Source organism: Pinus tabuliformis, chromosome 3_2 (assembly GCF_031772625.1).
Source record: "Pinus tabuliformis cultivar Carrire ecotype Pingquan chromosome 3_2, CPIR1, whole genome shotgun sequence".
In the NCBI taxonomy this organism is placed as follows: Eukaryota; Viridiplantae; Streptophyta; class Pinopsida; order Pinales; family Pinaceae; genus Pinus; species Pinus tabuliformis.
This window is the reverse complement of record NC_142302.1, coordinates 827009015-827081103: the sequence shown is the minus strand read 5'-3', so window position 1 is coordinate 827081103 and position 72089 is coordinate 827009015.

Sequence of the window (72089 nt, the reverse complement as noted above, 5' to 3'; positions counted from 1 at the left end):
CTACCATGTTCGACATCAACTCATTTATTCGCATGGATAGAATTGTACGTGTTCGGGAAGTAGAAATGAAGACCCTGGATTTAGTTTCCACCATCCAGGCTGCGAGGAGTTTTGTATTCATTATACAATAGACTAATCATAAACAGATGGTTGCGTCCATACTGTGTCTACAAAAGTCTATGATTATGATGTACTGCAGAATCTTTCCTATATCAGAGCAGTAGATAGTCAATTAGTTAAAGTTTTCAATTTGAGTATGGGAATGCCTACCTCAGCGATGATATGATCTTATATATGTATTTTGTGTTTAATACTTGCAGGTTCCGACTGGGCTCTCCACAAGATAATCCTTGAAATGATAAAGTACTTCACCCTTCCTAGATAAAATGAAACCCTTATCTACTACAGGCTTCGCACTTTAGGGGGCAATTTGTTACACTAAAATTTGTCACCATGACTATTTGTAGCTGGTATGGCTCCATCAACTGTCATACTATCCTCCTTGGCAAGCCTCATACCTCTGCTCTCCATGTCAAACCCCAAGAAAGAGAGAAATTCATTAAAAATCTATATATCTCTCGGTACGCAGTTTCTCTTAGCCTTACCTGCGTGTACGTACTCCAAGTTCACAATACCTGCGTACTTGTACGCTCTGTATGTAAAGCAATGGGTGCGTACTCCTGTAAAGGTCAAAAGGTGCAAGTTTCACTCCAAAAAAGTTACTTGTGGTCATTTCTAGAGCCTTCTAGAAGCTTGTTTGACGTGTATGGGGCGCCTCCAGATGGTTCATGTATCCCTACCAAAGAGGAACTTATCCCATCAAGAGGGGAGCTATACCATCCAAAGAGGGGCTTATCCCATTGATGGTGGACCTGAATAACTTCCTCTAGAGCACTATAAATACAGGCATTGGGCCAAAGGGAGAGGAGGTTGAAAGCTAAATATTCCTAAGGGTAGATGCTGCTGGAATTAGGACTTCCTTGTAGAAGCTTGTGAGGAGAGATTACCATCTTTACTTGTTCTATTTGGAGGTGGGTGAGCTAATCAAAGTAAAGGAGAACTCTTGTGGACCCTGGGAGGGACTTGCACAACACCAAGGCTCAGGTTGTAATGGTTCCTTTTGTTACCTTTTAATGCAAATGAACTTATTTTTCTCAACAGATTGTTATTCATGGTTTGTTTCATATACTCCCTAGTCTGTATGATGGATGTGTATTGTTTTATGAGTTTATCAGGTGCTATTTAATCTTTTGGCTTGTTAGTGAATGCAGGTTTCGAAGAGAAGGAGGAGCTCATCCGGATCGGCGAGGTTGGACTACTACAAAGCGTTGGACTAAAGGTATGTTAAAGATCCCCTGATTACTTGTATTTGTAATGCATGTTTAGAGAAAGGTAGGATTTATTTGTCTTGTTTGTCACTAGAAAGATTTTGCTTCTAGGGAGGTCGGTTGTGTCCGCACTAACGACTCTTTCCACATGACACACATTGTGATAAATATTGTCTCATTGTCCAACTTCACATTATGACAACCATGATCCAAGGTTGCATTTTGACAAAGATTTTCTCAATATGAAAATCAGCCTTAGTCAACCATGGTAAAGCACGGTCCAACATCGCATTGTGACAAAGATTCTCTCAATATGAAAACTAATCATGGTCAACCGAGGTCAACCATGGTACAACATCACAATGTGACATAGATTGTCTCAATATGAAAATCAACCATGGCTAACCATGTTTGTTTTAGAGATTATAATATTTATCTTCCAGTATATATACCTTGGCTTTACAATATTAATATGTTGGGTTTAATATTATTCTCTTCGGTTTTAGTATTAATCCCATTGGCTTATAATATCAATACCTTGGGTTTGTATTTCTATGGTATAATAAATTATTGATAGGGTGTATAACATCATTCCTAGGGTTTAAGATAAATCCATTGGGTTTATAATCCATTAGGTTTTTAATATAAATTTCATGGGTTTATAATGCCTTGAGTTTCTAATATTAATAATCCCTTTGGTTGATAATATCATAGTCCAACATCACATTTTGACAAGGATTGTCTCAACACGAAAATCAACCATGGTAAAGCATGGCAACCATGTTTTATAAAATCAATCATGGTAAACCATGGTCAATCATGGCTAACTCTGGTCCAATGTCACATTGCGAAAAATATTGTCTATGTATTAAAATCAACCTTGGGCAACCATGGTCCAACATCGCATTGTGGTAAAGATTGTCTCGATATTAAAACCAATCTTGGTTAACCATGGACAACCATGGTCCAATGCCGCACTGTGACAAGGATTGTCTCAATGTGAAAATCAACCATGGTCAACTATGCTCAACATTGTTTATTTTAGGTTCTATAATATTTGTCTTGCGATTTAAATACCTTGGGTTTATTCTATTAATCCCTTGGATTCAATGTTATTCCCTTGGGATCATAATGACTTGTGTTTTTAGTATTAATCTTTTGCATTTATTATTCAGTTGGGTCTATAATATGAATCCCTTGGGTTTATTAATCTAAGGGTTCATATTCTTAGGGTTTAATATTATTTCCTTGGGTTTGTAATATCAATCCCTTGGGTTTATTAATTTAATGGGTGATATTCCTAGGTTTTAATATTATTCCTCTAGGTTTAATATTAATTCTTTGGGTTTATAATCCCTTGGGTTTTTAGTATTAATATGATGGGTTTATTATTCCCTTGGGTTTATAATATAATGGTCAACCAAGCTCAACCATATTTTTTAAAATCAATCATAGTAAACCACGATCCAACATCACATTGTGACAAAAATTGTGTCAATATGAAAATCAACCGTTGTCAATTATGGTCCCATGTCATATTATGAAAAAAATTTCCTCAATATAAAAATCAATCATGGACAATCATGGTCTATCATGATCAACCATGGTCACATTGTGACAAAGATGGTCTCATGGTCCAATGTCACATTGTGACAACCATTGTCTAGCATGACATTATGACAAAAATTGTCTCAATATGAAAATCAACCTTAGTCAGCCATGGTGCAACATTTCATTGTGACAAATATTCTCTCAATATGAAAATCAATCATGGTCAACCCTAGACAACCATGGTCCAACGTCGCATTTGACATAGATTGTCTCAATGTGAAAATCAACCATGGTCAACCATGTTTGTTTTATGTTTATAACATTTATCTTCTAGTATATATACCTTGTCTTTACAATATTAATCTGTTGGGTTTAATATTATTCTGTTCAGCGTGAGTATTAATCTCTTGGGTTTATTAGTGCCTCGGATTTATAATATCAATCCCTTGGGTTTACTAATCTAAGGGTTTATATTTCTATGGTATAATATTATTGATAGAGTTTATAATAGCATTGCTATGGTTTAGTATAAATAATTCGGGTTTATAATCCATTGGTGTTTTAATATAAATTCCATTGGTTTATAGTATTAATCCCAAGGGTTTAGAATATTAATCTCTTGGGTTCTCAATATTAATCCCTTGGGGTTTTAATCTTTTAGTTTTATTGATCTCTTTGGTTTATAATATTAAGTCCTTAGCCTTATAATATTAATCATTTATGTTTAATTTTATTTGTTGGGGTTTATAATGCCTTGAGTTTCTAATATTAATAATCTCTTTTGTTGATAATATCAATATTATTATATAAATAATAATATCATATTATTATAATATAATAATAATTATTATAAATTGTCATTATAATTGTTATAATTTTATCATATTTACAATATAATAACACTGATATTTTACAATATATTTATTATTTTTGTGTTATTAGTATATTATATATTTATTAATATCAATAATAATATTGATATTAAATCCATATCTATTTATGCTTATCGACCTATATCAACCACATTTAATAATGTGGTTGTGCATGTGATTGAAATCTGCATATCAAAATATATCAACCACATTTATTAATATCGTTTTGCTATTAAATTTAATTAACAATATTCATATTAATATTTAATTAACAATATTAATAATAATAATAATTATGTATTTATTATTATTATTTATTAATTAAAATTAAAATTAATAATAATAATCACAATAATACTATACACTTTTGAGATATATTAACCACATTTACTAATATAATTGTGCTAATTTACATTATATAAAACTCTAATTATATAAAACTCTAATTTTTTCACAGCTTCCAAATTAAAATATTGAAACAAACATTATTTTTATTCTTATGCAAAATTACTTAAAGTTGTTTAATACTATATACCCATAACATAAAAACTAATAACACCAATAAAATTTAACAAAGAATATAAAACCAGTAGCATCACCCAAATCTATGCTTATTCATCGCCCAAATCTATGCTTATTTGCTTTATTTCTTGGTTTATAATTATCATCTCCAAAGTACAAAAGAAAATGATAAAAGAAAATGATTTTGCCTTTAGATTCTCCTTTAGCTATGGAATGATCACCTCTAGATTCTCCTTTAGCTATGGAATGATCACCTCTACACAAGTAAGGAGACAAGTTTTTAATAAGATTATATCCCGCTTCTGTAACAATTCCACCAAAGACTATAATTTGCTCAAACTAGGTTGCAACTTGACATTCAATCTCAAGAACTTTTTAAACAAGATTAAAGATAAATTTGGAACTAACTAATACATTTTTACTTTCAAAATGTTCTACTTTGAAAATTCCATGCAGCCGTCAACTTTGAAATGTTCTACATTGAAAATTTGGACAATGCAGCCGTCAGCTTTGACTAGTTCTAGATGGACAAATGCTATCGAAACAATGCAACCGTCAACTTTGACTAGTTCAACCGAAGACATTGACCGTTGATGTTACCTCGAATCCCAATCAAAAGACAATATTTTTCGCAGCAATCAAAAATAATAATCAATTTTCATACGAGCCAGAAAAACAAACCACGTCGTTTTGTTGCGTTCTATGAATGTTGTTCATGGTCTCCCTCTGATTTCGGTGCATCAAGCCGCCCCGAAAGTCACAGAGAAAGAAAATCGGACGCCATCGTGTCATCGGATTCCAATTTTCATCCATCCGACAACTTTTCACACACCCTCTCAATGTCGTATTCCAATTTTGATTTTCCTAAAGCGGTTAATCCAAGTTTTATATATATGTTATATATTCCTTAATTTAATCTTTCACCGTTTTTTACATAGATTTTAATTTAATATTTTTAAAACTTTTAAAATCTTTTTATTTAGGATAAATAACAAATATTATAAAACAGTGCAAAAAAAATTAGATATTCAATAATTCATTAATATTTTCAATTTTAATATTTGATTGATCTATGAGTATCAATGGATAGAAACAGATTTTTTTACACTAGTAATTCTTTTTTAATTGGGTTTTATGATAAATTCAGATCAGTAATTTTAATCTTACTTATTTATTTTTTTATAATATATTTGATTTTTATGATAAATTCAAATCAATAATTTAATGTTAATTTTTTGTTTTGTTTTTTATAATAAATTTGATTTAGATCGAATGAGTTATTATAAAAGTTACGAATATTATTTCGTTTTATAGAAGAAAATAACCAAATTTCATCCATCAAAAATTTACTCCACACATCATTTCACTATAAAAATCTAAAATTGATTTCAATGTTATCTAGTCACTTTTTAGGGTATTTCCTTCCCAAAATCACATACCCGTTCCTTATCATCAAATTATACCCTTCTCATCTCTTCTAACGAGTTCAAACTCATCCTAAAATAATAATGCAAAGTAAATGTTCAAAATAAATGTAAACTTTTAAAATCACATTTTACATACTATAATTAACAAATATTTTAATGGTAAAAGAAAGATTGCATTTTTAATAATTCATTAATTTCTTTAATTTCAATGTTGGGTTGCTCAATGATTACTTACTTGTTACACAATACTTGCCTTGGCATCTAAAGATTAAAATCATCTTTATTCTAATCAGCTCTTATCTTTTCCTTCATAAGGTGTACAATTCTGTGAAATACCTTTCACAACGTAAATCCATCACATAGCCACCACATAGCTCACTCCTAAATAAACATCCTTGATAAGGTATACCCTTCCATGACATACCTTTCACAACATAAATGCATCACATAGCCACCAACTAACTCACACTTGAATAAATAACATATTATCGTATTGATACATACACCCGTCTATGTGCCACTTAATTAAAGCTTCGTGAAAAAAAATTACACTTTCTCTTTGTGAAACTCCATTTGAGACAACGTGTAATGAGTATTGTCAATTCTTTTCAACATGGAAATTTCAATCTCATAAAGTTCACATACTTTAAATTATTAATCCCACACTCACACTAATTCCATTTGCTTTGTTATATTTTTTGTCACACTTCCATAATGCCTTTTTCTTTGTTATCTTTGTTACACTCTTGGATTTGTAGAAAAAGAGAAAAATTAACCATTTTTTATGGATATAAATTGTATTAACAATGGGAGCTTATTAGTAAGATTACTTACAAAAAGTATCCTTAGTATCAATTTTGAGGAGCAAACAAAAGGAATTTAGAAAAATAAAAGAAATCAAGTCATCAATCTTTTCGCATAATCTCATATTAATTCTCTTAACAATACCTACATGATCTAGGTGGCTCCAGAGTCATACACAAGACAAAGATTGCAGAGGGAAACTTGAAAATCAAAGTGATCAGAATGATTTTGGACTATGGCCAGAGTGTAGATCTCGTCATTCTGATCGCAGTGATGTGAACAATTCGTCAAATCGAGTCTGTATGTGAAAGTTAGAAGCGATCAAAGTTTGGTTGACTTTTGCTGACTAAGCAGGGTTAAAGAGGCCACAATTTGGACAGAACTCGGCCACCAGATTCCGACCAACCTAGGCCAGATTCCAGGCGAATTTGTGGCCTAGTTAATTTGTCCCCTTTGACAAAAAATGTGAATAATTTTAAAAGGCGCTTATATATATATATATATATATATATATATATATATATATATACATACATACATACATACATACATACATATATATATGTGCTGGTGGGCCACCACCCCTCACACCGTGGCTCAACATAAATGGAGCAGGGATTTGGGTGGGCTGGCCTTGGGGCATGGACCCAAACCCCAACACACCTCCCAACCTTAGCAAAGGTGTCGTGCATGAAGGCGAGGTTGGTGGGGATGGAACCCACCCGACCCACGTGGGCCGACCCGCACCGAGTGGCCTCATATCTAATTAATGGCACCGAACCTAAATAGTCATGTACCTTGATTAATACGCCCAAACAAGTTGACACAAAGATTATGGGGAGTTATGGGGGTGGACCGTCCAATGCGGACTTGACCCCCTTAAATTCATTTTGGTTAAAACATTAAACAATAATGTGTAAAAAAATGGAGGGGCAGGATTTGATCCCCTGACCCCTAAACAAATTCACCATTTTACCATTGCCCCAAACTAACTCCTTTTTAAATCCACCTGAGATTTCATATAAATATTCATTTTCACCAGTACATGGGGGAGGAGATATAGAACAAGGAGTGGGCACGGATTTCGAGACATAAGAGGCTTAATATTCTTTGATGCCTGAAGATTCTTTGGGGAGGTAAAAATTATTTTTGTGAGAACATTGTCAAGTTTACAGTGATTTTTCATGGTTTTCTGTAGGGATCACAATGATGAGGTCAGATTCACCTTTTGAGTTGCAGATTTCCAGTCCACCCACAGAGCAGAATCTTTGAGGAATTTAGGGGAATCTAAAAGATTCCTTTAGCCCCAGATTCTCAATTTCTCAGAATTCAGAAATTTGATAGTCGAGTTTGCACTATTTGATACCACAATTTGATGGTGTGTTCAGATTTTTCATTTGCTCATTTTATTTTCTAGCCACTTTTCTAAGTGGAATGGAGGTGTCAACATTCATGTGTGAGCAATCATGTCCATGTGATTGATGCCATGAGATCGATGGCATAAACAACTTCAACAATTTGACATACATTTCTTCAAATGGCCTTTGGTTGTGAGGTATATGCAGTGTGTTTATGTACTTCTTTTGCCATGCATTGCGCTGCACAAGATCCCTGTTTGATGTTGATGAGGGATCTTGTTTATGTTGTTTTCATGGTTCCTTCTTGATGTGACGTGGAATTGTTTATGTGATGTACTTGTTGTCATGATCTGTCATGTTATGTTTTGAGATCCCTTTGTTGTATGTTGATTGGATACTCAGGTTGTCATGATGTATGTTTTCATTGAGATCCCTATAATTCCATGTTGGCGGGATGCTCATCATGCATGAATTTTATGTCATACTGATAGGAGTTCTTTTTGATTGAGAGTTCCTGTAGTGGAACATCTCTCGGAGCCACTCCTGCATGAGGGCATTTTCCTTGTATGATAGTGACATCACCTCTTATGTACATCATCACTATTGATAACACTTAATGCAGCGGCCTACACCATCCCGACACTAGGGCCCGGAGACGTAGTCCCTTCTTGACGAACTCCGTTATCAACGGCTTATGTTTTCATGTGTTGACGATTGTCATGGTCCTCTTCATTATAGCATGCAAATGTATTCATTAATGTTATTTTAAAAATGAAATTTAACACATCATGAAAGTAAAAGGTCTTAGAAGGGTCCTTTGTCACACCCAGACCTAGATCAAGTTGTATTAGAGCGATATTTGCGTTGATGTGAATTGTAGGCGTGAAAAATGGAACGTGCAATGACAGAGGATGAAAAAGCGATGTACGAGACCATGCTCAAAATTTCCAAAAGGGTGGAAATAATGTATGAAACTCTATAGAAAGAGATAGAGGAAAAGGAGCGATTGCAACTTTAGTTGAAAGCCATGAAAGATGTCATGGAAGAACTGAAGCACAACAACCAAAACCTTCAAATAGAGAACGCTAAATTGAAGATGCAACTACATGAAGAGGAGGAAAAACATAGTTTGCTACGACAGCTACAAGAAAAGGATGAGGCCTTGGAAAAGATGTAGTGAGACCCATGTGAGGTAAAATGTGATTCTCTGAATTCATGTATGTATCCTGATGATGATTTCGCTATTTTTGAAAATCATACCACAGGATTTGGCTCCAAATTGTTGAAGAAAATGGGGTATGAAGGAAAAGGCTTGGGCATTAATGGCTAAGGCATTATCGACCCCATCAAAGTGGAGGAATTACCCCATCAGATAGGACTTGCGTATGTCAGAAAGGAAGTTGGGGAATGCACTGAGACAGCTAGTGAACCACCAATAATAGAGGATGAGAAGCCCTCATCAGTTCTTTCGAAATTGATAGAGGAGGTAAAAGATGTTGATTTCCTTTCAGCCTCGTCTTCACATATTATGATTTTTGTTGGGGATTTGGAGATCCCAATTACAGCGACAAACATGAGGCTTCTTACAAGGATGAGGCACAAGGAGGAAAAAGAGCTTGGTGTTAATAACCAAGACATAATTCAACCATTGGAGGTTGTACAAAGACCTCAATTTGCAGGCTTGAGATACACTAAAGGAGAATGCTCGAAGGTGTTAGATTCTTTCGAGACATTGTCGAAATCATCGAGGAAAGAGAATGATGGGAACATATCCCCATCATCCCATGACAATTCCCATTGCAAAGGAAGAGCTGAGGCAAGCTCTCATCGCCATACTTACACCAAAGACAACAAGGAAAGGTATAACCACTTTCAACATGCGAATGTTCATTTCGATTATGATCATGTTGTTAATGATGAACGTAAAACATGGCATCAAAAAGCATGTACCTTTTGTGGATTACATAACCATACATTTTCTAAGTGTTGGAGAAGAATGGCAGCACACAAAAGGATGAGGCATAAAAGACCCTCTCAACAGTAGGTAAAGAAACATGTTAAGTAGATCTGGAGGAAGAAATACTATTGTAGTTATTGCGATAGAAGTGGCCATAAAAGAGCCACTTGTTGGAGGCTCCATCCAGAGTGGCACCTTAAAGACAAAGTGTCGGTGCATGATCCAGGTAAAATGATTGTTCGACAAGCAAAATCACCACAAGGAGGTGACCCATTCACCTTGATAAGTGAAAAATGGTTTCTAGGTATGTTAGCATTTCGTGGTCGTGCTTTTGTAAATCATTTCTTGCATTTCAAAATGTAAAAGAGATGTATTTTCCATCACTTGTTCAGCAACAATGATGTCTGGTCTTATTTTGAGTTGCATGATAAACTGTGAAAGTGATGTCGTGTTTCCATCACTTATCAAGACAATAGTGTTTGGCCTTCTGATTTTAAATCATGTGTTGCAGTGATGATTTGTTTTCCATGACTTGTTGAAGCAACAATGATATCCTAGCTTTGCTTTTATAGTTGGGGTATTGCATCCATCTTGTCGTAAACTTGACCACTGAGTACATGTTATAAACTCGTGCAAGTGTGGGATGCTTGGGTCGTTAGTTGTTCAGTTAAGAAAAGCATGTAATTTGCAAAACAATGTACTAAAGATTACAGGTGTCGGCTCATCGCTTAAGGCTCTGAAGAACAAAGGTGAAGGAAATGGAAGCGAGACATTTTGAGGACACTTGTGGTGAAGAAAAGGTACAAAGAAATTGGATATTATTTTTCATGCTTTTGGAGGACCAAAAGCTCCTCAATGGGGAGGATTGATCTAGGTGGCTCCAGAGACATACACATGACAAAGAGGGCTGATTGAAGCATGAAAATCGAAGTGATCAGAATGATTTCAAACCAGGGCCAGAGCGTAGATCTGGTCATCCTGATCACGATGGTGTGAACAGTTCGTCAAACCGAGTCCGTATGTGAAAGTTAGAAGAAGTCAAAGTTCAGTCAACTTTTGCTAACTAGGCAGGCTTAAGGAGGCCAAAATTTGGATAAAACTTGGCCATCACATTCCAGCCAACCTGGGCTATATTTTGGGTGAATTTGTGGCCCAGTCAATTTGTATCCTTCAGCCTAAAATCGAAATAATTTTAAAAGGGGTCTATTTAATATATATATATATATATATATATGTGTGTGGTGGTGGGCCACCACCCCCGCCAACCCTCATATCTGATTAAAAAAAATGTTTAAATAAAAGGGGCAGGCGGCCATGACCCCTCCGCCCCCGGAACCTCTCAACGCCATGTGGGGTGGGCGACCATGATCCCGCCACCCCTCACACCGTGGCTCAACATAAATGGGGTGGGGATTTGGATGGGTCGGCCTTGGGGCACTGACCCAAACTCCAACACAACCCCCAAACTTAACAAACGTGCCGTGTATGAAGGTGAGGCCAACAGGGATTGAACCTTCCCATCCCATTTGGGCTGGCCTCCACTGGGTGGCCTCATATCCAATTAAATGTGTCGAACCTAAACAGTGATGTGCCCTCATTAATATGTCAAAACAAGTCAACGTGAAGACTACGGGGAGTTATGGGGACGAGCCATCCAACGCGGACCCGATGCCCTTAAGTTCATTTTGGTTAAAATATTAAACAATAATGTGTAAAAAAAAAGGATGGCTAGGACTTGATCGCCCAACCCCTCCTCAACAACTTCACCATTTTATCACTGCACCAAACTGGATCCTTGTTAAATCTGCCAGGGATTTGATACAAATATTCATTTTCACTAGTGCACGGGGGAGGATATATAGGAACCAGGTGCGGGCATGGATTTTGAGATAGAGGAGGCAGAATATTCTTTGATGCCCAAAGATTCTCCGGGGAGGTAAAAACTATTTTTGTCGGAACATAGTCATGTTTACAGTCATTTTTCATAGTTTTCCATAGGGATCACAATGGAAAGGTTAGATTCACCTTTTGAGTTTCATATTTCCAGTCCACCCATGGAGCAGAACCTTTGAGGAATCTAGGGGGAATATAAAAGATTCCTTGAGCCCCAGATTCTCAATTTCTTAGAATTCAGAAATTTGACAGTCGATTTTTCACTATTTGACACTACAAATCTGATGGTGCATTCAGATTTTTCATTTGCTCATTTGATTTTTGAGCCACTTTTCTAAGTTGAATGTAGGTGTCAACATTCATGTGTGAGCAGTCATGTCCATGCGATTGATGCCATGTGATTGATGACAGAAACAACTTCAACAATTTGACATCTTCTTCTTCTGATGGCCCTTGGTTGTGAGGTATATGCAGTACGTTCATGTACTTCTTTTGCCATGCATTGTGCTACACAAGATCCCTGTTTGATGTTGATGAGGGATCTTGTTTATTACTTGTTTTCATGGTTCCTGCTTGATGTGATGCGAAATCATCTATGTGATGTACTTGTTGTCATTATTTTTCATGTTATGTTTTGAGATACCTTTGTTGTATGTTGATGGGATACTCAGGTTGTCGTCAAGTATGTTTATATTGAGATCCATATTTTTCCATGTAGGCGGGATGCTCATCATGCATGAGTTTTATGTCATATTGATAGGAGTCCTTTTTTACCAAGAGTTCCTATAGTGGAACATCTCTTGGAGCAACTCGTGCATGAGGGAATTTTCTTTGTATGATAATGACATCACCTCTTATGTACATCGTCACTATTGGCAACACTTAATGTAGTGGCCTACACCATCTTGACACTAGGGCCTGGAGACGTAGTCCCTCCTAGACAAACTCCATTATCAACGGCTTATGTTTTCATGTGTTGATGATTCTCATGTTTCTCTTCTCTACAGCATGCAAATGTATTCATTAATGTTCTTTTAAAATACAATTTAACACATAACGAAAGTAAAAGGTCTTGGAAGGGTCCTTTGTCACACACGGACCTGGATCAAGTGGTATCATAGTGGTATTTGTGTTGATGTGAATTGCAGGCGTGAACAATGGAACGTGCAGCGATAGAGGATGAAAAAGTGATGTACAAGACCATGCTCAAAATTTTCAAAAGGGTGGAAATAATGTATGAAACTCTACAGAAAGAGACAGAGGAAAAGGAGCGATTGCAGCTTTAGTTGCAACCCATGAAAGATGCCATGGAAGAACTGAAGCACAACAACCAAAACCTTCAAATAGAGAACGTTGAATTGAAGATGCATCTACATGAAGAGGAGCAAAAACATAGCTTGCTATGACAGTTGCAAGCAAATGACGAGGCCTTGGAAAAGCTACAGTGAGACCCATGTGAGATAAAATGTGATTCTCTGAATTCATGTCTGTATCCTGATGATGATTTTGTTGTTTTGAAAATCATACCACAGGAATTGGCTCTAAATTGTTGAAGAAAATGGGGTATGAAGGAAAAGGCTTGGGCATTAGTGGCCAACACATTGTCAACCCCATCAAAGTAGAGGAATTACCCCATCAAATAGGACTTGGGTATGTCATAAAGGAAGTTGGGGAATGCACTGAGATAGCTAGCGAACCACCAACAATAGATGATGAGAAGCCCTCATCAGTTCTTTCCAAATTGATAGAGGAGGTAAAAAGATGTTGATTTCCTTTCAGTTTCATCTTCACATAGTATGATTTCTATTGGATATTTGGAGATCCCAATTATAGGGAAAAACATGAGGCTCCTTAGAAGGACGAGGTATGAGGTTAATAACCAAGACATAACTCAACCATTGGAGGTTGTACAGAGACCTCAATTTGCAGGCTCGAGATACACCAAAGAAGAATACTCGAAGGTGTCAGATTCTTTTGAGACATTGTCGAAATCATCGAGGAAAGAGAATGATGGGCACACATCCCCATCAACCCACGACAATTCCCATTGCAAGGAAAGAGTTGAGGCAAGCTCTCATTGCCATACTTACACCAGAGACACAAGGAAAGGATACCACTTTTAACATGTGAATGCTCATTTCGATTATGATCATGTTGTTAATGATGAATGTAAAACATGGCATCGAAAAACATGTACCTTTTGTGGATTACATAACCATACGATTTATAATTGTTGGAGAAGAATGGCAACACACAAAATGATGAAGCGTGGAAGATGCTCTCAAAAACAGGTAAAGAAACATGTTAAGCAGATCTTGAGGAAGAAAACCTATTGCAGTTATTGTGATAGAAGTGGCCATCAAAGAGCCACTTGTTGGAGGCTCCATCTAGAGGAGTGCCTTAAAGATAAGTGTCAGTTCATGATCCAGGTAAAATGATTGTTCAATAAGAAAAATCAGCACAAGGAGGTGACCCATTCACCTTGATAAGTGAAAAATGGTTTCTAGGTATGTTAGCATTTCATGGTCGTGCTTTTGTAAATCATTTGTTGCATTTCAAAATTTAAAAGTGAGGATGTGTTTTCCATCACTTGTTCAACAACAATGATGTCTAGTCTTATTTTTAGTTGCACGATAAACTGTGAAAGTGATGTCGTGTTTCCATCACTTGTCATGACAATAGTGTTTTGCCTTATTATTGTAAATCATATGTTGCAGTGATGATGTGTTTTCCATCACTTGTTGAAGCAACAATGATATGCTGGCCTTGTTTTCATAGCTGGGGCATTGCATCCATCTTGTTGTAAACTTGACCACCGAGTATGTGTTATAAACTCGTGGCAAGTGTGGGACGCTTAGGTCATTAGTTGGTCAGTTAGGACAAGCATGTAATTTTCAAAACAATGTACTATAGATTGCAGGTGTTAGCTCATCGCTTAAGGCTTCAAAGAACAAAGGTGAAGGAGATGGAAGCAAGACCCTTCAGGACGCTTGTGGTGCAGACAAGGTACAGAGAAATTGGAGATTATTTTTCATGCTTTGGGAGGACCAAAAGCTCCTCAGTGGAGAGGATTAATCTAGGTGTCTCCAGAGACATACACAGGACAAAAAGGGCTGATGGAAGCTTGAAAATCAAAGTGATTAGAATGATTTCGAACCAAGACTAGAGCATATATCTCGTCGTCTTGAGCACATTGATGTGAATGATTCATCAAACCGAGTCTGTATGCGAAAGTTAGAAGCAGTCAAAGTTTGGTTGACTTTTGGTGACTAAGCAGGCTTAAGGAGGTCACAATTTGGATAGAACCAGGCCACCAGATTCCGGCCAACCTGGGCTAGATTCCAGGTGAATTTGTGGCCTGATTAATTTTTCTCCTTCGGCCTAAAATCTGAATAATTTTAAAAGGGTCCTATTTTTAAAAATAAAAATTAAAGAAGATATATATGTGTTGGTAGGCCACCACCACCACCACCCCTCAAATCTCATAAAAAAATATGTTTAAATAAAAGGGGCAGGCGGCCATGACCCTGCTACCCCTAGAACCTCTCAACACCATGTGGGGTAGGCGACCATGACCTTGCCACCCCTCACACCGTGGCTCAACATAAATGGAGCTCGGATTTGGGTGGGCTGGCCTTGGGGCATACACACAAACCCCAACACACCCCCCAACCTTAACAAAGGTGTTGTGTATGAAGGTGAGGCTGGCGGGGATCGAACCCACCCATCCCACATGGGATGGCCCCAACCGGGTGGCCTCATATCTAATTAAATGTTTCGAATCTAAACAGTGATGCACCCTCATTAATACTCCCAAACAAGTCAGCATAGAGTATGCGGGGAGTTATGGGGGTGGGCTATCTAATGCATATCTGACCAAATTCATTTTGGTTAAAACATTAAACAATAATGTGCAAAAAAAAGGAGGGGTAGGATTTGATCCCCTGACCCCTCCTCAACAACTTCACCATTTTACCACTGCACCAAACTAACTCCATGTTAAATCCACCAGGGATTTTCTAAAAACTTTCATTTTCACCAATGCACAGGGGAGGAAATAGACGAACCAGGAGCGGGCATGAATTTCGAGACAGAGGAGGAAGAATATTCTTTAATGCCTGAAGATTCTCTGGGGAGGTAAAAATTATTTTTGTCAGAACATAGTCAAGCTTCTAGTCGTTTTTCATGGTTTTCCATAGGTATCACAATGGCAAGCTTAGATTCACCGTTTGAGCAATAGATTTCCAGTCCACCCATGGAGCAGAATATTTGAGTAATCTAGGGGGAATCTAAAAGATTCCTTGAGGTCCTGATTCTCAATTTCTCAGAATTCAGAAATTTGACAGTCAAGTTTTCACTATTCGATGCCACAAATCTGATGGTGCATTCAAATTTCTCATTTTCTCATTTCATTTTCCAACCACTTTTCTAAGTGGAATGCAGGTGTCAGGATTCATGTGCGTGTAGTCATGTCCATGCGATTAATGTCTTGAGATCAATGGCATGAACAACCTCAGCTATTTGACATCTGCTTCTTCAGATGGACTTGATTGTGAGGTATATGCAGTGTGTTCATGTACTTCTATTGCCATGCATTATGCTACACAAGATCCTGTTTGATGTTGATGAGGGATATTGTTTATTACTTGTTTTCATGGTTCCTACTTGATGTGACGTGGAATCGTATATGTGATGTACTTGTTGTCATGATTTGTCATGTTATGTTTTGAGATCCCTTTGTTGTATGTTGATGGGATACTCAAGTTGTCGTCATGTATGTTTGCATTGAGATCCCTATTATGCTATGTTGGTGGGATGCTTATCATGCATGCTTTTTATGTCATATTGATAGGAGTCCTTTTTTATTGAGAGTTCCTATAGTGGAACATCTCTTGGAGCCACTCCCGCGTGAGGGAATTTTCCTTGTATGATAGTGACATCACCTCTTATGTACATCATCACTATTGACAACACTTAATGCAACGGGCTACACCATCTTGACACTAGGGCCTGGAGACGTAGTCCCTCCTAGATGAACTACGTTATCAACAGTTTATGTTTTCATGTGTTGATGATTGTCATGTTCCTCGTCTTTACAACATGCAAATGTATTCATTAATGTTCTTTTAAAAATGGAATTTAACACATCACGAAAGTAAAAGGTCTTGGAAGGGTCCTTTGTCACACTTGGAACTGGATCAAGTGGTATCATAGTGGTATTTGTGTTGATGTGAATTGTAGGCGTGAACAATGGAACGTGTAGCGATACAGGATGAAAAAACGATGTAAGAGACCATGCTAAAAATTTTCAAAAGGGTGGAAATAATGTATGAAACTCTATAGAAAGAGACAGAGGAAAAGGAGCGATTGCAGCTTTAGTTGCAAGCCACGAAAGATGCCATGGAAGAACTGAAGCACAACAACCAAAACCTTCAAATGGAGAACGTTGAATTGAAGATGCATCTACATGAAGAGAAGGAGGAAAAACATAGCTTTCTATGACAATTCCAAGCAAATGACGAGGTCTTGGAAAAGTTGCAGTGAGACCCATGTGAGATAAAATGTGATTCTCTGAATTCATGTTTATATCTTGATGATGATTTTGCTATTTTTGAAAATCATACAACAGGAATTGGCTCTAAATTGTTGAAGAAAATGGGGTATGAAGGAAAAGGCTTGGGCATTAATGGCCAACGCATTGTCAACCCCATCGAAGTAGAGCAATTACCCCATCAAATAGGACTTGGGTATGTCAGAAAGGAAGTTGGGGAATGCACTAAGATAGCTAGCGAACCACCAACAATAGATGATGAGAAGCCCTCATCAGTTCTTTCCAAATTGATAGAGGAGGTAAAAAGATGTTCATTTCCTTTCAGTTTCGTCTTCACATAGTATGATTTCTATTAGATATTCGGAGATCCCAATTATAGGGACAAACATGAGGCTCCTTAGAAGGACAAGGAATGAGGTTAATAACCAAGACATAACTCAACCATTGGAGGTTGTACAGAGACCTCAATTTTCAAGCTCGAGATACACTAAAGGAGAATGCTCAAAGGTGTCAGATTCTTCCGAGACATCGTCAAAATCATCGAGGAAAGAGAATGATGGGCACACATCCCCATCATCCCACGACAATTCCCATTGCAAGGAAAGAGCTGAGGCAAGCTCTCATTGCCATACTTACACTAGAGACAACAAGAAAAGGATACCACTTTCAACATGCGAATGTTCATTTCGATTATGATCATGTTGTTAATGATGAATGTAAAACATGGCATCGAAAAACATGTACCTTTTGTGGATTACATAACCATACCATTTCTAAGTGTTGGAGAAGAATGACAACACACAAAATGATGAAGCGTGGAAGACGCTCTCAACAACAGGTAAAGAAACATGTTAAGCAGATCTCGAGGAAGAAAACCTATTGTAGTTATTGCGATAGAAGTGGCCATCAAAGAGCCACTTGTTGGACGCTCCATCCAGAGCAGTGCCTTAAAGACAAGTGTCAGTGCATGATCCAGGTAAAATAATTGTTCTATAATAAAAATCACCACAAGGAGGTGACCCATTCACCATGATAAGTGAAAAATGGTTTCTAGGTATGTTAGCGTTTCATGGTCGTGGTTTTCTAAATAGTTTGTTGCATTTCAAAATGTAAAAGTGAGGATGTGTTTTCCATCACTTGTTCAACAACAATGATTTCTAGTCTTATTTTTAGTTGCATGATAAACTGTGAAAGTGATGTCGTGTTTCCATCACTTTTCATGACAATAGTGTTTGGCCTTATTATTGTAAATCATGTGTTGCAGTGATGATGTGTTTTCCATCACTTGTTGAAGCAACAATGATATGCTGGCCTTGTTTTTGTAGCCGGGGCATTACATCCATCTTGTTGTAAACTTGACCACTGAGTATATGTTATAAACTCGTGGCAAGTGTGGGATGCTTAGGTCGTTAGTTGGTCAGTTACGATAAGCATGTAATTTGCAAAACAATGTACTACAGATTGCACGTGTTAGCTCATCGCTTAAGGATTCAAAGAACAAAGGTGAAGGAGATGGAAGCGAGACATTTTAGGATGCTTGTGGTGCAGACAAGGTATAGAGAAATTCGAGATTATTTTTCATGCTTTTGGAGGACCAAAAGCTCCTCGGTGGAGAGGATTAATCTAGGTAGCTCCAGAGACATACACAGGACAAAGAGGGTTGATGGAAGGTTGAAAATCAAAGTGATCAAAATGAATTTAGATCAAGAACAGAGCGTAGATCTCGTCGTCCTGAGCACAGTGATGCGAATGATTCATCAAATCGAGTCCATATGCGAAAGTTAGAAGCAGTCAAAGTTTGGTTGACTTTTTCTGACTAAGCAGGCTTAAGGAGGCCACAATTTGGATAGAACCAGGCCACCGGATTCTCGCCAACTTGGGCCAAATTCCAGGTAAATTTATGGCCTGATTAATTTGTCTCCTTCGACCTAAAATCTGAATAATTTTAAAAGGGGCCTATTTTTTAAAATAAAAATTAAATAAGATATATATGTGGTGGCGGGCCACCACCACCGCTACCGCTCAAATCTCATAAAAAAAATATGTTTAAATAAAAGGGGTAGGTGGCCATGACACTGTTGTCCGTAGAACCTCTCAACACCGTGTGGGGGAGGCGACCATGACCCTGCCACCCCTCACACCATGGCTCAACATAAATGGAGCTCAGATTTGGGTGGGCCGGCCTTGGGGCATACACCCAAACCCTAACACACCCCCCAACCTTAACAAAGGTGTCGTGTATGAAGGTGAGGCTGGCGGGGATCGAACCCACCCATCCCACGTGGGATGGCCCCAACCGGGCGGCCTCATATCTAATTAAATGCGTTGAATCTAAACAGTGATGTCCCCTCATTAATATGCCCAAACAAATCAACATAGAGACTGCGAGGAGTTATGGGGGTGGGCTATCTAATGCGGATCTGACCCCTTTAAATTCACTTTGGTTAAAACATTAAACAATAATGTGTAAAAAAAAGGAGGGGCAAGATTTGATCCCCTGACCCCTCCTCAACAACTTCACCATTTTACCACTGCACCAAACTAACTCCTTGTTAAATCCACCTGGGATTTTTTAGAAACTTTAATTTTCACCAGTGCATAGGGGAGGAAATAGAGGAACCAGGAGCGGGCATGAATTTTGAGACAGAGGAGGCAGAATATTCTTTAATGCCTGAAGATTCTCTGGGGAGGTAAAAATTAATGTCAGAACATAGTCAAGTTTCTAGTTGTTTTTCATGGTTTTCCATAGGGATCACAATGGCAAGGTTAGATTCACCATTTGAGTTGTAGATTTCCAGTCCACCCATGGAGTAGAATATTTGAGGAATCTAGGGGGAATCTAAAAGATTCCTTGAGGCCCAGATTCTCAATTTCTCAGAATTCAGAAATTTGACAGTCGAGTTTGCACTATTCGATGCCACAAATCTAATGGTACATTCAAATTTTTCATTTTCTCATTTCATTTTCCAACCACTTTTCTAAGTGGAATGCAGGTGTCAGCGTTCATGTGTGAGCAGTCATGTCCATGCGATATATGTCGTGAGATTGAAGGCATGAAAAACTTCAGCAGTTTGACATCTACTTCTTTAGATGGACTTGATTGTGAGGTATATGCAGTGTGTTCATGTACTTCTTTTGCCATGCATTATGATACACAAGATCCATGTTTGATGTTGATGAGGAATATTGTTTATTACTTTTTTTCATGGTTCCTACTTGATGTGACACAGAATCGTCTATGTGATGTACTTGTTGTCATGATTTGTCATGTTATGTTTTGAGATCCCTTTGTCGTATGTTGATGGGATACTCAAGTTGTCGTCATGTATGCTTACATTGAGATCCCTATTATGCTATGTTGGTGGGATTCTCATCATGCATGAGTTTTATGTCATATTGATAGGAGTCCTTTTTTACTGAGAGTTCCTGTAGTGGAACATCTCTTGGAGCCACTCCCGCATGATGGAATTTTCCTTTTATGATAGTGACATCACCTCTTATGTACATCATCACTATTGAAAACACTTAATGCAGCGGGCTACAACATCTTGACACCGAGGCCCGGAGACGTAGTCCCTCCCAGATGAACTCTGTTATCAACGACTTATGTTCTCATGAGTTGATGATTGTAATGTTCCTCTTCTTTACAACATGCAAATGTATTCATTAATGTTCTTTTAAAAATGAAATTTAACACATCATGAAAGTAAAAGGTCTTGGAAAGGTCCTTTGTCACATCCAGACCTGGATCACTACATGTCAATTCATAATTATTTTATTGCATTTATAATGTTATGTCTTTCCTATTAGAATTCTTGACATAGTTATATCTGTGGTATGTAATTTGATTTTTTTTAGCACATTGGAATACCTCTCAACCACTTATTGTGTAATGCATGACAACCCTACTTATACAATAGATAATGGAAACAAAACACATAATATAATAATTGAATGCAAGTAATTCAACAATCCACCAATCCTTTGTAAGCTAGATTGAGATTATTATAAAGATAGTGCACAATTTTTCTTTGATTCACATAACAATTTAATTAATGATTATATTTAGGATTTTAAAATTCTTTAAGCCAAGTGAGAGCTTCTTACTTGTATGTTATTGATTGATTTTAGATATAAACTTACATAAAATGAACATTGTGAACATAACAAAAGCTAAAATTGGGATCAAAACAATGATAATTAGCGATTTTTTTCATTCAATTTATAACATTTAATCAAATATTCATTCGAGTGTTCTCCAAAATGAAAATGTATTTTTTCCTCACCTCATCTTTCTCTCAGACTCTTTCACATTCTTCATATTATTTCTAGCAACATTTAGATTAATGAAACTATAATTTGCAAAAATATTTTGAAAATCGACCATCGACAAACCCCCCACCTCCCCACACACGCAGATATATTCCCCTTGCCTCATACCAATCCCAAGACAAAGGAATCATATCCTTTGTCAAATTTATGTTAAATGTTAAGAACAATTTTTTTTGATGTTGTATGGAATTCTTCACAAGGCAAAGGAGAAAGTAACATAATTCTTATTATCAATAAAGGCATTACATATTATAGTCTAATATCCCATTCTTTCATACACTTTAAGTCTAAGTAAGAGATAAAGTGGATAATCAATATCCTTAATATAAATAATACACTTGACTATCTTTATGAATAGTTTCTTTAGTTTTTTGCTTTCATAGATCTTGAGAAACTCACAATCATAAAAATCTTTGCTTAAATAATAATCAAGAGATTTAATGATACCAACATGTCATGTGCTTATAAGCCTATAACATAAGCTCGATCATTTTCATTGATTTTATAATATTTTGATATAATTATCACCTTTTAAAGGCCTTAAGATTTATAACATTTTTTTAAAATGAGACTTAGAATAATGTAATGCTCATGTATTGTATAAACAAATAGATTACATCATATAATATATAGGTGTTTATTAAAGAAATTGACTCTTTAATTCTATTTACAACTTTATTTTATCATTTTTAACACTTTAAAATTTCTTTTAATAAGATATAACCACCTCTTATTGTTGTTATTATTTATCAGAAAAATTGTATTTAAAAATACAAACTATACTTATTATTAGATTTTTATTTTTATTTTGTTAAAATTTCAATTGACAAAACCGATATTTTATTTACATACCTGTCCTCCCAAGAGTGAAGTCTGAGTTCTCGAGGCGGGTTGTTTTATGCGCTACTCAACTTACTCATTTTTCACAAATAACCAAACTTCCCGTATGAGTTTCTAGATAACCAGACAACTATTAGGAGTTTGGTTTTCATATAACATATATGTTGGCTGCTTTGCTTTTAGTTTAAAAGTGGCATCCCTGAAGGTTGCACTATAAGTCACTAGACTATCTATGTATTGGAAGTAATGGTTCAGCGGGAATTTTATCTTCTTAAAAATTGTATTCTAATGAGGTTTTAAATTTGCCAATTTGCCTTGAAAATCACTATAATGAGGCTTTAAATTTTCCCTAGAAATTATGGAAATTTTAAATATTTTATAGATTTTTTTTGTAAATTTGAGTTAGAGTAGGTAAGATTCAAAATTTTGGCAGCTCAAGAATTTATTATTGTGTTGAATTTATTTTTGGGAGCTCAATAAGATTCAAACATTTATGGGGTAAGATTGAACATTTTAGATGCTCAAACTTTTTTGATAGGTTTAAATCTATTTCTACCATCATAAAAAGGGATTCAAACACTCATATTGTCATATCTTTTTAGAAAAAAGCAAATTTTGCACAAATTTGAAGCCACATAGCAAAAACTGCGGAACAGTTGCCCATATTGCCAAATGGAGATATTTGTTTTTATTAAATTTAAAACAAATATTTTATTTTTTCAACCTTAAAAAAAATTCATAAATATATAAATGATTAAAATAAAATTTATTAAAATTATATATGCGTTGGAGTAATATTAATTAAAATTGAAATTTTAATATTATAAAGTTGTTATTTTTAATTTGGAAACAGTTCTAATTAATAGATTTAATGTAATTGCAATATGTATTTAAAAAAATTCTATAAATATGTAAATGATTAAAATAAAATTTGTTAAAATTATCACATTATAAATTTTTAGGGAGTTTCAAAATTATATTTGATTTTAGGAAAGGCTTTATTTATTTTATTTTATATTTTTCTAATTAGTCTGATTTTAAGTAAGATCATTTTAAATGTTGAATGAAAGCATGATGCGAGAACTATACACCCAATAAGGGCTTTTGTCATTAGGATTGTGTCTTACTTCTGTTTGGATGCCTCTTAGGATAGGTTCTATCCCCCACAATTAGCTCTCACTCTCAACACTACCCATGGAATTTGAAGACCCTAAGGAAACTAAATGCCACAAAAGCCTCCTAACATACACTTAATAAAGTACTTCATAGGTTATATAAGTAACAACATCCATATAATGCAAATTCATAAATGCATGTACATATCTATTGTATTTGTGAAATGATCATTCCATCCTCAACAAACACTTCCATTTTGTTCCCTAGCATTTAGTCTTTCCTCCCATACCTTTTGTATGATTGATAAAAGTGTATTTGTCATCCATACTCTCATACCTCTTATATTATTGCATCGGGTGTATTTGGGGTCATCCTCTCATACCTCTTGTATGATTGCATCTTGTATTATCTTGGAATTAGTTTGTGGATGAGGGGGTTGGAGGGAAGAGAGAGATTTCCATTCTCCCACATTTGGGCTTTCCTCTTTCTTCTATCCCCCCTATAGTCACTCATCATTTCTCTAGTTTCCTCTCTAGTCCCCATATTGTTGGCTTTCTCATACCTCATTCTTTGTCCCATTTATATGTTTCACTTGCTTCAAATTGCATCCAAATATATCAAATTCGATTTTCCAAGCATGTGGTGATGATTTGATCATTAAAGGATTGTTGGGGTCTGTCGTATATTTCATTTACTACTTGTTTTCATCTACTTAGGACCTTTGCAAGAATAAATTAGTACCTTCCCATTAAGTCATAATTTGTTTCCCTATGTGAATCGTATGTATGACAGTGAGTTATAAATCATTCAAAACTATCTAGATCAATTGAGGATAAAAAATATGAATATGGGCATTCATTCCAATGACAAGTGACATATGTTTCCAATCATTCTCATCGATCATTGAAAAGATATCATTGTTCTAGTTTTGGAAGGGTTTCTTGCTCTTGCGGTCACCAGTTTAAACTGAAGTAGATCCCAACCTTAAACACAATAAAGATAAGCCCAGTGTTTTTATACCTTGTGTCATTAGTGCATGCTTTCGTTTTGTTCTTTTCGAATTGACATCCAACCTATTAAAGGTGACCAAACAACCTTTGACAGAAAATTCAAGTGCCCCCCTTGAGAACTTTTGGATTTTTGACATATTACTTTCTTTGAGGCCATTACACATAATCCCTAGGTTGTTTATCAGTATCTAAAAAAATGGAATTTTTGAATGAAATGAACACTTAAAGAAAAGGGCATAAAAGGGTAGAAGGAAATAGTTATGAGGAAAGGTAGGTCGATGCTAATTTCCCTCCTTAAAGGCTTCTATATGCAAAATGTATAGCTCTTCAAACCTAGAATATCATAAATGCAAATCCTTCACATCATTACTAGACATTGAAATTCATTTCATGAATTCTTCCCCCTTCCTTTTCCATGACTTTCTATCACATTGCCTATATTTTACTTAGAAACCTACAGAACACACTTTGTCTTAGAACTTGACACACCTATAAGGCTTAGTTGTTGATACACCACGATAATACTTAGGAAGATTATAAAAGTAACCCTTGTTATGTTTCGTTTGATGAAATCACCAAGGGTGGGACACCATAAGGCACACCAAGAAGTTGGATGCACCACATCAAGTGAGAAATTTGCATTATGATCCATTTACCATGTCTTGGGATCCATGACAGTGCACCAAATGATTACAATGATTCCACATCATCACACATGTGACATGGATCACTCTAACATTGAATCTAATATTTACATAATATTTCATAAGGTTGACAATTGCCAATTAACTTTCCCCAATGAACTAAATTATAATTTATATGTAATATTTATAAAAAAAATTATTAAAAATTAAAAATTATAAATCAATATAAAATTTATAAATAATCAAATTATATATATATATATATATATTAAATATTAAAAAATAAATTAATATATACTCCACTATTGAATCAATTTTCTCTCAAAATGATATGTTCAACTATTCAAACTATTTTAAATATAAATATTATTTTTCCTATACTAATATTACATAAAAATATAATATCAGCAAAAAAAAATAGGTTAATACATTAAAACAAGAGAGGTTGTAGGGTAGAAAGTCCCTACCTTGATGGGGCTTTGAAGAAAGAAATGCATAGCGAGAAAGTCACAAGAAAGTTTCAACTAAGGTGCCTTGGAGTGGGCTTGAAGAAATAAACACAGGGATAAAGTCACAAGAAAGTTTCAATTGAGGTGCCCAAATCATAAGAAAGTCTTGATCTTTAATGTGATGTAAATAGTCCTCCCTAACCACTAATCCGAAGGCTAATTCTTGTACTGCTAGTGACTTTCGAGTTCAAACTCTACCAATTATAAAACTTCAACTTTCCAGTTAAAATTCTACGAACTATAAAAATTCAATATATATAAGTGTGATGGCTATACTATGAAAATACCAAATCCAATGAAAGACGTAGTGAGTGAAAGTTGATATACCAAATAGATCGAAAGGCTTGCAGTCAACCAAAGTTGATTTAATATCTAGTAGAGTTGGATTACTTATTCTAATCATCCAATGTGTCAAAATATTCATATTGACCAACATAGTTTCATTCTAAAATCTTCATACTGACAAATAGAATTTCATTCATTTTAATATATTAATGATAGGTGAGGCCATGTTCATATTCAGATGACACAAAGAGTAAATGAAACCATAGTTATAATTCAATTGTGATAAAATTATACAATTCTCTTGATTTGATGTTAGAATAAGCTTTGAGCTAATAATTTTGCACATAAAACATTTGAGTGCTGAAGAGCCAACTTTAATTTACATGATGATTTCGTAAATAAGCCATTTGAGATGAGAAATATATATATAGATATATATATACATATATCTTTCGCTAAGAACATTTTGAAAAAGGAGATGGATGACTCGTATGAAAATGGTTAGTTATAGATTCCTTAAAATGTAATTTGGTGCTTCTGATCTTGCTTGATTTAGAGAGAAAGTTATAGTACTAAATTGAACTAAATCAGTTTTTTGATGATTGTGATTGACCATAGAAGTCATTTGAATAGTGAAGAGCCATTTTTTTATTTCAAATGTCTCCATCAAATAGTTGTAACTGACGTTTGAAATTCCAATGGTTTCCACTCACAATTTAGCTCAATTGATTCCTCTACAGGGATGATGGGAATGTTATTGAGAGAGTTTCAACCTTTTATTTAAAATTTGCAAGCCCACATAGATGTGCACAAATACCAAATGAGAATGATTAAAAATGTAGCTTTAGTTAGAGAAATTGATCGAAGAAAGTGAATAACATGAATGAGGAGAGAAAATTCGAAAAAACTTTCAATCTTGATCTACTTACATTCCAAGCATCATTACCATATCTTGGGGATTAGTAATAGGAGACATATGGAAGGTCAACCCTCCAATCACCCCCAAAGAGTCTACACTTAGAACTTGGTATTTCTAGATAATAGAAAGGCCATCCATAAAGGTGTAGATTCAGGTAATCTATGATACAAAAAAATGGGTAAAAAGTAGCATAATCGTGTAATTATGCCCAAATAATAAGAAAAATACGATATTTTTACGCACATAAAACAAAATCTATAAACTATCTTAGGCCTTAAATATTTCTCCCTTTTGTCTGTGTTGAATATGTCATCCAGCACAAGAAAACATTGTGAGATGAAAATGAAAGAATACCGATAACACTCGCTTAACAACGCATATGATTTTCCACAAAAACGATAAGAGAAAGTACAAATGTCACAAACATAGAACTAAAATAGCTTCGAGAAACAAATAAGGATGGATTAAGTTCTATTAGATACAGTTTGAACTTTCATCTGAACCCAAAAAATAAGAGATAAACTACATAATCATTATTCTTGGGCATGTTTGCTAATGGAGAAAAGGTAGGAATTGGAATGTCTTTTTGATAGGTTGACACATAGCCAAAAATCTTCTAAATGAGGCTTGGGGGTTGGTAAAATGAGTCTATCAAAATGATTAAAATCACTTATACTTCGTTGATATCTAGACCCTCTATCCCTTCTAATGATGCCATCCCCTTTGGGAAACAAATCAATCGTTCTTTCTCTACACTCAACAAATTCACTTAGATCTCTTGGATTGATCACTTAGATAGTGTTCACAGACCTTCCATCACACTTGATAGATATGCTAGGTACCCCTATTACCTATTTCCACTGAGTCTTTTCGATACAATCCATGAAGCCTCTCCCCTCCCTCCCAGTGTAGTCACTCTAATCTCTAGTGGTTTGAAGGGGGAAAGGTTTGAAGAATATCTCTTGTTTCATGGGGTTAATTGGAATTACCCTCAAGGCTAGGTTAAAAGAAAGAGTTATGTGTATCTATCTACCATTGTTAATGAAATAAGGTAGCTAGGAGAAGTACTCACATTTTATTCTATATTTTAAGTACCTAGGAGAAGTTAGAACTAGGAAAAGCTTGATTACTCATAAGCAAAGATTTTATTGAAGCTCTTTAAGAAACACTCCTTCCTCATAAGATGTAGAGGTGTGATCAGGCTCGTAATCATACTTAGGATTGCATTTAGGCTTAGATTCCTCCCTCAAGAAACTAGAGGTATGGAAGTAGAATCAAGAGTCACTAAATGAAACCATCTCATCAAAATAGAGACCAATATGGTATTCCAAGTTGTTGAGGCCATCTTGGACTGAGTCAATGTTGTCACATATGCCACCAAAAGGGACACAATAAATTAAGGTGATAAAGAAGAGATAACCTCGCTACTATTTCAGCCCTAAAAATTCAATTCCTAGGTTCTCGTATCCTCTCTCTCTTTTTATCAACCCTACAATTTCATTCCAAATGAGTTATGCACTTGAACCTACAATCGAATATCATAAATCCCAACAACACGGGGGATGTGCCGCGTGAGGAAGTATCGACACAACTCAAGACTTAGGAGTAAGGAAGGATCATATGGACGAGACACCATACTATGTGTTTGGGATAAACTGCTAGCCAATAAGAATTGACACTAGAGTGTGCATGAGTTGTCTCTTGGTTGAGATCGATAGAGACTCATGTTGTTCATGCTATACCATTACTTCTTTCATTAACCACTCTATGCATGGAACAAAGATGATGAGGTTCAACTCATAGTGCTCAAGGTTTGAAAATCGATAGGCTTTGGAACTATAGAGAAAGTCTTGGGAGCAAAATACAATTCCTACTATAGATTTCTAAGCCACTTAGGTTTATGGGCTTCATAAAATTTATTTTATCTCATGATAAGACACCTACAATCTATGCAGACATTATAACATAATATTATGATGAGACCTACCAAAGTTATTTGTGAAATAATTTTGAACGAAATATTTAAACTATTGCCTTTGTCCATGTGGCCATGTGGACCCCTCATGGATCCACTTGCCTCACAAATCTATTTTCCACAACATTCAATGAGTCCACTTGCCTAACTATATTTTCCATAACATGCCATAAAATATGTGGATGAAGCTATATGAAGTTGCGACATGAGAATATGATTATACAGGGTAGTTATCTACCTTTCTAGTAGTATTTTCATCAATTAGCACTAGTGATATGAAGTGGTGATGGCATATACCTTCTCCTTCCTCTTCCTTGCATATTCCAATCCTCCTCTACCTTGGCTCTGTCTCTTCCACCTCTCTGCATCTACTTTCTCAGGGATAATAAAGAGAGCAAGAACAAGAACAATATAAAAAGGAAAAATGTGGGTCATCAATATGGATGGAGAAGCATCAGTAATATAGGTTGTTACTCTAGGGAACGATAATATGTCTACACAAAGTGGTAGCAAAAAGAGGTGGGTATTAATCCAATAAAAATAATCTTGGAAGTAAGAAAATTGAGCATCAAGTACCTAACCTGGTTCCTCATATTCCTCATTGTGCAAGCCCAAGCCCAAGACAAATTCCTCCTCCTCATGTCTCAGAGTGAAGAAAAGGGATGCCAATGCAAATGTTCATGATTTGGAATGGTAATTGAAATTTTATAACAAGAAGATTGATGATGGAAGATCAACAATTATGGGGTCATTATTATTAGTAGTATTATCACTATAAATATTTGCTATATCTAATTGGTAGCAACAACTACATCATCATGATCAAGAACTAGCAATACATAACTTCATTTCTTCATTCAAATTCATGGTGTCTCTAGATCTATGTGTATTATGGATTCATCATGAAGTGAGTCTCATCATCAACATGGGATGTTGTCAGAGCTTATAGATATTTAAAACTCATCAATTTTCTAACCTGCTACAAGTGACAAAGAAACTCCTTTTTTCTGTTATTGTTGTAACTCCGCAATTTTCTTGTTTTTATTGATAAGGTAGATCCTTACATTTGTATTCATTGTATTTATTTTCCAAGGTGGATTATAGGTGCAATATTAGAGGCATATGGTTATATTTTCCATGTAAGAACCTCCAAAATCATAGTGTTGATCATTAAAGGAATGCCTTTTTACCTTATTTAACAGTGATAAATTTCTTATATTTTAACATAATTTAGATAATATAACTATAAAGAGAATTAAATTTTGAAGGGTTTAGAAGAAAAGACAAACCACAAGTTTCCTATAGATGACTCAATCATAAGAGAGAGGAAGGAAGGATGATTCTCGTACAAAGCAAGAGGAAGGAAAGACATTTCACCTGCAAAAGGAAGGCAAGTTGTAGATGCAACATGTAAGTCAAATTATGTTTCTTTTTGGCATTAGCTACAATTACTCTAGTAAGCTTCCATCGCTACTTCTTCCCTTGTAGGTTGTTTATCCCACTGACGCTCTCATTACCAACTATCTCTCTCCCATGAATGATATATAGGAAAGTTGTCTCTACCACCAATAACACCTGTAGTAGACCTAAGATCAGTTTATCTGGCAATAACAACATGAGTAGCTTAAATATGGTTATCAAATTTGAATTGATGTTGGGACTAGAAATGGATATGAAGGAACTAACAATGAATATGGTGTTAGCTAATCTAGCACATATTACATTCATATCCTTTTTTTGTATCCAGAATAGGGAGGGATCATAACAATCCCGAATCTACTGTAGAAAGGAATGACCCAACAATGGCATAGAGTGGAGTTGGAGTAGTTCGACGGACAGATGAGTTATCCATGTGAGCTACAACAATAGAAAATTAGCTTTCATACCCACATTCTTACTTTCATCCATACATGTCTCGTCAGCCTTGGTTTACTATGTTGGTTAAGAGCTCTCCTCAGCGAATGATGCTTAAGATATCTCATCGGCCTCAACCAACTACATGAAGTGAAATGAAAAACTCTACTATCACAACACCAGTACAACTACTCTGGGTCATTACTCACCCAGAAGTTGTGGTCGACAGCAGTAGTGGTCGAAAACACAACATCAGTGACAACACGGTAGGTACAAACAATGTACAGTGGTGAGCCATGTTGTTTACAAAATATATGTTCATGTAATTTTAACCTAAAATGTTTACCTAATAATGTTAGCATTAATCAATTGAAACACGAATTTTCCAAGTGAATCGAAACTTAAGCTAACTTCTCCTATGCCACCTCAAGAAGAAGCCAAATATGATGGAGAAAGAGATTGTACTATTGAATATACACTGCGAGCCTAATTTTTTTTATTAATTTTTTCTTTAATGATAGTAAGCAACTGAAAGTAATGCTAACCCCCACCATTTGATTACTATAGCCCCAATCATGTTTGCAGCAAGGACTCAAAATAATATTCAATTTTCATATGAGCAAAAAATATACCCATGTAGTGCTTGACACCATCTTCATATAAGAAAATAAGTAGGCACCATTTGTTGTTGCAATTTATGAATTTGATTTCTTAATCTCCCTCAAATTGATCTAGTTCACATTCAACCCTATATTTTTAGTGTCATTTTATGAATGCTACTCATGTTCTCCCACTAACCTATTTTGTTCACATTCAAGCCTATATTTTAGATTTATTTGATTTTTATGCATCGAGCCACCTCCGAAAGTCATCGAGAAAGAAAATAATGTATGACCATCCACCAAACATCTACACTACACATTATCTCAATATTGGACACCATAGCAAATTTCAAAATCTAAATTTAATTTAAATGCCATCGATTCATCATCAAAGTTGTTAATGCTAAGTCCTTTGAGGGTGGAAAACGATCAATATTCATCCATTCGATAACTTTTCACACACCATCTCAATGTCAGATTGCAATTTTTATTTTGAGTAGTTCTCAATGTCACTAATCCTGAGTTCTATATATGTGTGTGCATGTGTGCACATGCGCGCGTGTGTGTGTTATTAATAAATTAATCTTCACCACATTTTACAAAGATTTTAAATTAATATTTTTATTTTTTTTAAATCACTTTTGTTTTATGATAAATAATAAATATTATAAAAGAGTAAAAAAAACTTTACATATTCAATAATTCATCAATATATTCATTTTTAATATTTTATTTATCAATGAGTATCAATTGATCACCCAATATTTCTTTTTTACAAAATTATTTTTATTTTAGTTTTTTTAATGATAAAGCCAAGTCAATAATTTTATTGCCATGTTTTTTTTATTTTTATTTTTATAATAAATTTTACTTGGATAACATGAGTTGTCATGAAAGTTATGGATGTTATTTCTTTTTATAGAAGAAAATAATCAAATTCCATCCATCTACAATTTACCCCACACATCATTTCACTATGAAAATCTAAAATTGATTTCAATGGCATCTAGCCATCATCCTTTTAGGCTATTTGCTTCCCAACAAACACATATGCACTCATTATCATCAGATTAGACCCTTCTAATTTCTTCTAATGATTTCAAACTCATCCTAAAATAATAATGCAAAGTAAATTCTCAAAATAAATGTAATCTTTTGATATCATGTTTTACTTACTATAATTAACAAACATTTTAATGGTATAAGAAATATTACATTTTTAGTAATTATTAATTTCTTTAATTTCAATGTTGGGTTGATCAATGATGACTCACTTGCTACAAAATACTTGCCTTGGAATATAAATATTAAGATCATCATTATTCTAAATGGCTCTTATATTTTCCTTGATAATGTGTACTTTTCCATGACATACCTTTCACAACATAGATCCATCACATAGCCACCACATAACTCACTCCTAAATAAATATCCTTGATAAGCTGTACCCTTCCATGACATACCTTTGACAACATAAATGCATCCTAGTCACGAAACACCTCACACTTGAATAAATAGCCTATCATCATATTGATAGATACAACCTTTTATGTGTCACTTAATTAAAAATTTCCAAACAAGTTTACACTTTCTCTTCTTGAAACTCCATTTGAGTCGATGTGTAATGAGAATTGTCAATTCTTGTTGATATGGAAATTTCAATCTCATAAAGCTCACATACTTTACATTTTTAATCACAAACTCCCACTAATTCTATTTTCTTTGTTATATATTTTTGTCACACTATCGTAATGCCATTTACCTTTTTATCTTTGGTTACACTCTTGGATTTGTAGAAAAAGAAAACAATTAACCATAGGTTATGCATGTAAATTGTATGGACATTGGGAGCTTATTAGTAATATTACTTACAAAAAATATCCTTAGTATAACTTTTGAGGAGCAAACAAAAGACATTGCGAAAAAGCAAGAAAATCAAGTCATCTATCTCTTCCTATAATCTCATATTCCTTCTTTTAACAATACCTACATGTAAATTCCTAACTATTTTATTGCTGATTTATAATGTTATGTGCTTTCTATTAAAATTATATATTTGATATATAATTTTATTGTTATTTGAGCAAATTGGAATACCTCTCAATCACTTATTGTGTAATTCATGAAAACACTACTAATACAATAGATAATGGAAATAAAACACATTCCATAACAATTGAAAATACAAATAATTCAAAAATCCACCAATACTTTATAGGCCAGATTAATATTATTATAAAGATAATGCATATTTTTTCTTGGTTTTACATAATAATAATTAATGATTATATTTAGCATTTTAAAATTCCTCAAGCTTAGTGAGATCTTCTTACTTGTATGTTATTGGTTGATTTTAGATATAAACTTACTCAAAATGAAGATTGTGAATATCACAAAAAATAAATTGGGACCACAACACTGATAATTAGTGATTTTTTCATTCAATTTATAACATTTAATCAAATCTTCATTCCATTTTTATCCAAAATGACAACTCCTCTTTTCATGACGTCATCTTTCTCTCACACTCTTTCACATCCTTCATATAATTTCTAGCAACATTGATATCAATGATATTATACTTTGGACATATTTTGAAAATCCACCCTCCACCCCCCCACACCTCCTCCCCACACGTAGACAGATATATTCCACTTGCCTTACACTAATCCCAAATTCAAGGAATCATATCCTTTGTCAAATTTGTATTAAATGTTGAGAACAATAATTTTGATGTTTTATGGAATTCTTGACAAGGAGAGGGAGAAAGTAACATAATTATTATTATCAACAAAGTAATTATAGATTATGATCTAATTTTCCATTCTTTCATGCATTTTCAATCTAAGTAAGAGATAAAGTGGATAATCAACATCCTTAATATAAATAATACACTTGACTATCTTTATGAATAATTCCTTTAGTTTTGTGCTTTCATAGATCTTGCGAAAAACATAATCATAAAAATCTTTGCTTAAATAATAATCAAGGGATTTAATGATAGCAACATGTCATGTTATTATAAGCCTATAGCATAAGTTGGGTCATTTTCATTGATTTTAAAATATTTTGATAGAATTATCACCTTTAAGTAAAGTCCTCAAGATTTACAACATTTCTTTTTTAAATGAGGCTTAGATCGTAATGCTCATGTATTGTATAGAGAAATAGACTAAATCATATATTATATGGGCGTTTATAAAAAAATGATTATTTTATCATATTTATAGTTTTATTTTATCATTTTTAACACTTTGAAATTTCTTTTAAGAAAATATGAAGACTTTTGGTTGTTGTTTATGAAAAGGTTATATTTTAAAATACAAACTATACTTATTATTAATTTTTTGCAATATTTGTGAAATGTATATATATATATATATATATATATATATATATATATATATATATATATATATATATATCTATATATATATATATATATATATATATATATATATATATATAGATATATAGATATATAGATATATATACAAAATAAATTGAATAAATTACATCAATAAAAAACTAACTTACAACATATTTTAGTTATAAAGTTCGTTAAGGTTCAAAAATTCGAAAATAATATTTACATATTTCATAAAAAATCTTATTGCAATCCCAAGATAAACTATCTTTATTATTATACAAAATTACTCAATATTATTTGATACAATATTTAAAAAGGAACTTACATTTAAGTTTACTGAAAAACATAAAAACTATAATATATCTATATATAGACACTAGGCACATAATCCAAATATATATTTTCTCATCTCTAGCTACCATCTCCTAATCAAACTAATACAATTTTCCTTCCTTTATAGATTTTCTCTTAACTATTGAATGACAAATAGGTTTTGTAACCATCCTAGCAAAGGTTCCATAATTTTATTAGCTATGTGGTAACTTGATATTCAATCTATTGAAATTTTTAAACAATATTAAAGATAAGTGATCAATTATAGTTATATTTGAAACTCTCTAATACATTATTTCTTAAAAAATATTTTACTGGGATGTAATACTCATATGCAGGGATGGAATTTGACTTTCTACAAAAGGTTTTTGGTTGTGAATAAATTTTTTTGAAACTATTAATTTGATGTTTAAAAATTTAAATTTCTCGTCATAAATTTTAATTAGTGATATAGATCATAGTTACCAAGTTCAAATTTGAATTCGGATTTGAAATTGATATGATAAAATTTCACATGAAAAAATTTCAGTTCAAAAAAAAATCAATAGTATACATCTTAAACCTTTAGATATATATATTTTTTTCATGTAACCCGAGTACCTTTTGTTCATTTTCTTCCCATTCATTTTGAAATTTAAATTATTTTTAATAATTTTAATCAATATAAACAATTTTAAAACTACAATTTATTAACCACAACCACACTTATATGTCATCTTAAAAATTTATCTTCTTTTCGAAACTCTAAACTATATCCTTTTGTATTCACATATTACCTAAAATCCTTTTGTAATTAATATATATTTAAACATTAAATATTCAAAGCTCAAAGCTACATCCTGCCTAAAATTTTATCTAAATTCCTCTTGTAATTAATATATATTTAAAAATTAAATATTCAAAACTCAAAATTACATCATGCCTCAAAATCTTATCTAAAATCTATTTGGAATTAATATATGTTTAAAAATTAAATATTCAAAACTACATCCCTCTTTAAATCTTATCTAAAATCCATTTGGAATTAATATATATTTAAAAATTAAATATTCAAAACTACATCCTTTTTAGTTTCAAATTTTATCTAAAATCCTTTTGCAATTAATACATATATAAAAAATAAATATATTCATAACTTATGTTTATAAGATTCCTCTTTACATAAATATATATAAAAAAATCAATTAAATTTTTATAAGATTACTTGAAGAATTTATTTCCTTGTTATCCCATATTTTAAAAAACTTTAAAGCAACACATAAGTTGAAAACTAAGAAAATTTATCTGCTCACAATTAGTTTCCATTTTACCTATTATCCTCCCATCATCTACATATATTTTGTGTTTATGAGTCACTTCATTTACATTCGAGGCATGAAAATTAAAAATCCATGTCATAAACTATAAACAATGAATTTTTGTTTAGACGCCATGCTACCTTGAACCAGATCAAATTTTTATACCAATCCAACTCTCGAATTTCTGAACATTTTTTCTCTGATTCAAGTGAATTTGGTAACTATGATTTAGATAGAAGTTAAATTTGACAATATGTTTAGTTGAAACACCTATTTCTTGTCACAATTTGTGTTTTTTATTGATTGCAAATGAGATTCTTATGGACACCCATTTTTTTTAAGAAAAAGATTAAATTTGATAAGGTAGTGAGTTGCTTTCATTTTTCCCAGAATAAGTACATTAAAACTTACTTTCTAAAAAAATTATATATAACAACACTTAAAAATTTATACAAAATAAAAACATGAAAAAAAATGAATTTCATCAAAAAAATTTCAACAAACAAAATAAATTTGAAATTCTAGGCTTACCTATCCTCAATTTCAAGATCCGCAAATGCTATCGAAACCAATAAGGCATCAACTTTGGATCACTAGTTCCCCATAGACATTGACAGCTGATGTTGAAACAAAACACTTCAAGAACTATAGTACAAGTGGACATTGACCAATATTTTTAGCCTCAAACCATTCTAGAACCATAGCACCAAGAGCATGCATACAAAACACAAAACACAATATGCTTGAACTCTGATTAACAAGGTGATATGATTAAAATATTGTCTACACATATTTAACGAAAATACCATTATCACATAATGAGTTGGAGGAAGTAGAACAAACAAGTGATAAGCATGCAAGACTAAAAGAAAGATACATGTAGATGAAGGGCTCTCGTCTCTACATAATGCACTTTGTACATTTGGTGAAATGGTTTGAAATCTAAATGATTTGGTATTTTTCAGTAAATTACTATAATTTCCCCATTCAAATTTTCCTCAAGAGAAATTTTTTTTTCAAGTACATCCCGTCATCCTCAAAGTTTTTGAGATATAAGCACACCATTGGTTACTTGTTGGAATGGTGGTGGAACTTGCTCATTTTCCACTTCTGGTTACTATGGAAACTATCACGACTGCCGTCGATCTTGCAGTCGACGATCCCCATACTACATTGGTGGGATAAGGGTGCATCCCCTCATGTATGTTAATCCCACAACATTTACAGACAATCTAGATTCTATTTTGCAATTCCTATTTTCAAATCTCTCTCTAGATGGCTTCGCTACTTCAATGAAAATTGATTTTGGAAAAATGGATCTTGTCGTAAGTATTTGAATGCAAGTGAGTGCTCCCACTGTATCAAGGAAACATCAATAGAAGTGAAATCATTGTGTCCTCAAGCTAACAGTGCTCACATTCATTTGGATGGTTCTATTTTCACTATGAGAATAATACATTTTATAGTCTGGATGTGGACCCTGGTGATTATATATATTGTGTCATCACAAATTCTAGTGATTCACAGACATTCCTTCGAAGAGCCCAGGGCTTATCCGCATATCTCATAACCAACGCTTCTGAAAATAATTGTTATGTCATTGGATCCATTGATGACTCCTTATATGGTCTCGTTCACCAATAGTTGTTCTCAATGATACATGACTGAAGCTCAAAATCAATTACTTAACTATCCTCCCAAGTTTGAAGGCTGAGGTCTCGAGGCAGGATATTTTATGCACTACTCAACATACTCATTTTTTATAGATAACCAGACTTCCGGTATGAGTTTTAGATTTGCTACAAGTATTTGGAGATTGATTTTCATATATCATATATGTTGTTTGTTTTTATTTCGTTTCAAATGCCTCATTTATGAACTTAACATCATCGTCGACGAAATCGTCATCGAAAATAGTGCCTATATTCCTTGGAAGCATTGGCGCAAAAACTCTGGTTATGGTGATGTGATTCATAATCTTCTATCAATTCAGTTGAGGTATTTAGCAATGAAAGAAATATGATCAAATAGGTCAATGTATCCTTTCATTCTAGTTGTTTACCTACTAAGTTGTTCTAATTGACTTAACTTGGTCGTATTCAACACCTAAAATGAAATTTCTTTAATGACGCTCTCCATATATGAAAATCTTGTTGCGAGGGGAAAGTGCGAGGAATTTATCTTTGATTACGAGCTTAGAAGAGATTTTACTGCAAATTTTGACAGAAACATCATTCTTGGCAGAGGAGGATTCGGTGAAGTTTACAATGTATAATATAAAACATTGACTTGATGGGTTCGTCCAAATATTTCCGTTGTTTGCAGATAAATTATAATGAGTTTGCTGAGCAATATACTCTTCCAGATGGGAGGGTTGTTGCTGTTAAGAACTTTAATGAAAGGAAAGAGATCACTTAGGTCGTAGAGGAGATTTTGACAGAAGTGAGGGTCCTCACCAGTGTTTATCACCGTAATCTTGTTCATTTGCTTGGTTATTTCACACGAGGGTGCGAACATTTGCTTTTTTATGAGGAAATTTCCAATAATAGTCTAAACAAACATTTTTTTGGTATGTGTCTCTTATTAATTCTATTGTTTTTAGGGTTCAGTTTCTTAATTTCTAAAATTGTGTCAACTTGTACGAGGCTTTGAGATAATGATATTGGAACTACACAAGAGAGAGAGAAAGTGATTTGAGCCAGGAAATTCATTTAAACGTTATAGTGGAACAACTCAAGGGTTTGCATATCTGCATGGTGATTCTTTGTTCATATTATACATACAGATAGAAAATGTGGAAATATACTTTTAGATGACAAATTTAATCCTAAATAGTAGATTTTGTATTAGCCATATTTTTCCTAGAAGATGAATCACATGTTTCTACAAGATTCAGAGGACCAATATAAGTGGTACGAATCAGCTAATAATTTCTATCATATTATCTTCTTTATAAGGTGTCAATTCGAGGGACTAATTTATGGTTCCCACTAATTTATCAATAATTAAAGGTTACACTGTGCCCGAGTACATTGTACATGGACAATTAAGAGAAAAGGTAGACATTTATAGTTATGAATTTGTTTTCCTTGATATTGTGAGTGGGAGAAAGTGAATGGATAGAAGCCTCCCAGAAACTATGCAACTTATTCTCCAATGGGTGCGTGGTTTTAAGAATTCATTTATTATATAATCCTAGTTTTATGATTATAACTTGAAACTCATTTAAAACTAAAGAATTCTAACTATGACCTTGATGATGCTGCAGGTTTGGAATAGATACGAGAATAATCAAGTTTTGGATATGGTTGATCTAACGTTAGAGGGGCGATTCCCAAGAGAGCACGTCTTGAGGGTCATCACGATTGCACTTCTTTGCACTAAAGGTTCTTAGGGCACTACGACCAACAATGTCATAGGTTACGCCGATGTTAACCAACAATTTAAAGATTGTTTCCCAAATTATAAAATAAATGTTTATAGATGCCTTTTCTAGCAGACACATGAATTCCTCCACTACCTCCAACTCTGCGACACCAACTTCAACTTCTAAACCATCTCATGAATCTCACAGATCCATCAGTGTGTCACTAACTCCTCGCTAACTGACAGACCATCATAGAGGCAAACTCGGATTTTTAGTGCCTACAATCATTGGTTTAGTCAGGCCATTTTTTCATTATTCAATACATCTTCAATTTTGAAGAAACAACGTAGAAGTTCCCACTACAAGTTACATTACAAAACAACGTCAAACATATTTTATGGCTGAGATTACGCTCAATTAACCTTAAATTAAATGGAGTTTAGAGGATGGAATTGTCTAAATTTATGTAAGTGATTAGTTTTTTAGTTCTGCCACCATTCTACAAATTTTATTTTCACTACTTTGTTCACCTAGATGCAATTTGGTTACACATCAATATTAACACAGTTCTAAGATGAGTCATGTTGTTTTCCATTTGAAACCTGACAAAACATCAAATCTTTCCTGCATTTTGTCAAATTATTCCAATGCTTACAGTTTGTCATAGGTAAACAAGAATTGCATCATTACTTCACTCTCGAAATGTTGCATCTCATATTGGTTAGTCGAATTATGATTTTCGGTAGAAAATGTATCTTCTCAAAATTCACTGGATTCTAAGTGCGTGCAGAATCCGAAAGGTCAAGCAACTACCTACTCAATATCGAAGGCACATTTTATTAGGACATGTATTTAGCGAAATGGAAAGATATTTAACTCAAGGGGAGACTCCTTGTGTCCCTAACAATCAATACATGCACAGGCACTAATTAACTCAAAGGGAGATCCCTTGTGTTTGTAAGGGTAAATACATGCGCATACACTATGCAAATTCCTTTTGGACCCCACAACAGACTTTATCAGAGACACACAAATTCCCTCCCTGCTAGAATAATTAGCTATGAGAATAGAGAACACGTGCATCCCTAGAACATTACGTATTTCTCAAGAAACTGGTGTAGTCCATTCCATTTTATGTAGAAAAAATAAAAATAAAACGATAACCCTTGGTGGACATGTTTTTTTTGGGGTGGGTTCTTGTTGAGAAAAGCATTGCTATACTTATGAGAGCATTCGATAAGCGTTTTTGAGTGTAATTGTAAATCCAATGGGATTGGGCATTTGGTATAAGAAATTTGGAAAGTGCAACGAACCACAACCTTGATCTTGGTAGCATAGTTGGCAATGGTAAAGTTTATTAAAGCCGTTGGCTTTTGATGGTATGGACGAGTTTACAACTAGTTTTTGGCGAGACTACTACTAATTTAATTGGAACCTTTGGAAGTTAAGCCAAAGATAAATCCCATAAAAATTGCCAAACCTTAGTTAACTCTTTAAAAGCTCCACATTCAATGAAATAAGTAGAAAAACTCATAGAATAGGTTTAGAACAACAAGATCAAAAGACTAAAATTTGGAGAGGACCTCAAGAATATGGGAAGAACATATTTAGAAAAACTAAATTGAACAGGACACAGGTAAAAATAATAATTTATGCAGTAATTCAAGAAAATTAAAGAAGACAAAATTAGCAAAGGAAAAACTTTAAAAGCAGGTGTTTTTGGAGACAAAGTTTCTAATACTTTCTAAGGTGAAATTTCAAGAGCAGTGAGGTGTTGGTATGGTGGTGTTGTTGAAGGTAACTATTGATTAGTCATTAAAGAAAAAATATTTTTTGAAGGCAGACTAAAATTCATGGATCTATTTTGAAAATTGATGAAAAATGACCCATTGAGTGTCGACCAAGTTGTAGCTTGAAGATCAAGGGTTGGTGCTCCTTCTGGTGTATGCCGGTAAACAACTAGTTTGAAAATGGATGAAATTTGACCCATTAAGTGTCTAACTAGTTGTAGCTTGCATATCAAGGGTTGGTGCCCCTTCGAGTGGGTACTGGTAAATAACTAGTTTGAAAATGAATGAAAATGACCCATTGATTGTCTACCAAGTTGTTGCTTGTAGATCAAGGGTTGGTTCTCCTTCTAGTGGGTATTGGTAAATAAATAGATTGTAGGGTTTGTAGCTCCTTTCAGTTGTAGCTGATAAATCAAGGGGTTGTAGCCTCATGCTGGTTGTAGAAAAAATTGCAAGTTGTAAATGACGCTGTAATACAATTAAAGGCAGTTTGAAGAATTTGTTTGTCCCATGAGTGTTTTAACATTTTTTTTGATATTGTTTATTGTCACACTTGTTCAAATCATCACTGAAGTATTTTAATTGCGTCCTAGTAGTGTTACATGAAGTGAAAGAATGTTTTCATTGTTAGAATTATTGCACTATTGATTCACCACCCCCTCTCAGTGGTGCCTTGGTTTCTAACAATTGGTATCATATCCAAGTTACTTGAGATTTCTCTAATAGCTGGAAGAAATGACAATGACCATGGAAAACCAAGAAGGAGGTTTTACCAATAGGGCACCTATGTTTGAAGGAACAAACTATGCGTTTTGGAAAGTAAGGATGAAGACCTACATTCAATCACTTGGATATGATGTGTGGGATTCTGTGGAAGAAGAATATCAAAGGCCACCAGCAGTGGTTACTAAAGAATAGAGGATGGAGTTCACATACAATGCTAATGAAATGAATGCCTTTCTTGATTGTCTACCTAAATCACAACTTGTAAAATTATTGGATTGCACATCTACCAAAGCTATTTGGGACAAGATGAGTAGTTACTACAAAGGAAACAACAAAGTAAATAAATATAAACTGAAATGGTATAGAATGAAATTTGAATCTTTATGCATGCATCATGATGAATATATTGCAAAATATCTTTTAAGAGTTCATGAAGTTGTGAACACCATAAGAGGGTTTGATGAGATAGATGTTAGAAGAATTTGCAGTAGTTCAAAAGGTGTTAATATCTCTTTTTGAAAGGCTTAATTCCAAGGCTTCATCCAATGAAGAAATGATGAATTTGACCACTCACTCTAGATGAATTACTTTCTATATTCACTGCCTCTAAGATGAGAATTCCGAAAGGCAAGCCTTCAGCCAAAGAATCAACCTTCAAATAAAAAATAAAGTGTAAGGATGAGCATGATTATGCATGTTGTGAATCAGGTTAAGAAGAAGCCAACTTTGTGTGGAAGCTCAAGCAAGGGTCAGGCAAGTATAAAGGCAAGCTACCCTTTAAGCATTTTACTGGTGGCAAATTTGGTCACTATGCATCAAAGCGTCATGAAAAGATGAAGAAATATTATGACCCCAATGAAAGATTCAAGAAAGTTAAAAAGGACAGAAAAAAAAGATAAGAAGTGGGATTTTTATGTTAAAAAGAAGAGCTCCTTGAAAATTTAACCTAATGAATTATCAGATGAGGATAGAGATGATGAAATCCATAAATAATTCATGCTAATGGCCACATAAAATCTACAAGTTGAGGCCATTAATTCTAAACATAAAGGGGGAGAAGTAGATCTTGAAGGAGAACTAGTTAGTGCACGTGAGGAAATAGAGAGGCTAAGGAAGAAACGTAATACTCTACAAGAGTCTTTGGCAAAAGTGTAGCAAATCTATAGTCTTGATTTTGGCAGCATAGTTGGCAATGGTAGAGTTTATTAAAGCCTTTGAGATTTGGTGCCATGGATTAGTCAACAACTATTTTTAGAGTTAGTTTTTGGTGAGACTACTAGTTTAAGTGGAATTTTAGAAAGTTAAGCCAAAGATAGACTCTGCTAACTTTGGTGATCCTCATATAACTCTGTAAAGGCTCCAAATTGACTGAAATAAGAAGAAAAACTCACAAAATTAGTTCAGAACGACAAGATAAAAAACCTAAAACTTGGAGAGGACCTCAAGAATACATGAAGAGAATATTTAGAAAAACTAAATTGAATGGGATATAATAAAAAATTATAATTCAAGCAGTAATTCGAGAAAATAAAAAAAAAAAAAAATGAAATTACCAAAGGAAAAAATTTAAAAGCAGGGTTGAGGAAGCATAATAGATATGTTTTTGTAGTTAGAGTTTGTAAGAGTTTCCAAGGCATAATTTCAAGAGCAGTGAGATGTTGGTATGGTGGTGTTAATGAAGGTGATTCTTGATTGGTGATTGAAGAAAAAATATTTTATTTTGAAGTCAAATTGGCATTCATGGATCTATTTTGAAAATGGATGAAATATGACACATTGAGTGTCGAGAAAGTTGTTGCTTGCACATCAAAGGTTGGTGCACCTTCTATTGGGTGTTGGTAAATAATTAGTTTGAAAATGAATGAAAATTGATCCATTGAGTGTCCATGAAGTTGTAGCTTGCATATCATTGGTTGATGCTCCTTCTAGTGGGTGCTAGTAAATAACTAGCTTGAAAAGGGATGGAAAATGACCCAATGAGTGTCCAACAAGTTGTTTCTTGTAGATCAGTGGTGGGTGCTGGTAAATAAATATATTGTAGGGGTTGTAGTTGATAAATAAAGGGGTTGTAGCCTCCTACTGGTTGTATCCAAAAATTTGCAAGTTGTAGTTTTCCATGTAATACAATCAAGAGAAGTTCGAAGAATTTGATTTTCCCATGAGTGTTTCAATGTGTTTGCTAATATTATTTATTGTCACACTAGTTCAAATCGCTGAAGTCTTTTAATGGTGTCCTAGCAAAGTTATAAGAAGTGAAAGAATGTTTTCATTTGTTAAAATTCTTGCACTACTAATTCACCCCCGATCTCACTAGTGCCCTCGTTTCCAGCAATGTCACATGGAGTAATTTCCTTGCCAACAAGAACTCTAAGTACCATGTAAAAGGTATGCACATATCATCTTTGCAACTTAAATGGCATGATTTGTTGCATTTGATTCATTGGTATATAAGATGTGAAGGGTAGTATAACATAGTTTTTATGTATCATAACATACTTTTAATTATTTTCTTAGGCTAAAAGCGTAACTTTTTGTATTATTTGATGAATAATTTAACAAAATTTAATTGGCCTATCAATTCGACCATAATAACCCTGAAAGGTCCTTGTTCGACCATAGTTTGATTCACATGATGGTTGGTGGGCTCCAGTATTGTAGCAATAATGCTACAACTCCTGGAGCTTCCTATCTCTAATTTTATCAACCCGGTAGTTCGTAACAAACTTGGAAGCGACGGTGCTGTATGCACAAGTACTAGCTCTTGTCGCAACTGTCACTTGGTCAGCTGGCACAAGTCCGCTAGGGCTCAAGCCAACTTCTATATGTTCTCAGAAGAAGATTTTTAAATGATGAACAAAGGCTATCTCAAAGGAAATTAACCTACTTTGCAATAATGAACTGAAAGCCAACAAAACATGGAAACCCTAGTAAACCCTAATCTGACTAGTCTAATCTCTATGATGCAATGGTGGGAGTGCAAACTTCTACAAATGATGCCATTACTTCTAGTGATATGAGATGCATGAATTTAAACTACTTCTACTGAAAAGAACATTTTTTTTATATTTTTGCTTAAGTGGTTGGAGTTATTATCACTTTGTTTCTTATTAGGTTTTGACTGTGCAGGGGCAGTTCGAAGGGAAGGAAGGCTTGGGAAAGGTCAGGAGGGCTAGGAGAGGTTCCAGGGGATTCCTAACATCATGCCATAGAAGTCCACAACGTTCAAGTGCTTGGCAACCGAGTTTGCAGGCTTCTACAGGATGTCTGCAGGGGATCCTACAAGAAGCTCGAGATTTCTACAGGAAGTCTACTAACTTCTACAGGGTGTGCTATAGTTGGAGTTTCGGGTGATGGAGGAGTCGAGGAGCTGTATGGGTGAATAGGTAGGATGAAAAGGGAGCTTGTGATGGCTCAGGGACAGAGAGATGGGATGGAGAGAGAGTGCATGCAGTTGGCTGGTGGATAGAAGGGTGGAGGCAATGAAAAGTCAAAAAGATGGAGCTACGTGAACAGTAGAAGGGTTGGAAAGAAAACGAGATGAACAGAGGTTGGGTAGGTGGCTTTAGGCGGAGTTGAGAAGAAGAAGAAGATAACAGAGTGATACTACGCAGTGTAAAGGAAACAAATCTTCACAAAACCGAGAATTCATCAACCTATCTTAAGTGTGTTATTAAACCAACGAACAGCAATGTAAACTTCAGAGAGAAATCATGCATGGTGTTGGAACGAAGAAGTAGTGCTCAAGATCAGAATGCATGGATAGATCTACAATTGAAATGACTGTGTTGCAGCTTGCATGAACGTATAAGACTGCGTTTTTTTGGTGGTTGGTAGGGTCTACACTCCCAATCTCTAAACAGAGATGGCAGTGAGTGCACTATCAACCTTTTCTTGGAGCTCTAATGAATGCTAATCCTCCTACTCTAATCTAAGCTACTGAAAGCACGTTAACCGTAAACTAATCCTAATCAATCACATTAAAGAAATTAAATCAGCAGACTGTGTTTTCCAAATGCATGTCAAAGCAAAGAAATGAGGTGCTGAAAGGAAAGACAAATAGCAATACAAGGAAAAGGAGATCTATTGATCTCAGGTTGGGCCCTAACCTGAGAGCTATAGCTCCCTTAAGAACTCAGAATTGAATCCAAAGCTGCCTGCCTTTATTAAAAGATCATAATCATGAGTCTAACATCATGCCAAAACTGGCTTACAAAAAGCAAAAACCGAGGTGTAGCTCGTGCTTAGAAATTGCAACAGTAGTTCAAAAGTTCAAAAAGCTCCTATCAAAGGCTACGGCCTCAATATTTATACATGGTGAGGACCACGCTGGCTTCCTCAATTAGTGGAGCTTGGCTGCCCAACTAAAAGTAAAACTGTTGTTCCTGTACAATCCGTTGGCTGCCTTTTAGCTCGGTGGGGATAGTTTTTGGAGCTCGGAGTTAGCGTGGAGATCATGAGGGAAGTCATTCAAGACTGTGGACAACCTCCCTATAAACCTGTAATGCCACCTTTGCTGTCTCCTTGTCTCCATTTGCGTGGTCTTTGCTCCATTTAATGTCAAAAAACCTGAAATCATCATGTATTAGTCACATAGGAATAATGCCTGCCCTTCTTCCTACAAATAACACGAATATACTAAGAAATGATGCATAAGTGATAAAAGATGAAGGGTTGAGCAAGGTAAGTAGGCCAAATGAGCCCAAATTGGTACCAAAAATTGGGGCTCATCATCACCCCCCAGCTAAAATATTTGCTCATCCTTGAGAAATTTTGCTCGAGCTCCTTGTCCTTGGCCGAGAACTAGGCTCCGGAATATGCTATTTCTTTCCTACTCTTGGTGGCTCTGCCTGTTCTGCCCTTGGTGGCGATCAGGGTGCCGCTCCTTCCCTCTTCTCTGTTTCCTTGACCTTGAGCCGGGCTTTTGAAGCCGATTGGTCTACCCTTCCTTTCCAAGTAGTTGTTTTTGGGCTCCCCCTCTCGTAGGTGATCGATATCTTCGAGGGGGACTTCTCACTGGGTGAAGTAGGGGCATCCCCTGTAGTGATTTGGCTGCTGGATGGGGGCTGTGGCTTGCCCGTCTTTATTCTCACACTTCTTCGAGCTTCAAAGTATAGAGGGGTCTCCCTCTTTCTCTTCTCCTTTGGCTTAGGAGGTGTGCTGAGGCCGGCCAGCACAGCTGCTGGCTCCCTTGCACGAATATCAGCTTTCTTCTCCTTGGGTTTCACTTTTTCAGGGCTCCCTGTAGAAGACCCTGTTTTAGTAATTTTCGGGCTTCCTGTAGAAGACCCTGTTTTGGTAATTTTTGGGCTTCCTATAGAAGACCCTTTTTCAATAATTTTCGGGCTTCCTGTAGAAGCCGATTTCGGCTTTCCTGTAGAAACAGGTGTTGCCGCCTTGGTTTTCTTTTCTGCATGGGTTTTTCTTTTTGACGTGGTTGCGGTCGCTGATGAGGTACTTTTGCTGATGTGGACCTTCTCAGCTTTGTCCGTTCTGCCTTGCAACCTTTTCTCTCTTGCTGTCAAGATGGGTGTGTCATCTTTTTCTTTGTCATCCTTTTTCTCATGCTTCTTCTTTTGCTGTTTCTTCTGCACTGTGGTCGGGGTCTTCTGGCCTGTTTCCTTCTTTCCCACGACCACTAATTCTTGCTCCTCACTGCTGGAGGAACCACTTTCTTCGGTCAACATCCTTATGTCTCCATCTCTTGTCAAGTTTCTGAATGCTTCCCATGAGAGAGGAACCTTATATGAATGAATTGCATCCTCCATGAGAAGTTTGATCAATCCAGGGTGGGCTACCTGGTCTGGTATGCCTTCTTTTAACTTTGTGGCACACTCAATTAGAGACTGTAGCAGGAAATAGGGGATGCTCAGTTTATTTTCTACAGGAAGATCAATCTGGTGCCTCAATTTAGTGAGCAACCTAAAGTGATACCCGTATACAATGCTAAAACGACCTTCACAGGTTATATGCTTCATGATCTGCAGGCTAACTTCATTCCATGGTGGCAGCAAACTGGTTCTACGCACCACATTTTTGTCCTCCGAGAATTCCTCCTCTCGGGGAAAGAATCCTTTCTTGGCCTGTTGGCTCAACTTCCTTTCTTCCTTATCCCATGGCAAACCCATTGGAAGTTCAGTAATTCGACTGATATATTGTGGGGTGAGCTTGAGGCTTAGGCCTCTGAAGTTCACGGTAGCCAATGTTTTGGATTTCGGCCTCAGAGCCTACAAAAACTCTTCTGCCACTTCGTCATCATAACCCTGCAATTTGTCACAGAAGGATATCCATTGTGCTCGTGTGAAGAGCTCCACCACCTGCTGGTTTTCTCTTAACTTTGTGGAATCAGTGGGTTCCCATCTAATAAACCCACACGGCATGATAAAAACTGTTGCTTTAACTAGAGGTGGCAAATGCTGAAGAAATTTGGTCTACTGAGACAGAGCGTAGAATTACGCTTTTGTCATGCACATAATCCACGAATCTTATCTCTGAGGACCTTAACACAGCTTAATTACACTGACATCCTGTAGAACAACAGTTTATGCACAGCAGACAACAATTGCAACAATTTCCTACGACCAGACTGTAGACGACGATTCTGCCACCTTCAAAAGCCAATTGCATGGAGAGTTCTGGTTTACCTTTTTATCTGCCACCTTTTGACGTGAGGAACCCGCCTTCCTATAGAAACAGCTTTCCTGTAGGAGCAGTGCGCGATTTCTGGGAAAGACTGCAGTTGGTCTGCGCTCTCGGGGTTGCTTCACAGGTGTTCTGATAGCCAAAGGCTCGGTGTTTCGAACTGCAGAGGGATCCAGATGATCACTCGAGTTCCAAACGGTGAATGATAAATGTATGGGGCGATCTAGCCGATTAGATTTGAATCGACGGAATTCGTGGCGCGGGGGTGAGCTGTCTCCGCCGGACCGCTGGATGACGTCGTCCCATCATTTGCCTGCAAGTTCACTTACTGCCGCATCATCCCCCCGCAGATCCGTCGCCGTCTCTTCTGCTAAATCCGTTTTTCCCAACGGGATTGCTCTCACGTGTGTGCTGCCCATTCCTTTTTTCATGGCCGCCACCCAAACATCTGACTAGACCATTACCTGGTCGACGTGGCCACTCAACTGGCCATACAGCCGCTCAACCCATTCTCTTCACATTTTGCAAACAATTCAAAGTAAAATTCATGCAATCTGATGGAAGAAAGGGTCGAGACACTTACCTGTGCGGCCGCAACACGATTTTTCGGTTTTTGGATGATGATGAGTGGATTCGTTTGCCGCTGATGAATTTGCACAGGCCCGGAGGTTCATGTTTACAGGCTGCCGACGATGGATTGGATGTTGTGGCTGCATGTGCCCGTTTTTTCATTGCATATGGCCAGCGTTGTGATTGGTGTACACTCTAGCGAGCTTAACTGTTACAGGACTCCCGCAGGATGTCTTGTAACAGTTCTTCCTCCTCGGGTGCATGCTGCACGACGAAGGATTTGGCCTCAAGAACACGCTCCCAGAGCTCATGGATGGCTGGGATGGATATGGTATGACATCTCAGCATTTTTACCTTGAAAATTGCTTTCTCTTTGATAACTCAACGATTTGCTTTGCTAGTGCAGGTAACTTCGTTGCATGTCGACAAGGATGGTAGGACGAGGTGACAGCAGTGTGCAAGGGTGACAACAGTAGCTTGCATGCGTCCAAACTGGTCCTTAGTCGTTAGATCTCCTCATAAAATGAATTCTGGGCCGTCCCGAGCTTCTACAGGAAGTTTCCTGTAGAAATACAGAGCTTTCTGTAGAAAGTTTGCATTTCCTGTAGAAAGTCTGCACCTTCCTGTAGAAAATCTGCATCTTCTTGTAGAAAATCTGCATCTTCCTGTAGAAGTCTCAAGTTGTGATGAAATTGTGCACATACCTTGGGAAAAAGGAGTATTCTTGGAGGAGGTGTTGGTGAGGTCTCCTGACAGCATGATAAGGAGCCTTGGCTTTGAGTTGAGAGGCTTCCTCTCCTCCATAGAACACCTGCAATCTGCAATATCACATTATAAACTTGTTGTCCTTGTCTTTTTTTTTTCTTATTGTTTTTTTTCTTTTTTTTTCTCTCTCTTTTTTTGAAAGATAACAGGGGTGCCTCAATGAGGTTTTCACCCTTTCCATCTGCCCTGAGCGCCTCAGAGAGGTTTTCACTCAAGGATCTTTTTCAAATCTCTTTTTTCCTTTTTTTTTTTGAAAGACAATAGGGGCGCCTCAGTGAGGTTTTCACCCCTACCACCTGCCTTGGGTGCCTCAGAGAGGTTTTCACCCAAGGATATTTATTATTTATTTATTTATTTATTTATTTATTTTTTAAATCTTTCAGGGTATGCCCAAAGCAGAGGCAGAACCCTTCTCTATGACCATCACTGATTTCTCCATAGTTTTGATGAACTCTTGTCTTGAGAGAGGCTTCCTGTAGATCTTCAAGCGATGCCCATTGAAAAGCATGGGGATGGCTTCCTCATCAATGGTTTGAATAAGAACAGATCCATTGTCATGGCATTTTTCCACTTCATATGGTCCTAGCCATCTGGTTCTCAGCTTCCCCTTGAAATCTTTGTATCTGGAGTCATACAACAAGGCCCAATCTCCCGGCTGGAATTGCTTGTCATGGAGGTGTTGGTCATGCCACACCTTTCTCTGAAGCTGAACCATTTCTGAGTGAAGGAGGGCCTGCATCCGGTGCTCGTCTAGTCCATTCAACTGCAATAACCTTTCTTGTTGTGCATGGCTGAGATCTAGGTCCAACTGAGTTGCCATCCTCAAAGTGTTGTACTGAAATTCAATGGACATCAAAGCTTTCTTCCCATAGACCAGCTCATAAGGTGTGAAGCCGGTGGTGGTCTTCCAGGTGGTGTTGTAAGCTCATGTGGCCTCAACCAGGCGATCTGCCCAGTCCTTTCTGCTGCTGCTCACCACCTTAGTTAAGATCCCTTCTAATGCTCTATTGGTGACTTCACCTGCCCATTTGCTTGAGGGTGATAGGGGGTGGAAGTCCTATGCTTGATCTTGTGATGAGCTAGTAGGTCTTCAACTAGGTTGGATGTGAACTGGCTCCCTTGATTGGTGACCAACTCTCTTGGGTAGCCAAACTTGTAGAAGATGTTTTCTCTTAAGAAGTCGGCCACCTTCTCTTCTGTTGCTTCTTTGATGGCTTTAGTCTCTGCCCACTTTGTCAGGTAGTCGGTACACACAATGATGTAAGACCTTTGCCTCGAAGGAGGGTTGATTGGACCCACAAAGTCCATACCCCACTTCTCAAATGGCTCAAGAGTCACTTGAGGTTGGATACGCATCTCATCCCTTCAATTTGGTTTCCCCATTCTTTGGCATTGGTCACATTGGCTGATATATCTTCTGACATCTTGATGAAGTGTGGGCCAATAGTAGCATGCCTGTAGGATCTTGAAGGCAGTCCTCTTTGTTGCAAAATGTCCTCCACAAGGCCCATCATGACAGGTGAGGAGGATATCAAAGACTTCCTCCTCCCTTACACAACGCCTTAAGATCTGATCGGGGCCAAGCTTAAACAGATTGCCCCCGTTCCAAGTAAATGAGGCCCTTTTTCTGATGATTCTTCTCTTCTCTTTTGAAGATAGGTGCGGAGGAAAATGTGTTGAAACAAGGTAGTTTGCTATATCAGCAAACCATGGAGAGAGTGTTGAGATAGCAAACAGATGTTCATCGGGCATCTGGTCATCCACTGTTCCATCCTCATCTGCAGACAAATCCAATCTAGATAAAAAGTCAGCAACAACATTTTCTTTATCTGGTTTGTCAACAATGGTCAAATCAAATTGCTGCAACAAAAGTAACCATCTAATAATACGAGCATTCACATCTGGTTTATTCATTATATATCTAATTGCAGCATGGTCTGTATGTACAAATGTTTGATAGCCAGTGATATAATGTTGGAACTTGTTCAATGCATGGACCACAGCCAAAAATTCTTTCTCAGTTACAGTGTAATTCAGTTCAGCTTTGGACAAGTTTTTGCTAACAAAGTAAATGGCATATGGAAGTTTCTGTTCAACTTGTCCTAAAGCTGCACCTATGGCTTTGTTTGAGGCATCAGTGTGGATGTGGAAAGGTAGGGCCCAGTTTGGACCTCTCAATATTGGGGCTGACACCAACTTGTCCTTCAATTCATTCAAAGCCCTCTGATAATCGTCAGTCCATTTAAACTCCACATCTTTCGCCAACAGGCCAAGCAATGGCGAGGCTAGCTTGCTGAAGTCTTTAATGAATCTCCTGTAATACCCTGCTAATCCTAAGAAACTCTGAACATCCCTTACCTTTTGAGGAGGTGGAACCTTCTCGATGAGAGCAATTTTGTTAGGATCCACCTGTAACCCTTGGCAAGAAATGGTATGGCCTAGCACAGTCCCTTCAGTCATCAGGAATTCACATTTTTCAGGACTAAGGGACAGGTTCACCTCAATGCATTTGGTTAGGACTTTTCCCAGATTGGACAATGCTTCCTGGAAGTTGGACCCATAAGGAGTGAAGTCATCCATATAGATTTCCACCGCATCATGGACCGGCTCCGAGAAGATGCTCAAGACAACTCTCTGGAAGGTAGCAGGAGCATTGCATAGCCCAAAGGGAAGAACTCGGTAGGAAAAGGTACCCCAAGGACAAGTGAAGGTGGTCTTATCTTGGTCTTCCGGGCTGATTTGAATTTGGTTGTACCCGCTAAACCCATCCAGGAAAGAGAAGAACTTCTTTCCTGCCAGTCCATCCAACACTTGATCTATGAAAGGTAGAGGGAAATGGTCTTTCTTGGTAGCTTTGTTCAGTTCTCGGTAGTCCACACAGATTCTCCACTTCCCATTCTTCCTGGGAACCAACACCAGAGGGGACACCCATTCACTATCTGAGATGGGGTAAATGAATCCGGCATCCAACAGTTTTTGCAATTCTTCCTTGACAATGTCCTTAAGGGCTGGGTTCATTCTCCTCTGAGGTTGCCTAACCGGTTTACAATCCTCCTTGATGTATATGTGATGGGTACAGACCGAGGGATGGACTCCTTTCATCTCCTTATAGCTCCAAGCAAAAGTATCTAGGTGACTTGCCAACATGCTACACAGCTCCTTTTCCTGGGAAGGAGATAGGGAGGAGCTGATTTTTAACGTTCTCTCAAGGCCGAACTCCACATTCTTGACTCTGGGAGTGACAGGGTTGGTTGTAAAAAGATCCACTAAGGTGCTGGCTTGGGCATCCTCAACCAATTTCTCTAAGGATAGTGCACTAGAAGGTGGATTCTGGATCAAGGTCTCAATCAAGTCATCCTCGGTTGGGGGTGTTGGGTGTGGAGCCTGATTATCTTCTATAGTACCGGCATATTGGACCCCAGTTCAAAAATGGGGCGGCAACGCCACCCGTAAAATGATCACTGCTGTAAAATTGCCTTGTAAAAGTATAGTAATTTCTAGTCAATCTGGGCCGTTCATTAGGCGGATGATCTGACGGTAGAACTTATGTTTAGTTTAGGGTTTTTTTCCCTAGAAGGCAACCCCTCTCTTTATATGAGGGCATTGTATTTGAGGCTGTGATAGATGTGTATTCGGTGAGCGAGAAACATAGAGGTGAGACTGTGAGAAAAAACAGAGGATATTACAGCGGTTTTGCTGTAGGTTGTATCTCTTCATTTTGCTAGATAATAGAAAGGAAGGACTGGCTGTTCGGGGTGGACGTAGCCCAAACTGGGTGAACCACGTATATCTGTGTCTCTCTTGTTTTGTGCGTTTTCTGTGTTTATATTTCTGCAATATTTTATGTGTTCCATTGCTCCGTAATATATAATTTTCTAACAACTGGTATCAGAGCCGAAGGTCTATTTGGCTGATAAACGCGTAGGAAAGAAGGGTTCCTGGTTCGAGTGGGAGCAATGGCGGAAGATGGTAAGTTTAGGGTCGATAAATTTAACGGCCAAAACTTCTCGCTGTGGAAGATGTAGATGGAAGATTATCTGTATCAGAAAGATCTATACCTACCATTGGGCGGAAAAACAAAGATGCCGACGGGTATGAAAGACGAAGAATGGAACCTTCTCGATAGAAAGGCACTCGGAACAATACGATTGTGCCTTGCTGCGTCAGTCGCCTTCAACATTTTGAAGGAAACCACGACAGAGGGTTTGATGCAGACGTTGTCGAAACTATATGAAAAACCCTCGGCCTCAAACAAGGTATTTCTTATGAAACGGTTATTTAATATGAATATGTCGGAAGGTGGATCTGTTGCAAACCATTTAAATGATTTTACTACAGTTACAAGCTAGTTAAGTTCTGTAGGTGTAAACTTTGATGATGAAGTTAGAGCTCTGTTATTCTTGTGCTCATTACCAGAAAGTTGGAATTGTTTGGTAATTGCCATTAGTAACTCCGTTTCTGGATCTAGTACTTTAAAGTTTGATGATGTTGTCGGTGTTGTCCTTAGCGAGGAAATGCGACGGAAAAGCTCCGGTGAGACATCGGGAAATGCTTTGAGTGCAGAGTCTAGAGGAAGAAAAATGGAAAGAGGAAAGAGCTCAGGATATCGCAGTAAATCAAGGAAAGGCAGATCCAAGTCCAGATCGGGGATAGTGTGCTGGAAATGTGGAAAGAAAGGACACCTAAAGAAAGACTGTAGATCTCGGAAGGGAAAAGAAGGAGATGCACAGCAAGAAAACAATCATGAAGCAAATGTGACAGGTGAGGTGTTACAAGATTCTTTGATTCTTTCTTTCGAAAATATTACTGATTCCTGGGTGGTAGATTCAGGGGCTTCATTCCATGCCACACCTGATAAGAAATACTTTCATGACTATGTTCAAGGAGATTTTGGAAAAGTTCGTCTAGGTGATGATAAACCCTGTAAAATCGTTGGAATGGGTAAGGTTCTTGTAAAACAGCAGAATGGAAACCAATGGCTATTAAAGGAGGTAAGGCATGTTCCAGATCTAAAGAAAAATCTGATTTCAACAGGGCAGTTAGGCGGTGAAGGTTGTGAGACAACTTTCACAGATAAAGCTTGGAAGGTCACTAAAGGAGCCCTGGTAATAGCAAAAGGCGAAAAGGTTGGTACATTGTATTTATGCAATGGTATTTCTAACTCTGTTAATGCTTTAACTTCCAAAGGAGCAGATGCAGCATTATGGCATCATAGGCTCGGACACATGAGTGAAAAGGGGATGAAGATTCTTCACTCAAGGAATTTGTTGCCGGGTTTGAAGAATGTTGATTTGGACTTCTGTGAGAACTGCATTTATGGAAAACAGAAGAGAGTCAGATTTCTCAGAGTTGGGAAAGAAAAGAAGAACGAAAAATTAGAGCTTGTGCATACAGACGTATGGGGACCTGCTCAGGTATCATCTCTTGGTGGCTCTCGTTATTATGTTACTTTTATTGATGATGCAACTAGAAAAACTTGGATTTATTGTATTAAGAATAAATCTGATGTATTTGATACTTTCAAGAAATGGAAAGCTTTGGTTGAGATTGAGACAGGAAAGAAATTGAAGTGTCTTAGATCAGACAATGGAGGTGAATATTGCAGCAAAGAGTTTGATAGGTACTGTTCAGAGCATGGAATTCGCAGAGAGAATACAGTTCCAAGAACACCACAAGAAAATGGTGTGTCAGAAAGGATGAACAAAACAATCATGGAGCGTGCAAGGTGCATGAGATTGCATGCAGGATTGCCTTTACAGTTTTGGGCAGATGCTGTAGATATTGTTGTTTATCTAATAAACAGAGGGCCTTCAAGTTCCTTGGATGGTGGTGTTCCAGAGGAAGCATGGACAGGTAAAAAGGTAAACTATTCTATTTTAAAGCCTTTTGGTTGTGAGGCCTTTGTCCATATTGATAAAGAAAATAGAACAAAGCTTGAGGCAAAGTCAAAGAAATGTACCCTTATTGGATATGGTGTTAATTATTTTGGTTATCGCTTATATGATTACGAAAATCACAAAATCATTAGGAGCAGAGATGTAATATTCAATGAAAAGGTCTTGTATAAGAATCAGTTGCAGGAAAAGAAACAGGAAAATGAAAACAAGGAATACGCAGTCCTTGATGAAATCACTGAAAAGGTAAAGGTGCCTGAAAATAATAATAATCAACAACCACAACAACAGCAACCACCACAACAGCAACAGGCACCCCAAACACCTGAAAGTGGTGTTAGAAGATCTACCAGGATAGGTAGACCTCCTGAACGATACTCTCCTTCATTATATTATTTATTGTTGACTGATTCCGGTGAACCTGAATGTTATGAAGAAGCAATGCAGGTTGAAAACAAGAAGAAGTGGGAGGTAGCCATGGAAGAAGAGATGGACTCCTTAATGCATAACCAGACTTGGGATTTAGTCAGGTTGCCTGCAGGAAAAACTACATTGAAGAATAAATGGGTTTACAGGCTGAAGGAAGAAGATGGAGGAAAGCAAAGGTACAAAGCTAGACTTGTGGTGAAGGGGTTTGCACAGAAGAAAGGTATTGATTTTGATGAAATATTTTCTCCTGTTGTTAAAATGACTTCAATCAGAACTATTTTAAGTCTTGTAGCAGCTGAAGATTTGCATCTTGAGCAGTTAGATGTAAAGACAGCCTTTCTCCATGGGGATTTGGAGGAAGAGATATATATGCAGTAGCCACAAGGATATGAGGTGAAAGGGAAGGAGAAACTTGTGTGCAGGTTGAAGAAGAGCTTGTATGGTTTAAAACAGGCTCCAAGGCAATGGTATCTAAAATTTGACAAGTTTATGTCCGAAAAAGGTTATACTAGATGTCACTCTGATCATTGTGTTTATCTAAAAAAGCAAAATGATGGAAGCTATATTATATTGTTATTGTATGTAGATGACATGCTTGTTGCAGGATCTAACATGCAGGAAATAAATGTGCTCAAAAGAAAATTGGCAAATTCTTTTGCAATGAAGGATTTGGGTGCTGCAAAACAAATCCTTGGTATGAGAATAACTAGAGACAGGAAAAATAGAAAATTAACATTGTCTCAGAATGAGTACATACAAAAGGTGTTGAAAAGATTTAACATGCAAAATGCAAAACCAGTTAGTACACCTTTTGCTAGCCATTTCAAACTTAACAAAGAAATGTGCCCAAAGACCCAAGAAGACATGGATTATATGTCTAAAGTTCCATATGCATCAGCAGTTGGAAGTTTAATGTATGCAATGGTCTGCACAAGGCCTGATATTGCACATGCAGTGGGAGTTGTAAGCAGGTACATGAACAATCCAGGAAAGGAACATTGGATGGCAGTGAAATGGATTCTCAGATATTTGAGAGGTACCACAAATCAGGCATTATGCTTTGGTGGTTCAAACATATCCCTACAAGGATATGTTGATGCAGATATGGCAGGTGACAGAGATAATAGGAGGAGCACTACAGGATATGTATTTACTGTCGGAGGAACAGCTGTCAGTTGGGTTTCAAAAATCCAAAGTGTTGTTGCACTCTCAACAACAAAAGCAGAGTATGTTGCTGCTATAGAGGCTAGTAAAGAAATGGTTTGGTTACAAAGGTTTATGGGTGAATTGGGTAAGGAGCATGATATGGGCACGTTATACAGTGATAGTCAAAGTGCCATTCATCTTGCAAAGAACTCAGCATTTCATTCCAGGACAAAACACATACAGCTCAAGTACCATTTCATAGGATCAGTGTTGGAAGATGGAGAGTTGAAGCTAGAAAAGATACACACTAGCCAGAACCCTGCAGATATGCTAACAAAAGTTGTAACCAAGGAGAAACTGAGAATATGCTCAGTTTCAGTTGGTCTTCAAGGATGACGATGAAGATGAGAAACAGCCAGGTCCAAAGGGGAGTCATTGTCCAGCAAATGGAGCAGTGGTGGAGTTGCTACAATCAGTCTCCAAGTGGGAGATTGTTGGGTGTGGAGCCTGATTATCTTCTATAGTACCGGCATATTGGACCCCACTTCAAAAATGGGGTGGCAACGCCGCCCGTAAAATGACCGCTGTTGTAAAATTGCCTTGTAAAAGTATAGTAATTTCTAGTCAATCTGGGCCGTTCATTAGGCGGATGATCTGACGGTAGAACTTATGTTTAGTTTAGGGTTTTTTTCCGTAGAAGGCAACCCCTCTCTTTATATGAGGGCATTGTATTTGAGGCTATGATAGATGTGTATTCGGTGAGCGAGAAACATAGAGGTGAGACTGTGAGAGAAAACAGAGGACATTACAGTGGTTTTGCTGTAGGTTGTATCTCTTCATTTTGCTGGATAATAGAAAGGAAGGACTGGCTGTTCGGGGTGGACGTAGCCCAAACTGGGTGAACCACGTATATCTGTGTCTCTCTTGTTTTGTGCGTTTTCTGTGTTTATATTTCTGCAATATTTTATGTGTTCCATTGCTCCGTAATATATAATTTTCTAACAGGGGGGTCTCTTCTAGTGGAATCTAGGGTGCACAAAGGTGCTGAGTACACCTCATCCTCTTCTCCTTCCTCCAACCAAAGTGGTAAGTCATGCTCTAAGGAAGGTTGGGCAGGAGGATATAGGACTAGTTACTTGGACATAGGACCATTTTTTATGGTCATGTTTCCTGCACGACAACTTATGTAAGCATCTGCAGTGGCTAACCAAGGCCTTCCCATAATAAGGGGATATCCAGTAAGCTTTGCCTTGGGTTGCAGAACCAAGAAATCTGCAGGGTATTCCCAAGAGTCGACAGAGACCAAGACATCCTCCACAATCCCTTCGGGAGTCACAGTGGAGCGATCTGCTAGTTGCAGTACTGTCGAGGTCTTCCTCAAGGAACCCTGAAGATTGAGTTTGAGCATGGTATCCCTGGTCATCACATTAATGGCAGCCCCCAAATCAATCAAGGTGTGAGGTATGATGGTGCCATTGATGTGGACATCTACTACAGGACTCCCAGGATCTAGATACTTTGGGCAGATGACTTGTCCTAACATAAGGTCAGACAGTTGTCCTAGGACATTGATGGTTGAAGCATCTCTCTTTCGCCTGCCTGGGTGTTTGAAACACTTTTCCTTAACCAGTTTGTTGTATATTAGCACATCCTTGATGGCTTGGAGAAGTGGTATTTTCACACACAACTACTTGAGCTCACCTAGAAGCTCATCCTCCTCTGGGTTGGGTTGTGTGGTGGCTGTTAGTCTCTCAGGAAAGGGTTGAATAGCTTTTGGTTCACTTTCCTGTTTATCTTCCTCATCCTCTGGGGGAGGAGGTTGGTGATCCGGAAGAGTCTTTCTAGATCGAAGATTGATCTCCTGGATCTCCACAGCATAAGTAGGGCATGATGTTTCCCTAGTGTATACCTGCTGGGCCTGTCTATTGTTGGGGTTCGGGTTCGGTTGAGCAGGTATTTGAGGTTGCCTTGGAGGAGCAGGAGGTAATGGTTGAGGTTGAACTGGTGGTCAAGGCAAAATGGCGGGAGGAGTGTTGTACTGGGGCCTCCACCCCGACTGAGGTGCATTCCACTGAGGCTGTGGCTGGGCATGTGAGTGATAAGAATGAGTAGTGGGTTGAGTAGGGTACTGAGGTGGATAAGACCATGGAGGAGGCATAGACCAGGAAGGATGAGCAGGGGGACCCCATGAAGGCATAGGAGTCGATTGGTTGGGGCTGTAATAAGCTTGAGGTGCCCCTTGCATCCCCTGCTGGTAAGGTCTAGGTCCTTGTGGCCTCCTTTGGTTGAGGTAATAGAGAGGTTCAGTGGGAGCTTCTGTCCCTTGGTACATGGCTTTAAATCCAGGTAAGGTTGGACATTGGTTTGTGGGATGGTCGTCCTCACAAACGAAACACACTTCAACCGAATGCAATGGACATTCGTTCTTAGGGTGTCTCCTTGTACATCTACGGCAGAAGATAGCCAAGGCTCTCTCAGCTTCTTCCTTCTTCTGCTGGATCCTGAATGTGTCCAACTGCATGGCAATGGTCTGTCTCACCTCACTCTTAAGATCTTCTAATTGATTTGCAAACTCATGTTTGGAGAAAGGGACACCAGTTGAGAGTAGGTTTCCTCTACCTCGTTTCCGAGCTGCCCTGGAGTGGTTTCTAAACATAGTCTTGATGTCCTCATAAGGCAGTTGGTAAATATCCCCCCCAGCTAACATGTGAAGGGTATCTAAGAGGTCTTCAGGGACTCCTCGGAGCAGGAATAACTTGAGGGATTCAGGGTCAAGTGTGCACCTCGCCCGCTTATAGCTAAGTTGGAACCTCTCCTCGTAATCCTCTAAGGACTCATCATTTCCCATGGTCATCCGAAAGATCTCTCCCTTGGTTTCCTTGGACCTACAATAGTATCGGTACTTGGTATTGAAAGATTGCTGCATTTGAGCCCAAGTAGTGATACTATTCCCAGGTAAGCCCATGAACCAGCGTAATGTTGCATCCTTAAGAGTGGAAGGGAAGAGTTTCAGCTTCTGCTCATCTTCAGTATAGTCATAGGTTCTAAAAAGGACAACAAACTTAAACAGGAAGGTATCAGGATCTTCAGTAGTCAGTCCATGGAAGTGAGGTAGAGCGAAGGGACTAATGTTTTTCATTTTCATGTCTCCATTGGTCTCTCGGATGGGGAAGGCACCTTCTATTCTCTCATCTTCTCTTCTATTGTCAGCCATAGCTTCAGATGGGATGGTCTCTAATTCTTCTTCTGCTATAGGATCTTCGTATATCTCAGGAGGTTCACCTATAGGTTCTTCTAGATCATTGTCACCGAAGAAGAGAGAAGGGTGACTCAATGATGTGGTGGGGGTGTTGGGTAAGAATTTGCCTGTTTTATCTCGATTCCTACGAGGCATGAAATGGAAAGGCTTTTTTGATTGCTTTTGTTTTTTTCTTCTTTGGTACCTGCAAAACTGAAACAGATTGATCTACAACTAACTATCTTACTGAAATAAAGATGCAGAATTAAATTGAAAGCAGGAAAGAACTCATTTACTTTGCTCAAATGGAATTGCAGGAATGGAAATGCTAGTCTACTCTTGCAGAAATGAAATTGCAGAATTGAAATGCTAATCTATGAAAGCGGGAAATGCTAATCTATGAAAGCAGGAAATGTCTATGCTACTTTTGCAGAATGGAAATGAAATAAACTACTTAGCAGAAGGCAAGAGTAAGAAAATAGAAGAAAAGCAACAATTACTAATACTCTGACGCTTCCCCGGCAACAACGCCAAAAAGATGGTGGGCTCCAGTATTGTAGCAATAATGCTACAACTCCTGGAGCTTCCTATCTCTAATTTTATCAACCCGGTAGTTCGTAACAAACTTGGAAGCGACGGTGCTGTATGCACAAGTACTAGCTCTTGTCGCAGCTGTCACTTGGTCAGCTGGCACAAGTCCGCTAGGGCTCAAGCCAACTTCTATATGTTCTCAGAAGAAGCTTTTTAAATGATGAATGAAGGCTATCTCAAAGGAAATTAACCTACTTTGCAATAATGAACTGAAAGCAAACAAAACATGGAAACCCTAGTAAACCCTAATCTGACTAGTCTAATCTCTATGATGCAATGGTGGGAGTGCAAACTTCTAGAAATGATGCCATTACTTCTAGTGATATGAGATGCATGAATTTAAACTACTTCTACTGAAAAGAACATTGTTTTTATATTTTTTCTTAAGTGGTTGGAGTTATTATGACTTTGTTTCTTATTAGGTTTTGACTGTGCAGGGGCAGTTCGAAGGGAAGGAAGGCTTGGAAAAGGTCAGGAGGGCTAGGAGAGGTTCCAGGGGATTCCTAACATCATGCCACAGAAGTCCACAACGTTCAAGTGCTTGGCAACCGAGTTTGCAGGCTTCTACAGGATGTCTGCAGGGGATCCTACAGGAAGCTCGGGATTTCTACAGGAAGTCTGCTAACTTATACAGGGTGTGATATAGTTGGAGTTTCGGGTGATGGAGGAGTCGAGGAGCTGTATGGGTGAATAGGTAGGATGAAAAGGGAGCTTGTGATGGCTCAGGGATAGAGAGATGGGATGGAGAGAGAGTGCATGTAGTTGGCTGGTGGATAGAAGGGTGGAGGCAATGAAAAGTCAAAAAGATGGAGCTACGTGAATAGTAGAAGGGTTGGAAAAAAAACGAGATAAACAGAGGTTGGGTAGGTGGCTTTAGGCGCGGTTGAGAAGAAGAAGAAGATAACAGAGTGATACTACACAGTGTAAAGGAAACAAATCTGCACAAAACCGAGAATTCATCAACCTATATTAACTGTGTTATTAAACCAACGAACAACAATGTAAACTTCAGAGAGAAATCGTGCATGGTGTTGGAACGAAGAAGTAGTGCCCAAGATCAGAATGCAGGGATAGATCTACAATTGAAATGACTGTGTTGCAGCTTGCATGAACGTATAAGACTGCGTTTTTTTGGTGGTTGGTACGGTCTACACTCCCAATCTCTAAACAGAGATGGAAGTGAGTGCACTGTCAACCTTTTCTTGGAGCTCTAATGAATGCTAATCCTCCTACTCTAATCTAAGCTACTGAAAGCACTTTAACCGTAAACTAATCCTACTCAATCACATTAAAGAAATTAAATCAGCAGACTGTGTTTTTCAAATGCATGTCAAAGCAAAGAAATGAAGTGCTGAAAGGAAAGACAAATAGCAATAAAAGGAAAAGGAGATCTATTGCTCTCAGGTTGGGCCCTAACCTGAGAGCTATAGCTCCCTTAAGAACTCAGAATTGAATCCAAATCTGCCTGCCTTTATTAAAAGATCATAATCATGAGTCTAAAATCATGCCAAAACTTGCTTACAAAAAGCAAAAACCGAGTTGTAGCTCGTGCTTAGAAATTGCAACAGTAGTTCAAAAGTTCAAAAAGCTCCTATCAAAGGCTACGGCCTCAATATTTATACATGGTGAGGACCACGCTGGCTTCCTCAATTAGTGGAGCTTGGCTGCCCAACTAAAAGTAAAACTGTTGTTCCTGTACAATCCGTTGGCTGCCTTTTAGCTCGGTGGGGATAGCTGTTGGAGCTCGGAGTTAGGGTGGAGATCACGAGGGAAGTCATTCAAGACCATGGACAACCTCCCTATAAATCTGCAATGCCACCTTTGTTGTCTCCTTGTCTCCATTTGCGTGGTCTTTGCTCCATTTAATGTCAAAAAACCTGAAATCATCATGTATTAGTCACATAGGAATAATGCCTGCCCTTCTTCCTACAAATAACACGAATATACTAAAAAATGATGCATAAGTGATAAAAGATGAAGGGTTGAGCAAGGTAAGTAGGCCAAATGAGCCCAAATTGGTACCAAAAATTGGGGCTCATCAATGGTTAAGCATCAGTTGGCTTAAATGAGTGATAATTGAGATTCTTTTCTTGCTCAAAATGGCTATGATAGGTGTCTGTAATTTACAACTTCTTAGTCTTATGCTACAATGGCCCCTGACCAATATCCTATTAGTTCAAATCCATCATTGGTTGATGAATTCTAACAAGAAAAGTGTGACGCATATTTACAAGCACCAGGGTCACCTTTCTCATATGATAGTCAGGTTGCAATTTCAAAAATTTTAACCTCCCTTTTCTTTACGAAAAGTGCGGAAAGATTCCACAATTTAAAACCCTCTAGAGAGTCTCCTCAGTTCAAACCAGAGTCTTCTTAGCCTACACAACAATAAAAAAATAGTCAAATTAAATAGGATATGGTTAAGACAAAATATATTCAAAGTAGAATTGCTTGAACCATAAGGACTAGGAATGCATTCTCCCTTGTGGAGGTTCCCTTGGTTTATTTAGAAACTAATATTGATACATCACTGAAAAAGAACAAGCCCCAATCTAGGAAAGCTCATCCTCACCATGACGACACAACCAATTGTGATGATTCTTCCATGGGTACCCTTCATTGAGATGAATTAATTTATAATATATATTCGCAACAACAATAAATGGTTGTTTTCCCTTGTCTAGAACCAACTAATCTATGAGAATAACCAGTGGAGATCCTCGTACCAGGTGAAGCATAAATCTAACAAACAAAATCCATCTAGTGTCAAGGGTAAAGCTTAGTCAAGGGACACTCACATTATTATTAAATCTTTGGATCTAAAATTCATTATTTCCTTAGAATTAGAGGGATCTTTTGTACATAGTTAGTGAATTTGTTTCTATCTATGCATGTGAAGTGCTACAGGTATGTTTTGTTTCGATCTATTTTTCTATTTTTAAATAAAAGGCTACTACCGAATCAAAGATTTGGTAGCAACCTCACTTTAGTGTTATTATTAGTTTATTTAATTTTACTTTGCTTTTGTGGAAGGTCCTCCTGGTGTGCAAGATAGTCATCTTGGACTTCACATCCCGGGATACTCTCAGTCCTGCTCTTTTCTCCATATGGGGACACCCTTCGCCACCTATTTCATTTTAATTTGATCATTCGATTGACAGGCCAAAAATTACAATATTTTTTCTTTTGTTTCTATAACCATTTGTTAAAAAATTAATTTTTAGTTTTTATTTGATCTCAAAAGGATGAGATCCGCTGTGTATATATATCCCTCATTTTGATATAAAAGGGGTACCCAAAAAGGAAATTTTTGGACAAGGAAATGTTGGTTAAACTTTGATTGTGGAATACTTTTAATACAAATTCACTGATTTGATTGCACTCACTTTGGTTCTTTTGTCATTATGTTCCATGGTCATAGGAATATCTTATTTGTTCTGCTGTAATTTATTTTCGAGATATAAAATATGATGATACTTTCTTGATATTTTTTTTCTCAAAGAAAAAAATTGTTCCTATCACATCTCTTTGTCGATAAAACATTATTTCAATTTGTAATTGTTTCATCTGATTGATATTCTTCTTCAGTGACCTGTGTCCTAAGAAGTAATATTGATCTTGGCATTAATTTAATTTGAACTTCTGTGATTATTTTCCACATATTCAAGTTAACAAAAAGTGTCATTTCTTGTCTACAAATTGATAGTAATATTGTCGTTGTGGATGACTGTTTCAATCATACCATTACTTTAGCTAGCGGTTTTATTAATTGTTTTCATAAATCCAATGATTAAGGTATGTAAATTTAAAGGAGATGAACATTTACAGTTTTCCCTTTTATCTGTCTTGGCCAAGAAATATTTGGAATTATATATTAGTTAGCCTTTCCATTCAATCTTAATGTAAAATATGAATGTAAACATAGTTGATTTATGTTTGTCTTTTAGGAAGCAACCTATAAATTTACATTTACTTGTTCTATTATTATTTATGTAATTAAGAAATAGTTATTATTTGTAGTTGCATTTAGGAACATAATTCAATTCCATTTCATAAATATTGTTTACAAATTTTATTGCCAATGCATCTCTCTTTTGAGCCAATTACGTCATGCTCTGCCCTACATTACTTGTAACATAATTCTATAAATTTTGTATCATATCTTGACTATCTAGAAGTAGTTATTGTATTATATTTCTCAAATCTAATTTTTATCTCATTTATAACTTAGAACTATTTAGTATACTGTAGTCCATTGACAATGAAACATTCAACCTTTTGTGTTTTATACATATGTTAGATTTAGTTTATTTGATTCCCATAATTTCATCTATATAGCTAATTTGATAATTTAGTAGTACTTTATTTTAACGATAATTTAGTATAGGATTAATTTAGATTAGTATAGGATAATTGTAGTTTAGATTAGGATAAGTTTTTCCTAGATTCACTCCTTTGTAAGAAGAAAGGATCCAAGGCCAATGGAGCATATAAAACCGTCAAGGGTGACTAGTCCAAATGGCTTGGGCTATTGAATAGCCTTGGTCTGGGTCACTTCCTCCTTGTTGACTTAGGTGTACAAATGCCCGCATCAACATGTGGTAACTTATAAATCGTTCAAAACTTTCTAAATCAATTAAAGGATAACAAATGTGAATTTGGGCATTCATTCCAATGACAAGTGATGTATGTTTCCATGTTCGACATGTCGTCCCTACTAGATGAAGCCCCTAGTACCTATGTTGTTTATCAATATCTAAAAAATGGGACTTATTGAAAGAAATGTACTCAATGGAAAAAACATAAAGGGGTAGAGATAAATTGTTATGAGGAAATGTAGGTATAGATTATGTTCCCTCCTTAAGGGCTTATATATGAAACATGTATAGCTCTTGAAACTTACATGATCATCTATGTAAAACCTTCACATAATTACTATACTTTAAAATTCATTTCATGAATTCTTCCCCCTTGATTTTCTATGAATTTCCATCAAATTTCCTATCTTTTACTTCTGACCTGGAGAACATAATTGTCCTAGAACTTGACACACCTATAAGGGCTAATTGTTGGCCCCTGTTGAGGGCCTTGAAATCGGGACAACAACAAGGGGGATACCCACCCGGTCGGGAACCTGGTTGGCGGCTCCGTGCCCATTTGGTGTAGCGGGTCCGACTGGGGATAACAGGACCAGCTTCCCGATCTAAGGGGGTGTGTGTGTGTGTAGGGTTTGATTATGCTGTTTATTGAGAACTTTTGAGAGCTAATTTAAATCTAACTCATGATTTGACTATAAGTTGCTGAAATCTAATGAAAACAACATGTGCAATCTATGCTAACCCGGGGCATATCTTTTCCATCATGCGATCTAAAAAGATTTCATATAATAACTGGTAATGAAGATTATTCAGCTACTATAAGAATATAAACCATTTAGGATAAACCATTCTGCATAAGAAGTTAAACAGGACAATTGTGGACTGCATATCACATGATAAATCATTCATATGTCAAGCATGAACAAATGACTCCATCGTACAAAAGTGCCAAATGGTAACCACACATTTATACATTAACATATAAATAACATCAGTTGTATATCACTTTAAGCAAATAAGATAAAAGTACCATTTATGACTGATTTTTACTCACAAACTTCAAGCAATAATGATTTACTTCTACTTACTTCTAACACCTACTAAGAGTACAGAAATGCAACATCAGTAGCAGACATTAAGATGCAAATATAAATAAATCCGATCCTTCCATTCATCAAAACCTCCTCTGAGGTGCAGAAATGCATGTTCAGAGGACAAGTTTTTGACAAATTTCTGGACCCTTCTCCAATGCAATGAGAAGGGTTAAAATACTATGTCCTAATTCTAATAATAGTATTATTACAAAATTAAGGATTCAGTTTTCAAACGACCGTCCTTTTTCTAATATAACTTAAAACAAAAAGAAACAACATTCTAAATAAAACTACTTGTGGACTTGGTCTTTGAAGTTGCATGTTTCTAACATAGGCTTGAGAAGAGTCGGCTGGTTAATTTCCGTTCTGAGCTGGGCTGCGAAAACGACATCTATAAGAGCTGGCGCTACCTTCTCGGCTGCGTTCATGATACACTTTACCTTCATCCACTGGCTATGTGGTTTAACCAGGTACATCCAGTAATTTTCCCAATTCAGTCTAGCCAGTGCTTGGATAGCTTTCCCTTTTGCCTGTGCCTTTTGCCTCCATTCTGTCTCCAGTTGCAACTTGTTTGGTAGGTATCCCGGGGTTGTCTCTAAAATCAAATTGGCCCTGTGTAAATTTTCATTTACACAGTCGATAAGAATACTTGCCTGTGTCGCCGCTGTCTCTGCTGCTTGCTCTGCCTGCGTGATCTGCTCGTCCCATTTATTAAAGAGCATTTCTTTATGATTTTCATTAATTCTAGGTGCTCCTGCTCTTTTTCCCTCCTCATCGTCTTTCCAAGTCAGATACTCTGTCACCCTCTTGTCGTTCTGATCATATTCGCTTCGCAATTCCACCACCTGACTGGTGATTTTGTCGCTTAGCTTACAGAAGTGCCTCCACTGTGATATTTTACGCCCCAATTCTTCTTGTTGCTGCAGTAGTTGCTCGTTCAAGCCAATGGACTCTGAAATAAACTTTGCAAGCTTAGGTTCATCTTTGTGCATTTCTTGCTCCGTCTGTAGTTGTTTTTCTTTTTCTTCAAGACTCTTTTGGTAGCCTATTTGCATCTGTTGGAAGTCTTCTTGGAGCTTTTCAAGCTGTCTGGAAGCTTGATTGTTTGCGTTGGCTTGCTGTAACTGTTGTTGTAGCAGTTGTATGTGATTTTCTTGTTCCTTTAAGAGCTGTTGAACTTTAGAGGCCTTGTCAATAGTTGTAGAAGCATACGCTCCTGTAATTTGAGACAGCTTCGTAAGATTTTCTGTTGGATTATTATTTGGGTCTTTCCACAAGACGTCTAAATGTTCAGCGTCTTGAAACAGTGCATTTTCGAGCTTTCTTTTCTTTCTCTGTCTTCTGACAACTGCTTTGTGCTGGGGACTGTAGAACACATCTAGTGGGGGAATTTCTTTTATGTTAAGTAGAAGTTCTGAGGATGGAGTGATGGAGAGGTCTTCTGCTTCTGTGGTAATGCTGACTATGGTTGGAGCAACTTCTTGCACCTCCTGTGTATCATTCACAGGTGTCTTTGGGACTTGCCCTTCGAGGTTGATTAATTCATTGAAGGACTCCCACTCTTTATCTAGCTCTGCTGTGACAAGAGGAGCTTCGATAACTGGAGGGGGAACATCTCTTGGTGGCGAGGTGATAACTTGTTGCTGAGACATTACACTTGACCGAGCTGTATCTTTGACTGCTTCTTCGTTAATTCCTTTGTCATGCACAGACTCTTCAGGATGTTCGGAACCTTCTTGCACGGCGTTGGACTTAGATCTGGAAGTGCTGGAGTTCTCACTGAGGCTGATGCTCGGAGTTGGCTCTCTAGTAGGTATTCGCAGCCTTTCTAGTGGAATGCTGGCCAGCCTACTATCTCTATATGACGTGAATTTCTAGAGGTCACCTGGAGATAACCTTGACTGAGCTTCTCGCAAAGTCTCTTTGAGTGAGCTCTTACCCTGAAAGAGATCGTCAAACAAATCTTTGTGTCCGAAGAACACTCTTATCTTGACGTTCGTAGTAAACTCTTGGGCAACATTATTTGGGTCGAATGGCCTCACCAGGAACTTATATAATTGAAGGCACGTCACGTTTTCCACCTCACCAAAAGCGTGTCCTACATCGAATAAAGAGAAGGCCCCACAATTGATGGGAAATTGAGGCCAAATGGCCTTTTTCTTATCTTTTAATTCTTTGGTTAAGCCGACTTCAGAGCAGTTTTGATAAGTGATTTCTTGAGCCAAAAGCTTATCTGGGACATACAAGGGTAGGACATGTGGAGGTACAGTGCTTCGATAAACTCAAATTTAAGTAAACCATTCTTCCCCAAACCATCTTGCGATGGGGATGATGTCTGCCTCAACTTCGGGAGAGCACCTTGGGGGGTCCTTATCATATATCATTCTATATATGGGCAATATAAGCCCATGGCAAATCTGGTAAAAATGAGGGGCAAACTGGGAATCCCACAAGACTTTGTGATAGACGTGAATAGGAAACGAGTCTTGGGTAGTCCATTTCCATCCCATAATGGGGAAATTAGATACAAGGCAAGCAGAATCCATAACATAGGCAGCCAAATAGAAAGGAGGATAGACCCTTTGAGAAAAGGATCTTTTGGACCTGTAACTAACCACAGCCGTATATAGAGTATCGGAAAGAATTTTAGCCCAATCTACTATATCGGCATTTGTGGCAGCATCAATTAATGGTAGCCACTCAGATGAAAACTTGTTGATATCGGGCATACCAAACAACCTACACAGCATGGCTGCAGCAAAACAATATGGAGAAGTAAGGGAACCAGTGCTGTACATACCGTTCTTATACTTCTTTAACGGCTCATCTCTTCTAGACCATTCTTTAGTGGTGTCCGATAGATCTGGGTTCTCCATTGCGAACTTCTTAACAAATTGTCCATTATAGGTCGCTTGTGGTTCGGGCAGATGGTACATTAGCTTCAGATCTTGGGTGGCGAAAGATCCCACGAGCCCATGTCCCTGAATCTTGAATTGTCTGTTGTTTAATTCTGCATCATCCAGAATCCACTTGACCATATCTGTGTATGGTAGAATCTTAGGCCTTGCTGCTATTCTGTGAAGGAATGAACATGCTAGGTCTTCTAGGGATGCTTCAAAGGAGCGTGGTGCACGTGCAACGGCAGTCACCTTCATTATTCTCGGCTTCTCCTCTTCTAATAGCCTGTACATGCCTTCCCATGTGGAGATTCCTGCATCTCGTTTGCAGGCTGTATCTGTGTATAGGGGCGCCATCTCCTTGGTCTTCTCTCTTGCTTCGGAGCTTTGAGCTTTGTTCTTCTTTCCCATTTTTACTTTGTGTTTCTTTCTGAGTCGTTTTTGCACTTTGTTCCTGCAGATTACAGGTGAAATGGAATGTCCGATCAGAAAGGTGATGGGAGAGTTTTAAATGCAAGAGATAAATCAATTACGCCATCTTACGTGAAGCAAATATCCAACAAGGCACGCGTCTTTAATCCTCTTAATGACTGACAACCAATTCATTTACTAACATTAAAAGCGCATGATTTCAGGTCATGTTATGGTAAGTGGCTTTTCCTTTAAAAGGTGCGCCCGAAGGATTCGTACTAAGGTGATTTTATGATTTTCTGACGTACTCTCGCATGTCGCACGATCGCAATATCGCAGATCGCAAAACTTAGTGCTTGCCAAACCTCGTCTGGCTTGTTTCTGCGATATGCGATCTAGCGATCGCAATATCGCAGATCGGCGAATTTCTTGGCTTTTCGCTATGGACATTAGTATGGTGCGATGCGATGTTGTTATTAATCATGAGGGTGGCGCGTATTTTGATTTTAGAAGAGTAACGGAGATGTTTCCTATCTTTTTGCATACGTGACTTTAAAAGACCTATCGTCTACCATAGAAAAATATCTAAGATGCCTTTTCTAAATTATGATTTGTAACTTCAAAAAGAAAGTCTAGCTTTTCCTAAAAATTTTATCTAAGGGTCCCCATTCATTTGGTATCATGATTTGATACTAAATGAAAAAAGGGGGGGGGTTGTTGCTGGCCACAACAATTGGCGATTCACTTGGGAGAACCAGTTATCTCTGCATTTCTATTGACGCTTTTAAAAACTTCTGAAAAATTTAAAAATTTTGAACTTTATTATAAAAAGATAAGACAACTGAGACTTCAAAACTGCCTATGATGTTTCGTTTCAACCTCTTTCCGTTTTAATTATTTGTACACCCAGTTCGTCTTTGCATCTAAATCAGCTGTTACTTGGTCTTTGTGAAACATAAAATAAAGTCTTCTCTGTTTATCAGTCCTTTAGTATGCTCCTTAGTCGTAGGTAGAGCCTCTGCTGCCAGCAGGCGTCCATAGCCTCGACAGGGTTACCTTTTAACCAGCAATGATCCTTTATCCTGCTTGAGGTTACTCACAACATTCCAGAGAAAAATCCTTTTTGACGCACTTTTCCTTTTTTAATTCTATAAAGAACAATGTCTTGGTTTTGTGGCCAAATTATGACACAGTCATTCACTTGATTTACACTTTTGCTAAACAAGCCGGCTCATGATGAGACCTCTTGTATTTTGATTGCAACAATCTTAAGTCGTTGCCCTGTTTTGATAGACAGTATTGGCAAAGTCAGCAAGTTATAATATTTGTGATCATGATAAGCTGGCTCGTGATGAGACCTCTTATTCTTTGAGATATAGTGTTTTCCTTGGGTTGTTTTTCTGAATGCTGTAATTTCCTTTTAGCAGGGAGGAAGTCATTGTTTTTCCTTAAGAAAGTTCTAGACGACAATGATAGGGTTGATTTTTTTAATAAAGGCTGTTTTGATAGAAAATACTTATCTTAAAATTGATACCTTTCATTGTGCTGACTTAAAACAAATCCTATACTGAGAGAGCTTTCTTT